Below are 72089 nucleotides of genomic sequence, written 5' to 3'. Positions count from 1 at the left end.
GGTTAACTAACGGGCACTTAGATTATGTAGGGTAACTAGAGGGCACTTGGACTGTCTAGGTTACCTAACGGGCACTTGGATTATCTAGGTTAACGAACGGGCACTTGGACTATGTAGGTGACCTAGCCGCCACTTGGACTATCTAGGTTAGCTAACAGGCACTTGGACTATCTAGGTTCCCTAGCGGGCACTTGTACTATCTAGGTTACCTAGCTGGCACTTGGACTATGTAGGTCAACTAGCGGGCCCTTGGACTATCTAGGTTATCTAACGGGCACTTGGACTATGTATGTTCCAGAGCGGGTATTTTGATTATGTAGGTTGCCTGGCGGACATTTAGACTATGTAGGTTTCCTTGCGGGCATTTGGACTATGTAGGTTCCCTAGCGGGCACTTGGACTATGTAGGTTCCCTAGCGGTCACGTGGAAAATGTAGGCTCCCTAGAAGGCACTTGGACTATGTAGGTTAACTAACGGGCACTTGGAATATCCAGGTTACCAAGCCGGCACTTGGACTATGTAGGTTACCTAGCGGACACTTGGACGATTTAGTTTAACTAGCGGGCATTTGGACTATCTAGGTTAACTAGCAGGCCCTTGGACTAACTAGGTTAACTAGCGGCACTTGGACTATGTAGTTTCCCTAGCGGGCATTTGGATTTTTTAGGTAACCTAGTGGGCACTTGGACTATGTAGGTTACCTAGCGGGCACTTGGACTATGTAGGTTAACTAGAAGGCACTTGGACTATCAAGGTTACCTAGCGGGCCCTTGGACTATGTAGGTTACCAGGGGCACTTGGACTATCTAGGTTAACGAACGTGCACTTGGACTATGTAGGTAACCTAGCGGGCACTTGGACTATGTAGGTTAACTAGCGGACACTTGCACTATGTAGGTTACCTAGCGGGCACTTGGACTATGTAGGTTAACTAGCAGGCCCTTGGACTATCTAGGTTACCTAGCAGGCACTTGGACTATGTAGGTTATCTAGCGGGCACTTGCACTCTCTAGGTTACCTAGCGGGCACTTGGACTATGTACCTTCCTTAGCGGGCATTTGGACTACGTACCTTCCCTAGGGTGCACTTGGACTATGTAGGTTACGTAGCAGACACTTGCACTATGTAGGTTACCTAGCGGGCACTTGGACTATATAGGTTCCCTAGTGGGCACTTGGGCTATCTAGGTTAACAAGCGGGCACTTGGACTATGCAGGTGACCTAGCGGGCACTTGGATTGTCTAGGTTACATAGCGGGCACTTGGACTTCTAGGTTAACGAACGGGCACTTGGACTATGTATGTTGCCTAGCGGGCACTTGGACTATCTAGGTTAGGTAAAGGGCACTTGGACTATCTAGGTTACCTAGAGGGAACATGGACAATGTAGGTTACCTAGCAGGCACTTGGACTATCTAGGTTACCTAATGGGCACTTTGTCTGTCTAAGTTACCTAGGGGGCCCTTAGACTATGTAGGTTAACGAACGGGCACTTGGACTATGTAGGTAACCTAGCGGGCACTTGGACTGTCTAGGTTACCTAGCGGGCACTTTGACTATCTAGGTTAACTAGCAGACCTTGGACTATGTGGGTTAACTAACGGGCACTTGGACTATCTAGGTTACCTAGCGGGCCCTTGCACTATGTAGGTTACCCAGCGGGCACTAGGACTATCTAGGTTAACTAACAGGAACATGGACTATCTAGGATACCTAGCAGGCACTTTGATTATGTAGGTAACCTAGCGGGCACTTGGACTGTCTAGGTTACGTAGCGGGCACTTTGACTATCTAGGTTAACTAGCAGACCTTGGACTATGTGGGTTAACTAACGGGCACTTGGACTATCTAGGTTACCTAGCGGGCCCTTGCACTATGTAGGTTACCCAGCGGGCACTAGGACTATCTAGGTTAAATAACAGGAACATGGACTATCTAGGATACCTAGCGGGCACTTTGATTATGTAGGTTACCTAGCGGGCACTTGGACTATCTAGGTTAGCTAACGGGTACTTGGACTATCTAGGTTACCTAGCGGGCACTTGGACTATGTAGGTTCCCTAACGGGCACTTGGACTATGTAGGTTCCCTAGCGGTCATGTGGACTATGTAGGCTCCCTAGAAGGCACTTGGACTATGTAGGTTAACTAGCGGGCACTTGGTCTATCTAGGTTACCAAGCGGGCACTTGGACTATGTAGGTTATCCAATGGGCACTTGGACTATCTACGTTAACGAACGGACACTTGGACTATGTAGGTTAGCTATCAGGAACTTGGAATATCTAGGTTACCTAGCAGGCACTTGGACTATGTAGGTTACCTAGCGGACACTTGGACGATTTAGGTTAACTAGCGGGCACTTGGACAATCTAGGTTTACTAGCGGGCACTTGGACTATCTAGGTTACCTAGCAGGCACTTGGATTATGAAGGATCCCTAGCGGGCAATTGGACTATCTAGGTTACCTAGCTGGCACTTGGACTATGTAGGTTAACTAGCGGACACTTGCAAGATCTAGGTTAACTAGCGGGCCCTTCCACTATGTAGGTTAATTAGCGGGCCCATGGATTATGTAGGTTTACTAGGGGGCACTTGACTATCTAGGTTAACTAGCGGGCACTTGGACTATGTAGTTTCCCTAGCGGGCATTTGGACTATTTAGGTTGCCTAGCGGGCACTTGGACTATGTACGTTACCTAGCGGGCACTTGGACTATCTAGGTTTCCTAGCAGGCACTTTGACTATCTAGGTTAACTAACGGGCACTTAGATTATGTAGGGTAACTAGAGGGCACTTGGACTGTCTAGGTTACCTAACGGGCACTTGGATTATCTAGGTTAACGAACGGGCACTTGGACTATGTAGGTGACCTAGCCGCCACTTGGACTATCTAGGTTAGCTAACAGGCACTTGGACTATCTAGGTTCCCTAGCGGGCACTTGTACTATCTAGGTTACCTAGCTGGCACTTGGACTATGTAGGTCAACTAGCGGGCCCTTGGACTATCTAGGTTATCTAACGGGCACTTGGACTATGTATGTTCCAGAGCGGGTATTTTGATTATGTAGGTTGCCTGGCGGACATTTAGACTATGTAGGTTTCCTTGCGGGCATTTGGACTATGTAGGTTCCCTAGCGGGCACTTGGACTATGTAGGTTCCCTAGCGGTCACGTGGAAAATGTAGGCTCCCTAGAAGGCACTTGGACTATGTAGGTTAACTAACGGGCACTTGGAATATCCAGGTTACCAAGCCGGCACTTGGACTATGTAGGTTACCTAGCGGACACTTGGACGATTTAGTTTAACTAGCGGGCATTTGGACTATCTAGGTTAACTAGCAGGCCCTTGGACTAACTAGGTTAACTAGCGGCACTTGGACTATGTAGTTTCCCTAGCGGGCATTTGGATTTTTTAGGTAACCTAGTGGGCACTTGGACTATGTAGGTTACCTAGCGGGCACTTGGACTATGTAGGTTAACTAGAAGGCACTTGGACTATCAAGGTTACCTAGCGGGCCCTTGGACTATGTAGGTTACCAGGGGCACTTGGACTATCTAGGTTAACGAACGTGCACTTGGACTATGTAGGTAACCTAGCGGGCACTTGGACTATGTAGGTTAACTAGCGGACACTTGCACTATGTAGGTTACCTAGCGGGCACTTGGACTATGTAGGTTAACTAGCAGGCCCTTGGACTATCTAGGTTACCTAGCAGGCACTTGGACTATGTAGGTTATCTAGCGGGCACTTGCACTCTCTAGGTTACCTAGCGGGCACTTGGACTATGTACCTTCCTTAGCGGGCATTTGGACTACGTACCTTCCCTAGGGTGCACTTGGACTATGTAGGTTACGTAGCAGACACTTGCACTATGTAGGTTACCTAGCGGGCACTTGGACTATATAGGTTCCCTAGTGGGCACTTGGGCTATCTAGGTTAACAAGCGGGCACTTGGACTATGCAGGTGACCTAGCGGGCACTTGGATTGTCTAGGTTACATAGCGGGCACTTGGACTTCTAGGTTAACGAACGGGCACTTGGACTATGTATATTGCCTAGCGGGCACTTGGACTATCTAGGTTAGGTAACGGGCACTTGGACTATCTAGGTTACCTAGAGGGAACATGGACAATGTAGGTTACCTAGCAGGCACTTGGACTATCTAGGTTACCTAATGGGCACTTTGTCTGTCTAAGTTACCTAGGGGGCCCTTGGACTATGTAGGTTAACGAACGGGCACTTGGACTATGTAGGTAACCTAGCGGGCACTTGGACTGTCTAGGTTACCTAGCGGGCACTTTGACTATCTAGGTTAACTAGCAGACCTTGGACTATGTGGGTTAACTAACGGGCACTTGGACTATCTAGGTTACCTAGCGGGCCCTTGCACTATGTAGGTTACCCAGCGGGCACTAGGACTATCTAGGTTAACTAACAGGAACATGGACTATCTAGGATACCTAGCAGGCACTTTGATTATGTAGGTAACCTAGCGGGCACTTGGACTGTCTAGGTTACGTAGCGGGCACTTTGACTATCTAGGTTAACTAGCAGACCTTGGACTATGTGGGTTAACTAACGGGCACTTGGACTATCTAGGTTACCTAGCGGGCCCTTGCACTATGTAGGTTACCCAGCGGGCACTAGGACTATCTAGGTTAAATAACAGGAACATGGACTATCTAGGATACCTAGCGGGCACTTTGATTATGTAGGTTACCTAGCGGGCACTTGGACTATCTAGGTTAGCTAACGGGTACTTGGACTATCTAGGTTACCTAGCGGGCACTTGGACTATGTAGGTTCCCTAACGGGCACTTGGACTATGTAGGTTCCCTAGCGGTCACGTGGACTATGTAGGCTCCCTAGAAGGCACTTGGACTATGTAGGTTAACTAGCGGGCACTTGGTCTATCTAGGTTACCAAGCGGGCACTTGGACTATGTAGGTTATCCAATGGGCACTTGGACTATCTACGTTAACGAACGGACACTTGGACTATGTAGGTTAGCTATCAGGAACTTGGAATATCTAGGTTACCTAGCAGGCACTTGGACTATGTAGGTTACCTAGCGGACACTTGGACGATTTAGGTTAACTAGCGGGCACTTGGACAATCTAGGTTTACTAGCGGGCACTTGGACTATCTAGGTTACCTAGCAGGCACTTGGATTATGAAGGATCCCTAGCGGGCAATTGGACTATCTAGGTTACCTAGCTGGCACTTGGACTATGTAGGTTAACTAGCGGACACTTGCAAGATCTAGGTTAACTAGCGGGCCCTTCCACTATGTAGGTTAATTAGCGGGCCCATGGATTATGTAGGTTTACTAGGGGGCACTTGACTATCTAGGTTAACTAGCGGGCACTTGGACTATGTAGTTTCCCTAGCGGGCATTTGGACTATTTAGGTTGCCTAGCGGGCACTTGGACTATGTACGTTACCTAGCGGGCACTTGGACTATCTAGGTTACCTAGCAGGCACTTTGACTATCTAGGTTAACTAACGGGCACTTAGATTATGTAGGGTAACTAGAGGGCACTTGGACTGTCTAGGTTACCTAACGGGCACTTGGATTATCTAGGTTAACGAACGGGCACTTGGACTATGTAGGTGACCTAGCCGCCACTTGGACTATCTAGGTTAGCTAACAGGCACTTGGACTATCTAGGTTCCCTAGCGGGCACTTGTACTATCTAGGTTACCTAGCTGGCACTTGGACTATGTAGGTCAACTAGCGGGCCCTTGGACTATCTAGGTTATCTAACGGGCACTTGGACTATGTATGTTCCAGAGCGGGTATTTTGATTATGTAGGTTGCCTGGCGGACATTTAGACTATGTAGGTTTCCTTGCGGGCATTTGGACTATGTAGGTTCCCTAGCGGGCACTTGGACTATGTAGGTTCCCTAGCGGTCACGTGGAAAATGTAGGCTCCCTAGAAGGCACTTGGACTATGTAGGTTAACTAACGGGCACTTGGAATATCCAGGTTACCAAGCCGGCACTTGGACTATGTAGGTTACCTAGCGGACACTTGGACGATTTAGTTTAACTAGCGGGCATTTGGACTATCTAGGTTAACTAGCAGGCCCTTGGACTAACTAGGTTAACTAGCGGCACTTGGACTATGTAGTTTCCCTAGCGGGCATTTGGATTTTTTAGGTAACCTAGTGGGCACTTGGACTATGTAGGTTACCTAGCGGGCACTTGGACTATGTAGGTTAACTAGAAGGCACTTGGACTATCAAGGTTACCTAGCGGGCCCTTGGACTATGTAGGTTACCAGGGGCACTTGGACTATCTAGGTTAACGAACGTGCACTTGGACTATGTAGGTAACCTAGCGGGCACTTGGACTATGTAGGTTAACTAGCGGACACTTGCACTATGTAGGTTACCTAGCGGGCACTTGGACTATGTAGGTTAACTAGCAGGCCCTTGGACTATCTAGGTTACCTAGCAGGCACTTGGACTATGTAGGTTATCTAGCGGGCACTTGCACTCTCTAGGTTACCTAGCGGGCACTTGGACTATGTACCTTCCTTAGCGGGCATTTGGACTACGTACCTTCCCTAGGGTGCACTTGGACTATGTAGGTTACGTAGCAGACACTTGCACTATGTAGGTTACCTAGCGGGCACTTGGACTATATAGGTTCCCTAGTGGGCACTTGGGCTATCTAGGTTAACAAGCGGGCACTTGGACTATGCAGGTGACCTAGCGGGCACTTGGATTGTCTAGGTTACATAGCGGGCACTTGGACTTCTAGGTTAACGAACGGGCACTTGGACTATGTATGTTGCCTAGCGGGCACTTGGACTATCTAGGTTAGGTAACGGGCACTTGGACTATCTAGGTTACCTAGAGGGAACATGGACAATGTAGGTTACCTAGCAGGCACTTGGACTATCTAGGTTACCTAATGGGCACTTTGTCTGTCTAAGTTACCTAGGGGGCCCTTGGACTATGTAGGTTAACGAACGGGCACTTGGACTATGTAGGTAAACTAGCGGGCACTTGGACTGTCTAGGTTACCTAGCGGGCACTTTGACTATCTAGGTTAACTAGCAGACCTTGGACTATGTGGGTTAACTAACGGGCACTTGGACTATCTAGGTTACCTAGCGGGCCCTTGCACTATGTAGGTTACCCAGCGGGCACTAGGACTATCTAGGTTAACTAACAGGAACATGGACTATCTAGGATACCTAGCAGGCACTTTGATTATGTAGGTTACCTAGCGGGCACTTGGACTATCTAGGTTAGCTAACGGGTACTTGGACTATCTAGGTTACCTAGCGGGCACTTGGACTATGTAGGTTCCCTAGCGGTCACGTGGACTATGTAGGTTACGTAGCAGACACTTGCTCTATGTAGGTTACCTAGCGGGAACTTGGACTATATAGGTTCCCTAGTGGGCACTTGGACTATCTAGGTTAACGAACGGGCACTTGGACTATGCAGGTGACCTAGCGGGCACTTGGACTGTCTAGGTTAAATAGCGGGCACTTGGACTTCTAGGTTAACGAACGGGCACTTGGACTATGTATGTTGCCTAGCGGGCACTAGGACTATCTAGGTTAGGTAACGGGCACTTGGACTATCTAGGTTACCTAGAGGGAACATGGACAATGTAGGTTACCTAGAAGGCACTTGGACTATCTAGCTTACCTAATGGGCACTTTGTCTGTCTAAGTTACCTAGTGGGCCCTTGGACTATGTAGGTTAACGAACGGGCACTTGGACTATGTAGGTAACCTAGCGGGCACTAGGACTGTCTAGGTTAACTAGCGGGCACTTTGACTATCTAGGTTAACTAGCAGACCTTGGACTATGTAGGTTAACTAGCGGGCCCTTGGACTATGTAGGTTAACTAGCGGGCACTTGGACTATCTAGGTTACCTAGCGGGCCCTTGGACTATGTAGGTTACCCAGCGGGCACTAGGACTATCTAGGTTAACTAACAGGAACATGGACTATCTAGGATACCTAGCGGGCACTTTGATTATGTAGGTTACCTAGCGGGCACTTGGACTATCTAGGTTAGCTAACGGGTACTTGGACTATCTAGGTTACCTAGCGGGCACTTGGACTATGTAGGTTCCCTAATGGGCACTTGGACTATGTAGGTTCCCTAGCGGTCACGTGGACCATGTAGGCTCCCTAGAAGGCACTTGGACTATGTAGGTTAACTAGCGGGCACTTGGACTATCCAGGTTACCAAGCGGGCACTTGGACTATGTAGGTTATCCAATGGGCACTTGGACTATCTACGTTAACGAACGGACACTTGGACTATGTAGGTTAGCTATCAGGAACTTGGAATATCTAGGTTACCTAGCAGGCACTTGGACTATATAGGTTACCTAGCGGACACATGGACGATTTTGGTTAACTAGCGGGCACTTGGACTATCTAGGTTAACTAGCAGGCCCTTGGACAATCTAGGTTTACTAGCGGGCACTTGGACTATCTAGGTTACCTAGCAGGCACTTGGATTATGAAGGATCCCTAGCGGGCAATTGGACTATCTAGGTTACCTAGCTGGCACTTGGACTATGTAGGTTAACTAGCGGACACTTGCACGATCTAGGTTAACTAGCGGGCTCTTGCACTATGTAGGTTATCTAGAGGGCCCATGGATTATGTAGGTTTACTTGGGGGCACTTGACTATCTAGGTTAACTAGCGGGCACTTGGACTATGTAGTTTCCCTAGCGGGCATTTGGACTATTTAGGTTGGATAGCGGGCACTTGGACTATGTACGTTACCTAGCGGGCACTTGGACTATCTAGGTTACCTAGCAGGCACTTTGACTATCTAGGTTAACTAACGGGCACTTAGATTATGTAGGGTAACTAGAGGGCACTTGGACTGTCTAGGTTACCTAACGGGCACTTGGATTATCTAGGTTAACGAACGGGCACTTGGACTATGTAGGTGACCTAGCCGCCACTTGGACTATCTAGGTTAGCTAACAGGCACTTGGACTATCTAGGTTCCCTAGCGGGCACTTGTACTATCTAGGTTACCAAGCTGGCACTTGGACTATGTAGGTCAACTAGCGGGCCCTTGGACTATCTAGGTTATCTAACGGGCACTTGGACTATGTATGTTCCAGAGCGGGTACTTGGATTATGTAGGTTGCCTGGCGGGCATTTAGACTATGTAGGTTTCCTTGCGGGCATTTGGACTATGTAGGTTCCCTAGCGGGCACTTGGACTATGTAGGTTCCCTAGCGGTCACGTGGAGTATGTAGGCTCCCTAGAAGGCACTTGGACTATGTAGGTTAACTAGCGGGCACTTGGAATATCCAGGTTACCTAGCCGGCACTTGGACTATGTAGGTTACCTAGCGGACACTTGGACGATTTAGGTTAACTAGCGGGCATTTGGACAATCTTGGTTAACTAGCAGGCCCTTGGACTAACTAGGTTAACTAGCGGCACTTGGACTATGTAGTTTCCCTAGCGGGCATTTGGATTATTTAGGTAACCTAGTGGGCACTTGGACTATGTAGGTTACCTAGCGGGCACTTGGACTATGTAGGTTAACTAGAAGGCACTTGGACTATCAAGGTTACCTAGCGGGCCCTTGGACTATGTAGGTTACCAGGGGCACTTGGACTATCTAGGTTAACGAACGTGCACTTGGACTATGTATGTAACCTAGAGGGCACTTGGACTGTCTAGGTTACCTAGCGGGCACTTGGACTATCTAGGTTAACGAACGGGCAGTTGGACTATGTAGGTTAACTAGCGGACACTTCGACTATCTAGGTTAGCTAACGGGCACTTGAACTATCTATGTTGCCTAGCGAGCACTTGGACTATGTAGGTTCCCTAGCGGGCACTTGGACTATGTAGGTTCCCGTTCGGGTACTTGGACTGTCTAGGTTAACTAGGGGGCAATTGGACTGTCTAGGTTACCTAGTGGGCACTTGGACTATGTACGTTCAATAACGGGCACTTGGGCTATCTAGGTTACCTAGCGGGCACTTGGACAATGTAGGTTAACGCATGGACACTTGGACTATGTAGTTTACCCAGCAGGCACTTGGACTATGTAGGTTAACTAGCGGGCCCTTGGTCTATGTAGGTTAACTAGCAGGCCTTTGGACTATGTAAGTTAACTAGAGGGCACTTTGATGATCCTGGTTAACTAGCGTGCACTTTGACTATCTAGGTTAACTAGCGGCCACTTGGACTATCTAGGTTAACTAGAGGGCTCTTGGACTATGTAGGTTCCCTAGCGGGCACTGGACTATCTAGGTTAACTAGCGGGCACTTGGACTATCTAGGTTAACTAGCGGCCACTTGGACTAGCTAGGTTAACTAACTAGCACTTGGACTATGTATGTTCCAGAGCGGGCAATTGGACTATGTAGGTTCCCCAGAGGGAACTTGGACTATCTAGGTTCCCTAAAGGGCACTTGGACTATCTAGGTTACCGAACGGGCACTTGGACCTCCTAGGATACCTAGTGGGCACATGTACTATGTAGGTTACTAGATGATAATTGGACGATCAAGGTTAACTAGCGGACACTAGCACTATGTAGGTTACCTAGCGGGCACTTGGACTATGTAGGTTAACTAGCAGGCCCTTGGACTATCTAGGTTACCTAGCAGGCACTTGGACTATGTAGGTTAACTAGCGGGCACTTGCACTCTCTAGGTTACCTAGCGGGCACTTGTAATATGTACATTCCCTAGCGGGTACTTGGACTATGAAGGTTACCTAGAAGACACTTGCACTATGTAGGTTACCTAGCGGGAACTTGGACTATATAGGTTCCCTAGTGGGCACTTGGACTATCTAGGTTAACGAACGGGCACTTGGACTATGCAGGTAACCTAGCGGGCACTTCTACTATCTAGGTTACACAGCGGGCACTTGGACTTCTAGGTTAACGAACGGGCACTTGGACTATGTATGTTGCCTAGCGGGCACTTGGACTATCTAGGTTAGGTAATGGGCACTTGGACTATCTAGGTTACCAACAGGGAACATGGACAATGTAGGTTACCTAGCAGGCACTTGGACTATCTACGTTACCTAACGGGCACTTTGTCTGTCTAGGTTACCTAGCTTGCCCTTGGACTATGTAGGTTACCTAGCAGGCACATGGACTATCTAGGTTAACGAACGGGCACTTGAACTATGTAGGTAACCTACTGGGCACTTGGACTGTCTAGGTTACCTAGCGGGCACTTTGACTATCTAGGTTAACTAGCAGACCTTGGACTATGTAGGTTAACTAGCGGGCCCTTGGACTATGTAGGTTCCCTAGCGGGCACTTGGACTGTCTAGGTTAACTAGGGAGCAATTGGATTGTCTAGGTTACCTAGTGGGCACTTGGACTATGTACGTTCCCTAGCGGACACTTGGGCTATCTACGTTACCTAGCGGGCACTTGGACAATGTAGGTTAACGAACGGGCACTTGGACTATGTAGTTTACCTACCAGGCTCTTGGACTATTTAGGTTAACTAGCGGGCACTTGGACTATCTATGTTACCTACGGACACTTGGACTATGTACTTTCCCTAGCGGGCACTTGGGCTATAAATGTTAACGAATGGGCACTTAGACTATGTAGGTAACCTAGTGGTCACTTGGACTGTCTAGGTTACCTAGCGGGAACTTGGACTATGTAGGTTAACTAGCGGGCACTTGGACTATCTAGGTTAACTAGCAGGCCTTTAGACTATGTAAGTTAACTAGAGGGCACTTTGATGATCCTGGTTAACTAGCGGGCACTTGGACTATCTAGGTTAACTAGAGCGCTCCTGGACTATGTAGGTTCCCTAGCGGGCATTTGGACTATATAGGTTACCTAGCGGGCACTTGGACTATGTAGGTTACCTAGCGGGCACTGGACTATCTAGGTTAACTAGCGGGCATTTGGATTATCTAGGTTAACTAAAGGGCACTTGGACTATGTATGTTCCAGAGCGGGCAATTGGACTATGTAGGTTCCCTATCGGGCACTTGGACTATCTTGGTTCCGTAAAGGGCACTTGGACTATCTAGGTTACCTAGCGGGCACTTGCACTATGTAGGTTACCTAGCGGGCACTTGGACTATGTAGGTTAACTAGCAGGCCCTTGGAATATCTAGGTTACCCAGCAGGCACTTGGACTATGTAGGCTAACTAGCGGGCAGTGCACTCTCTAGGTTACCTAGCGGGCACTTGGACTATCTATGTTAACTAGCGGGCACTTGGACAATGTAGGTTACCTAGTGGGCACTTGGACTATCTAGGTTAACGAACGGGCACTTGGACTATGCAGGTAACCTAGCGGGCACTTGGACTGTCTAGGTTACATAGCGGGAACTAGGACTATATAGGTTCTCTAGTGGGCACTTGGACTATCTAGGTTAACGAACGGGCACTTGGACTATGCAGGTAACCTAGCGGGCACTTGGACTGTCTAGGTTACATAGCGGGCACTTGGACTTCCAGGTTAACGAACGGGCATTTGGACTATGTATGTTGCCTAGCGGGCACTTGGACTATCTAGGATAGGTAACGGGCACTTGGACTATCTAGGTTACCTAGAGGGAACTTGGACAATGTAGGTTACCTAGCAGGCACTTGGAATATCTAGGTTACCTAACGGGCACTTTGTCTGTCTAGGTTACCTAGAAGGCCCTGAGACAAAGTAGGTTACCTAGCGGGCACTTGGACTATCTAGGTTAACGAACGGGCACTTGGAGTATGTAGGTAACCTAGCGGGCACTTGGACTGTCTAGGTTACCTAGCTGGCACTTTGACTATCTAGGTTAACTAGCAGACCTTGGACTATGTAGGTTAACTAGCGGGCCCTTGGAGTATGTAGGTTACCTAGCAGGCACTTGGACTATCTAGGTTACCTAACGGGCACTTTGTCTGTCTAGGTTACCTAGCGGGCCCTTGGACTGTGTAGGTTACCTAGCGGGCACTTGGACTATCTAGGTTAACGAAAGGGCACTTGGACTATGTAGGTAACCAAGTGGGCACTTGGACTGTCTAGGTTACCTAGCGGGCACTTTGATTATCTAGGTTAACTAGCAGATCTTGGACTATGTAGGTTAACTAGCGGGCCCTTGGACTATGTAGGTTAACTAGCGGGCACTTGGACTATCTAGGTTTCCTAGCAGGCAATTGGACTATGTACATACCCTAGCGCGCACTTGGACTATCTAGGTTACCTAGCGGGCACTTGGACTATGTACGTGCCCAGTGGGCACTTGGACTATCTAGGTTAACTAACGGGCACTAGGACTATCTAGGTTAACTAGCGGGCACTTGGACTATCTAGGTTACCTAGAATGCACTTGGATTATGAAGGATCCCTAGCGGGCACTTGGACTATCTAGGTTAACTAGCGGGCACTTGGACTATGTAGCTTAACTAGCGGACACTTGCACTATCTAGGTTAACTAGCGGGCCCTTGCACTATGTAGGTTAACTAGCGGGCACTTGGACTATCTAGGTTAACTAGCAGGCACTTGTACTATCTAGGTTAACTAGCAGGCCCTTGCACTATGTAGGTTAACTAGCGGGCCCATGGATTATGTAGGTTAACTAGAAGGCACTTGGACTATCTAGGTTAACTAGAGTGCTCCTGGACTATGTAGGTTCCCTGGCGGGCATTTGGACTATGTATGTTCCAGAGCAGGCAATTGGACTATGTAGGTTCCCTATCGGGCACTTGGACTATCTAGGTTCCGTAAAGGGCACTTGGACTATCTAGGTTACCTAGGGGGCACTTGCACTATGTAGGCTAACTAGCGTGCACTTGCACTCTCTAGGTTACCTAGCGGGCACTTGGACTATCTATGTTAACTAGCGGGCACTTGGACTATGTAGGTTACCTAGTGGGCACTTGGACTATCTAGGTTAACGAACGGGCACTTGGACTATGCAGGTAACCTAGCGGGCACTTGGACTGTCTAGGTTACATAGCGGGCACTTGGACTATATAGGTTTCCTAGTGGGCACTTGGACTATCTAGGTTAACGAACGGGCACTTGGACTATGCAGGTAACCTAGCGGGCACTTGGACTGTCTAGGTTACATAGCGGGCACTTGGACTTCCAGGTTAACGAACGGGCACTTGGACTATGTATGTTGCCTAGCGGGCACTTGGACTATCTAGGTTAGGTAACGGGCACTTGGACTATCTAGGTTACCTAGAGGGAACATGGACAATGTAGGGTACCTAGCAGGCACTTGGGCTATCTAGGTTACCTAACGGGCATTTGTCTGTCTAGGTTACCTAGCGGGCCCTTGGACTATGTAGGTTACCTAGCGGGCACTTGGACTATCTAGGTTAACGAAAGGGCACTTGGACTATGTAGGTAACCTAGCGGGCACTTGGACTGTCTAGGTTAACTAGGGAGCAATTGGATTGTCTAGGTTACCTAGTGGGCACTTGGACTATGTACGTTCCCTAGCGGGCACTTGGGCTATCTACGTTACCTAGCGGGCACTTGGACAATGTAGGTTAACGAACGGGCACTTGGACTATGTAGTTTACCTAGCAGGCTCTTGGACTATTTAGGTTAACTAGCGGGCACTTGGACTATCTATGTTACCTACGGGCACTTGGACTATGTACTTTCCCTAGCGGGCACTTGGGCTATAAATGTTAACGAATGGGCACTTAGACTATGTAGGTAACCTAGTGGTCACTTGGACTGTCTAGGTTACCTAGCGGGAACTTGGACTATGTAGGTTAACTAGCGGGCACTTGGACTATCTAGGTTAACTAGCGGGCCCTTGGTCTCTGTAGGTTAACTAGCAGGCCTTTAGACTATGTAAGTTAACTAGAGGGCACTTTGATGATCCTGGTTAACTAGCGGGCACTTGGACTATCTAGGTTAACTAGAGCGTTCCTGGACTATGTAGGTTCCCATCGGGCATTTGGACTATATAGGTTACCTAGCGGGCACTTGGACTACGTAGGTTACCTAGCGGGCACTGGACTATCTAGGTTAACTAGCGGGCATTTGGATTATCTAGGTTAACTAAAGGGCACTTGGACTATGTATGTTCCAGAGCGGGCAATTGGACTATGTAGGTTCCCTATCGGGCACTTGGACTATCTTGGTTCCGTAAAGGGCACTTGGACTATCTAGGTTACCTAGCGGGCACTTGCACTATGTAGGTTAACTAGCGGGCACTTGGACTATGTAGGTTAACTCGCAGGCCCTTGGAATATCTAGGTTACCCAGCAGGCACTTGGACTATGTAGGCTAACTAGCGGGCACTTGCACTCTCTAGGTTACCTAGCGGGCACTTGGACTATCTATGTTAACTAGCGGGCACTTGGACTATGTAGGTTACCTAGTGGGCACTTGGACTATCTAGGTTAACGAACGGGCACTTGGACTATGCAGGTAACCTAGCGGGCACTTGGACTATCTAGGTTACATAGCGGGCACTAGGACTATATAGGTTCTCTAGTGGGCACTTGGACTATCTAGGTTAACGAACGGGCACTTGGACTATGCAGGTAACCTAGCGGGCACTTGGACTGTCTAGGTTACATAGCGGGTACTTGGACTTCCAGGTTAACGAACGGGCATTTGGACTATGTATGTTGCCTAGCGGGCACTTGGACTATCTAGGTTAGGTAACGGGCACTTGGACTATCTAGGTTACCTAGAGGGAACTTGGACAATGTAGGTTACCTAGCAGGCACTTGGAATATCTAGGTTACCTAACGGGCACTTTGTCTGTCTAGGTTACCTAGCAGGCCCTGAGACAAAGTAGGTTACCTAGCGGGCACTTGGACTATCTAGGTTAACGAACGGGCGCTTGGAGTATGTAGGTAACCTAGCGGGCACTTGGACTGTCTAGGTTACCTAGCGGGCACTTTGACTATCTAGGTTAACTAGCAGACCTTGGACTATGTAGGTTAACTAGCGGGCCCTTGGAGTATGTAGGTTACCTAGCAGGCACTTGGACTATCTAGGTTACCTAACGGGCACTTTGTCTGTCTAGGTTAAATAGCGGGCCCTTGGACTGTGTAGGTTACCTAGCGGGCACTTGGACTATCTAGGTTAACGAAAGGGCACTTGGACTATGTAGGTAATCAAGTGGGCACTTGGACTGTCTAGGTTACCTAGCGGGCACTTTGATTATCTAGGTTAACTAGCAGATCTTGGACTATGTAGGTTAACTAGCGGGCCCTTGGACTATGTAGGTTAACTAGCGGGCACTTGGACTATCTAGGTTTCCTAGCAGACAATTGGACTATGTACATACCCTAGCGCGCACTTGGACTATCTAGGTTACCTAGCGGGCACTTGGACTATGTACGTGCCCAGTGGGCACTTGGACTATCTAGGTTAACTAACGGGCACTAGGACTATCTAGGTTACCTAGAATGCACTAGGATTATGAAGGATCCCTAGCGGGCACTTGGACTATCTAGGTTAACTAGCGGGCACTTGGACTATGTAGCTTAACTAGCGGACACTTGCACTATCTAGGTTAACTAGCGGGCCCTTGCACTATGTAGGTTAACTAGCGGGCACTTGGACTATCTAGGTTAACTAGCAGGCACTTGTACTATCTAGGTTAACTAGCGGGCCCTTGCACTATGTAGGTTAACTAGCGGGCCCATGGATTATGTAGGTTAACTAGCAGGCACTTGGACTATCTAGGTTAACTAGAGTGATCCTGGACTATGTAGGTTCCCTGGCGGGCATTTGGACTATGTATGTTCCAGAGCGGGCAATTGGACTATGTAGGTTCCCTATCGGGCACTTGGACTATCTAGGTTCCGTAAAGGGCACTTGGACTATCTAGGTTACCTAGGGGGCACTTGCACTATGTAGGCTAACTAGCGGGCACTTGCACTCTCTAGGTTACCTAGCGGGCACTTGGACTATCTATGTTAACTAGCGGGCACTTGGACTATGTAGGTTACCTAGTGGGTACTTGGACTATCTAGGTTAACGAACGGGCACTTGGACTATGCAGGTAACCTAGCGGGCACTTGGACTGTCTAGGTTACATAGCGGGCACTTGGACTTCCAGGTTAACGAACGGGCACTTGTACTATGTATGTGGCCTAGCGGGCACTTGGACTATCTAGGTTAGGTAACGGGCACTTGGACTATCTAGGTTACCTAGAGGGAACATGGACAATGTAGGGTACCTAGCAGGCACTTGGGCTATCTAGGTTACCTAACGGGCATTTGTCTGTCTTGGTTACCTAGCGGGCCCTTGGACTATGTAGGTTACCTAGCGGGCACTTGGACTATCTAGGTTAACGAAAGGGCACTTGGACTATGTAGGTAACCTAGCGGGCACTTGGACTGTCTAGGTTACCTAGCGGGCACTTTGATTATCTAGGTTAACTAGTAGATCTTGGACTATGTAGGTTAACTAGCGGGCCCTTGGACTATGTAGGTTAACTAGCGGGCACTTGGACTATCTAGGTTTCCTAGCAGGCACTTGGACTATGTACATACCCTAGCGCGCACTTGGACTATCTAGGTTATCCAGCCGGCACTTGGACTATGTACGTCCCCTAGTGGGTACTGGGACTATCTAGGTTAACTAACGGGCACTAGGACTATCTAGGTTAACTAGAATGCACTTGGATTATGAAGGATCCCTAGCGGGCACATGGACTATCTAGGTTAACTAGCGGGCACTTGGACTATGTATCTTAACTAGCGGACACTTGCACTATCTAGGTTAACTAGCGGGCCCTTGCACTATGTAGGTTAACTAGCGGACCCATGGATTATGTAGGTTTACTAGCAGGCACTTGTACTATCTAGGTTAACTAGCGGGCCCTTGCACTATGTAGGTTAACTTGCGGGCCCATGGATTATGTAGGTTTACTAGCAGGCACTTGGACTATCTAGGTTAACTAGCGGGCACTGGGAGTATGTAGTTTCCCTAGTGGGCATTTGTACTATTTAGGTTGTTACCTAGCGGGCACTTGGACTATGTAGGTTACCTAGCGGGCACTTGGACTATCTAGGTTACCTAGCAGGCACATTGACTATCTAGGTTAACTAACGGGCACTTGGACTATGTAGGGTTACTAGCGGGCACTTGGACTGTCTAGGTTACCTAGCGGGCACTTGGATTATCTAGGTTAACGAAAGGGCACTTGGACTATGTAGGTTACCTAGCCGCCACTTGGACTATCTAGGTTAGCTAACAGGCACTTGGACTATCTAGGTTCCCTAGCGGGCACTTGTACTATCTAGGTTACCTAGCTGGCACTTTGACTATGTAGGTCAACTAGCGGGCCCTTGGACTACCTAGGTTAGCTAACGGGCACTTGGACTATGTAGGTTCCTTAGCGGTCAAGTGGACTATGTAGGTTCCTTAGAAGGCACTTGGACTATGTAGGTTAACTAGCTGGCACTTGGACTATCCAGGTTACCAGGCGGCACTTGGACTATGTAGGTTACCCAATGGGCACTTGGACTATCTAGGTTAACGAACGGACACTTGGACTATATAGGTTAGCTATCAGGCACTTGGACTATCTAGGTTACCTAGCAGTCACTTGGACTATGTAGGTTACCTAGCGGACACTTGGAAGATTTAGGTTAACTAGCGGGCACTTGGACTATCTAGGTTAACTAGCGGCCCTTGGACTATCTAGGTTTACTAGCGGGCACTTGGACTATCTAGGTTAACTAGCGGGCACTTGGACTATGCAGTTTCCCTAGCGGGCATTTGGATTATTTAGGTTACCTAGTGGGCACTTGGACTATGTAGGTTACCTAGTGGGCACTTGGACCACGTAGGTTAACTAGAAGGCACTTGGACTATCAAGGTTACCTAGCGGGCAATTGGACTATGTAGATTACCAGCGGGCACTTGGATGATCTAGGTTAACGAACGTGCACTTGGACTATGTTGGTAAACCAGCGGGCACTTGAACTGTCTAGTTTACCTAGCTGGCCCTTGGACTATCTAGGTTAACGAACGGGCACTTGGACTATGTAGGTTAACTAGCGGACACATCGACTATCTAGGTTAGCTAACGGCAATTGGACTATCTAGGTTAACTAACGGGCACTTGGACTATGTAGTTTGCCTAGCGAGCACTTGGACTATGTAGGTTCCCTAGCGGGCAATTGGACTATGTAGGTTCCCTATCGGGTACTTGGACTGTCTAGGTTAACTAGGGGGCAATTGGAATGTCTAGGTTACCTAGTGGGCACTTGGACTATCTAGGTTAACGAACGGGCACTTGGACTATGCAGGTAACCTAGCGGGCTCTTGGACTGTCTAGGTTACATAGCGGGCACTTGGACTATATAGGTTTCCTAGTGGGCACTTGGACTATCTTGGTTAACGAACGGGCACTTGGACTATGCAGGTAACCTAGCGGGCACTTGGACTGTCTAGGTTACATAGCGGGCCCTTGGACTTCCAGGTTAACGAACGGGCACTTGGACTATGTATGTTGCCTAGCGGGCACTTGGACTATCTAGGTTAGGTAACGGGCACTTGGACTATCTAGGTTACCAAGAGGGAACATGGACAATGTAGGGTACCTAGCAGGCACTTGGGCTATCTAGGTTACCTAACGGGCACTTTGTCTGTCTAGGTTACCTAGCGGGCCCTTGGACTATGTAGGTTACCTAGCGGGCACTTGGACTATCTAGGTTAACGAAAGGGCACTTGGACTATGTAGGTAACCTAGCGGGCACTTGGACTGTCTAGGTTACCTAGCGGGCACTTTGATTATCTAGGTTAACTAGCAGATCTTGCACTATGTAGGTTAACTAGCGGGCCCATGGATTATGTAGGTTTACTAGCAGGCACTTGGACTATCTAGGTTAACTAGCGGGCACTTGCACTATGTAGTTTCCCTAGCGGGCATTTGTACTATTTAGGTTAGCTAGCGGGCACTTGGACAATGTAGGTTACCTAGCGGGCACTTGGACTATCTAGGTTACCTAGCAGGCACATTGACTATCTAGGTTAACTAACGGGCACTTGGACTATGTAGGGTAACTAGCGGCCACTTGGACTGTCTAGGTTACCTAGCGCACACTTGGATTATCTAGGTTAACGAACGGGCACTTGGACTATGTAGGTTACCTAGCCGCTACTAGGATTATCTAGGTTAGCTAAGAGGCACTTGGACTATCTAGGTTCCCTAGCGGGCACTTGTACTATCTAGGTTACCTAGCTGGCACTTTGACTATGTAGGTCAAGTAGCGGGCCCTTGGACTATCTAGGTTAGCTAACGGGCACTTGGACTATGTAGGTTCCTTAGCGGTCACGTGGACTATGTAGGCTCCCTAGAAGGCACTTGGACTATGTAGGTTAACTAGCGGGCACTTCGATTATCCAGGTTACCAGGCGGCACTTGGACTATGTAGGTTACCCAATGGGCACTTGGACTATCTAGGTTAACGAACGGACACTTGGACTATGTAGGTTAGCTATCAGGCACTTGGACTGTCTAGGTTACCTAGCAGTCACTTGGACTATGGAGGTTACCTAGCGGACACTTGGAAGATTTAGGTTAACTAGCGGGCACTTGGACTATCTAGGTTAACTAGCGGGCCCTTGGACTATCTAGGTTTACTAGCGGGCACTTGGACTATCTAGGTTAACTAGCGGGCACTTGGACTATGTAGTTTCCCTAGCGGGCATTTGGATTATTTAGGTTACCTAGTGGGCACTTGGACTATGTAGGTTACCTAGTGGGCACTTGGACTACGTAGGTTAACTAGAAGGCACTTGGACTATCAAGGTTACCTAGCGGGCACTTGGACTATGTAGGATACCAGCGGGCCCTTGGACGATCTAGGTTAACGAACGTGCACTTGGACTATGTAGGTAACCCAGCGGGCACTTGGACTGTCTAGTTTACCAAGCTGGCCCTTGGACTATCTAGGTTAACGTACGGGCACTTGGACTATGTAGGTTAACTAGCGGACACTTCGACTATCTAGGTTAGCTAACGGCAATTGGACTATCTAGGTTAACTAACGGGCACTTGGACTATGTAGGTTGCCTAGCGAGCACTTGGACTATGTAGGTTCCCTAGCGGGCAATTGGACTATGTAGGTTCCCTAGCGGGTACTTGGACTGTCTAGGTTAACTGGGGGGCAATTGGACTGTCTAGGTTACCTAGTGGGCACTTGGACTATGTAGGTTAACTAGCGGGCACTTGCACTCTCTAGGTTACCTAGCGGGCACTTGGACTATGTACCTTCCCTAGCGGGCACTTGGACTATCTATGTTAACTAGCGGGCACTTGGACTATGTAGGTTACCTTGTGGGCACTTGGACTATCTAGGGTAATGAACGGGCACTTGGACTATGCAGGTAACCTAGCGGGCACTTGGACTGTCTAGGTTACATAGCGGGCACTTGGACTATATAGGTTTCCTAGTGGGCACTTGGACTATCTAGGTTAACGAACGGGAACTTGGACTGTGCAGGTAACCTAACGGGCACTTGGACTGTCTAGGTTACATAGCGGGCACTTGGACTTCCAGGTTAACGAACGGGCACTTGGACTATGTATGTTGCCTAGCGGGCACTTGGACTATCTAGGTTAGGTAACGGGCACTTGGACTATCTAGGTTAACGAAAGGGCACTTGGACTATGTAGGTAACCTAGCGGGCACTTGGACTGTCTAGGTTACCTAGCGGGCACTTTGATTATCTAGGTTAACTAGTAGATCTTGGACTATGTAGGTTAACTAGCGGGCCCTTGGACTATGTAGGTTAACTAGCGGGCACTTGGACTATCTAGGTTTCCTAGCAGGCACTTGGACTATGTACATACCCTAGCGTGCACTTGGACTATCTAGGTTACCTAGCGGGCACTTGAACTATGTACGTCCCCTAGTGGGCATTGGGACTGTCTAGGTTAACTAACGGGCACTAGGACTATCTAGGTTACCTAGAATGCACTTGGATTATGAAGGATCCCTAGCTGGCAATTGGACTATCTAGGTTACCTAGCTGGCACTTGGACTATGTAAATTAACTAGCGGACACTTGCACAATCTAGGTTAACTAGCGGGCTCTTGCACTATGTAGGTTAACTAGCGGGCCCATGGATTATGTAGGTTTACTAGCAGGCACTTGGACTATCTAGGTTAACTAGAGGGCACTTGCACTATGTAGTTTCCCTAGCGGGCATTTGTACTATTTAGGTTACCTAGCGGGCACTTGGACAATGTAGGTTACCTAGCGGGCACTTGGACTATCTAGGTTACCTAGCAGGCACATTGACTATCTAGGTTAACTAACGGGCACTTGGACTATGTAGGGTAACTAGCGGCCACTTGGACTGTCTAGGTTACCTAGCGGACACTTGGATTATCTAGGTTAACGAACGGGCACTTGGACTATGTAGGTTACCTAGCCGCCACTTGGATTATCTAGGTTAGCTAAGAGGCACTTGGACTATATAGGTTCCCTAGCGGGCACTTGTACTATCTAGGTTACCTAGCTGGCACTTTGACTATGTAGGTCAACTAGCGGGCCCTTGGACTACCTAGGTTAGCTAACGGGCACTTGGACTATGTAGGTTCCTTAGCGGTCACGTGGACTATGTAGGCTGCTAGAAGGCACTTGGACTATGTAGGTTAACTAGTGGGCACTTGGATTATCCAGGTTACCAGGCGGCACTTGGACTATGTAGGTTACCCAATGGGCACTTGGACTATCTAGGTTAACGAACGGACACTTGGACTATGTAGGTTAGCTATCAGGCACTTGGACTGTCTAGGTTACCTAGCAGTCACTTGGACTATGGAGGTTACCTAGCGGACACTTGGAAGATTTAGGTTAACTAGCAGGCACTTGGACTATCTAGGTTAACTAGCGGGCCCTTGGACTATCTAGGTTTACTAGCGGGCACTTGGACTATCTAGGTTAACTAGCGGGCACTTGGACTATGTAGGTTGCCTAGCGAGCACTTGGACTATGTAGGTTCCCTAGCGGGTAATTGGACTATGTAGGTTCCCTATCGGGTACTTGGACTGTCTAGGTTAACTGGGGGGCAATTGGACTGTCTAGGTTACCTAGTGGGCACTTGGACTATGTAGGTTAACTAGCGGGCACTTGCACTCTCTAGGTTACCTAGCGGGCACTTGGACTATGTACCTTCCCTAGCGGGCACTTGGACTCTCTATGTTAACTAGCGGGCACTTGGACTATGTAGGTTACCTAGTGGGCAATTGGACTATCTAGGTTAACGAACGGGCACTTGGACTATGCAGGTAACCTAGCGGGCACTTGGACTGTCTAGGTTACATAGCGGGCACTTGGACTATATAGGTTTCCTAGTGGGCACTTGGACTATCTAGGTTAACGAACGGGCACTTGGACTGTGCAGGTAACCTAGCGGGCACTTGGACTGTCTAGGTTACATAGCGCGCACTTGGACTTCCAGGTTAACGAACGGGCACTTGGACTATGTATGTTGCCTAGCGGGCACTTGGACTATCTAGGTTAGGTAACGGGCACTTGGACTATCTAGGTTACCTAGAGGGAACATGGACAATGTAGGTTACCTAGCAGGCACTTGGGCTATCTAGGTTACCTAACGGGCACTTTGTCTGTCTAGGTTACCTAGCGGGCCCTTGGACTATGTAGGTTACCTAGCGGGCACTTGGACTATCTAGGTTAACGAAAGGGCACTTGGACTATGTAGGTAACCTAGCGGGCACTTGGAATGTCTAGGTTACCTAGCGGGCATTTGATTATCTAGGTTAACTAGTAGATCTTGGACTATGTAGGTTAACTAGCGGGCCCTTGGACTATGTAGGTTAACTAGCGGGCACTTGGTCTATCTAGGTTTCCTAGCAGGCACTTGGACTATGTACATACCCTAGCGCGCACTTGGACTATCTAGGTTACCTACAGGGCACTTGGACTATGTACGTCCCCTAGTGGGCACTGGGACTATCTAGGTAAACTAACGGGCACTAGGACTATCTAGGTTACCTAGAATGCACTTGGATTATGAAGGATCCCTAGCGGGCACTTGGACTATCTAGGTTAACTAGCGGGCACTTGGACTATGTAGCTTAACTAGCAGACACTTGCACTATCTAGGTTAACTAGCGGGCCATTGCACTATGTAGGTTAACTAGTGGACCCAAGGATTATGTAGGTTTACTAACAGGCACTTGTACTATCTAGGTTAACTAGCGGGCCCTTGCACTATGTAGGTTAACTAGGGGGCCCATGGATTATGTAGGTTTACTAGCAGGCACTTGGACTATCTAGGTTAACAAGCGGGCACTTGGACTATGTAGGTTACCTAGCGGGCACTTGGACTATCTAGGTTACCTAGCAGGCACATTGACTATCTAGGTTAACTAACGGGCACTTGGACTATATAGGGTAACTAGCGGGCACTTGGACTGTCTAGGTTACCTAGCGGGCACTTGGATTAACTAGGTTAACGAACGGGCACTTGGACTATGTAGGTTACCCAGCCGCCACTTGGACTATCTTGGTTAGCTAACAGGCACTTGGACTATCTAGGTTCCCTAGCGGGCACTTGTACTATCTAGGTTACCTAGCTGGCACTTTGACTATGTAGGTCAACTAGCGGGCCCTTGGACTATCTAGGTTAGCTAACGGGCACTTGGACTATGTAGGTTCCTTAGCGGTCACGTGGACTATGTAGGCTCCCTAGAAGGCACTTGGACTATATAGGTTAACTAGCGGGCACTTGGACTATCCAGGTTACCAGGCGGCTCTTGGACTATGTAGGTTACCCAATGGGCACTTGGACTATCTAGGTTAACGAACGGACACTTGGACTATGTAGGTTAGCTAGCGGACACTTGGAAGATTTAGGTTATCTAGCGGGCACTTGGACTATCTAGGTTTACTAGCGGGCACTTGGACTATCTAGGTTAACTAGCGGGCACTTGGACTATGTAGTTTCCCTAGCGGGCATTTGGATTATTTAGGTTACCTTGTGAGCACTTGGACTATGTAGGTTACCTAGTGGGCACTTGGACTACGTAGGTTAACTAGAAGGCACTTGGACTATCAAGGTTACCTAGCGGGCACTTGGACTATGTAGGATACCATCGGGCACTTGGACGATCTAGGTTAACGAACGTGCACTTGGACTATGTAGGTAACCCAGCGGGCACTTGGACTGTCTAGTTTACCTAGCTGGCCCTTGGACTATCTAGGTTAACGTACGGGCACTTGGACTATGTAGGTTAACTAGCGGACACTTCGACTATCTAGGTTAGCTAACGGCAATTGGACTATCTAGGTTAACTAACGGGCACTTGGACTATGTAGGTTGCCTAGCGAGCACTTGGACTATGTAGGTTCCCTAGCGGGCAATTGGACTATGTAGGTTCCCTAGCGGGTACTTGGACTGTCTAGGTTAACTGGGGGGCAATTGGACTGTCTAGGTTACCTAGTGGGCACTTGGACTATGTAGGTTAACTAGCGGGCACTTGCACTCTCTAGGTTACCTAGCGGGCACTTGGACTATGTACCTTCCCTAGCGGGCACTTGGACTCTCTATGTTAACTAGCGGGCACTTGGACTATGTAGGTTACCTAGTGGGCAATTGGACTATCTAGGTTAACGAACGGGCACTTGGACTATGCAGGTAACCTAGCGGGCACTTGGACTGTCTAGGTTACATAGCGGGCACTTGGACTTCCAGGTTAACGAACGGGCACTTGGACTATGTATGTTGCCTGCGGGCACTTGGACTATCTAGGTTAGGTAACGGGCACTTGGACTATCTAGGTTACCTAGAGGCAACATGGACAATGTAGGTTACCTAGCAGCACTTGGGCTATCTAGGTTACCTAACGGCCACTTTGTCTGTCTAGGTTACCTAGCGGGCCCTTGGACTATGTAGGTTACCTAGTGGGCACTTGGACTATCTAGGTTAACGAAAGGGCTCTTGGACTATGTAGGTAACCTTGCGGGCACTTGGATTGTCTAGGTTGCCTAGCGGGCACTTTGATTATCTAGGTTAACTAGTAGATCTTGGACTATGTAGGTTAACTAGCGGGCCCTTGGACTATGTAGGTTAACTAGCGGGCACTTGGACTATCTAGCACTTGGACTATGTACATACCCTAGCGCGCACTTGGACTATCTAGGTTACCTAGCGGGCACTTGGACTATGGACGTCCCCTAGTGGGCACTGGGACTATCTAGGTTAACTAACGGGCACTAGGACTATCTAGGTTACCTAGAATGCACTTGGATTATGAAGGATCCCTAGCGGGCACTTGGACTATCTAGGTTAACTAGCGGGCACTTGGACTATGTAGCTTAACTAGCGGACACTTGCACTATCTAGGTTAACTAGCAGGCCCTTGCACTATGTAGGTTAACTAGCGGACCCATGGATTATGTAGGTTTACTAACAGGCACTTGTACTATCTAGGTTAAATAGCGGGCCCTTGCACTATGTAGGTTAACTAGCGGGCCCATGGATTATGTAGGTTTACTTGCAGGCACTTGGACTATCTAGGTTAACTAGCAGGCACTTGGACTATGTAGTTTCCCTAGCGGGCATTTGTACTATTTAGGTTACCTAGCGGGCACTTGGACTACATAGGTTACCTAGCGGGCACTTGGACTATCTAGGTTACCTAGCAGGCACATTGACTATCTAGGTTAAATAACGGGCACTTGGACTATGTAGGGTAACTAGCGGCCACTTGGACTGTCTAGGTTACCTAGCGGGCACTTGGATTATCTAGGTTAACGAACGGGCACTTGGACTATGTAGGTTACCTAGCCGCCACTTGGACTATCTAGGTTAGCTAACAGGCACTTGGACTATCTAGGTTCCCTAGCGGGCACTTGTACTATCTAGGTTACCTAGCTGGCACTTTGACTATGTAGGTCAACTAGCGGGCCCTTGGACTTCCTAGGTTAGCTAACGGGCACTTGGACTATGTAGGTTCCTTAGCGGTCACGTGGACTATGTAGGCTCCTTAGAAGGCACTTGGACTATGTAGGTTACCCAATGGGCACTTGGACTATCCAGGTACCAGGCGGCACTTGGACTATGTAGGTTACCCAATGGGCACTTGGACTATCTAGGTTAACGAACGGACACTTGGACTATATAGGTTAGCTATCAGGCACTTGGACTATCTAGGTTACCTAGCAGTCACTTGGACTATGTAGGTTACCTAGTGGACACTTGGAAGATTTAGGTTAACTAGCGGGCACTTGGACTATCTAGGTTAACTAGCGGCCCTTGGACTATCTAGGTTTACTACCGGGCACTTGGACTATCTAGGTTAACTAGCGGGCACTTGGACTATGCAGTTTCCCTAGCGGGCATTTGGATTATTTAGGTTACCTTGTGGGCACTTGGACTATGTAGGTTACCTAGTGGGCACTTGGACTACGTAGGTTAACTAGAAGGCACTTGGACTATCAAGGTTACCTAGCGGGCACTTGGACTATGTAGGATACCATCGGGCACTTGGACGATCTAGGTTAACGAACGTGCACTTGGACTATGTAGGTAACCCAGCGGGCACTTGGACTGTCTAGTTTACCTAGCTGGCCCTTGGACTATCTAGGTTAACGTACGGGCACTTGGACTATGTAGGTTAACTAGCGGACACTTCGACTATCTAGGTTAGCTAACGGCAATTGGACTATCTAGGTTAACTAACGGGCACTTGGACTATGTAGGTTGCCTAGCGAGCACTTGGACTATGTAGGTTCCCTAGCGGGCAATTGGACTATGTAGGTTCCCTAGCGGGTACTTGGACTGTCTAGGTTAACTGGGGGGCAATTGGACTGTCTAGGTTACCTAGTGGGCACTTGGACTATGTAGGTTAACTAGCGGGCACTTGCACTCTCTAGGTTACCTAGCGGGCACTTGGACTATGTACCTTCCCTAGCGGGCACTTGGACTCTCTATGTTAACTAGCGGGCACTTGGACTATGTAGGTTACCTAGTGGGCAATTGGACTATCTAGGTTAACGAACGGGCACTTGGACTATGCAGGTAACCTAGCGGGCACTTGGACTGTCTAGGTTACATAGCGGGCACTTGGACTTCCAGGTTAACGAACGGGCACTTGGACTATGTATGTTGCCTGCGGGCACTTGGACTATCTAGGTTAGGTAACGGGCACTTGGACTATCTAGGTTACCTAGAGGCAACATGGACAATGTAGGTTACCTAGCAGCACTTGGGCTATCTAGGTTACCTAACGGCCACTTTGTCTGTCTAGGTTACCTAGCGGGCCCTTGGACTATGTAGGTTACCTAGTGGGCACTTGGACTATCTAGGTTAACGAAAGGGCTCTTGGACTATGTAGGTAACCTTGCGGGCACTTGGATTGTCTAGGTTGCCTAGCGGGCACTTTGATTATCTAGGTTAACTAGTAGATCTTGGACTATGTAGGTTAACTAGCGGGCCCTTGGACTATGTAGGTTAACTAGCGGGCACTTGGACTATCTAGCACTTGGACTATGTACATACCCTAGCGCGCACTTGGACTATCTAGGTTACCTAGCGGGCACTTGGACTATGGACGTCCCCTAGTGGGCACTGGGACTATCTAGGTTAACTAACGGGCACTAGGACTATCTAGGTTACCTAGAATGCACTTGGATTATGAAGGATCCCTAGCGGGCACTTGGACTATCTAGGTTAACTAGCGGGCACTTGGACTATGTAGCTTAACTAGCGGACACTTGCACTATCTAGGTTAACTAGCAGGCCCTTGCACTATGTAGGTTAACTAGCGGACCCATGGATTATGTAGGTTTACTAACAGGCACTTGTACTATCTAGGTTAAATAGCGGGCCCTTGCACTATGTAGGTTAACTAGCGGGCCCATGGATTATGTAGGTTTACTTGCAGGCACTTGGACTATCTAGGTTAACTAGCAGGCACTTGGACTATGTAGTTTCCCTAGCGGGCATTTGTACTATTTAGGTTACCTAGCGGGCACTTGGACTACATAGGTTACCTAGCGGGCACTTGGACTATCTAGGTTACCTAGCAGGCACATTGACTATCTAGGTTAAATAACGGGCACTTGGACTATGTAGGGTAACTAGCGGCCACTTGGACTGTCTAGGTTACCTAGCGGGCACTTGGATTATCTAGGTTAACGAACGGGCACTTGGACTATGTAGGTTACCTAGCCGCCACTTGGACTATCTAGGTTAGCTAACAGGCACTTGGACTATCTAGGTTCCCTAGCGGGCACTTGTACTATCTAGGTTACCTAGCTGGCACTTTGACTATGTAGGTCAACTAGCGGGCCCTTGGACTTCCTAGGTTAGCTAACGGGCACTTGGACTATGTAGGTTCCTTAGCGGTCACGTGGACTATGTAGGCTCCTTAGAAGGCACTTGGACTATGTAGGTTACCCAATGGGCACTTGGACTATCCAGGTACCAGGCGGCACTTGGACTATGTAGGTTACCCAATGGGCACTTGGACTATCTAGGTTAACGAACGGACACTTGGACTATATAGGTTAGCTATCAGGCACTTGGACTATCTAGGTTACCTAGCAGTCACTTGGACTATGTAGGTTACCTAGTGGACACTTGGAAGATTTAGGTTAACTAGCGGGCACTTGGACTATCTAGGTTAACTAGCGGCCCTTGGACTATCTAGGTTTACTACCGGGCACTTGGACTATCTAGGTTAACTAGCGGGCACTTGGACTATGCAGTTTCCCTAGCGGGCATTTGGATTATTTAGGTTACCTTGTGGGCACTTGGACTATGTAGGTTACCTAGTGGGCACTTGGACTACGTAGGTTAACTAGAAGGCACTTGGACTATCAAGGTTACCTAGCGGGCATTGGACTATGTAGGATACCAGCGGGCACTTGGACGATCTAGGATAACGAACGTGCACTTGGACTATGTTGGTAAACCAGCGGGCACTTGGACTGTCTAGTTTACCTAGCTGGCCCTTGGACTATCTAGGTTAACGAACGGGCACTTGGACTATGTAGGTTAACTAGCGGACACTTCGACTATCTAGGTTAGCTAACGGCAATTGGACTATCTAGGTTAACTAACGGGCACTTGGACTATGTAGGTTGCCTAGCGAGCACTTGGACTATGTAGGTTCCCTAGCGGGCAATTGGACTATGTAGGTTCCCTAGCGGGTACTTGGACTGTCTAGGTTAACTGGGGGGCAATTGGACTGTCTAGGTTACCTAGTGGGCACTTGGACTATGTTGGTTAACTAGCGGGCACTTGCACTCTCTAGGTTACCTAGCGGGCACTTGGACTATGTACCTTCCCTAGCGGGCACTTGGACTATCTATGTTAACTAGCGGGCACTTGGACTATGTAGGTTACCTAGTGGGCACTTGGACTATCTAGGTTAAAGAACGGGCACTTGGACTATGCAGGTAACCTAGCGGGCACTTGGACTGTCTAGGTTACATAGCGGGCACTTGGACTATATAGGTTTCCTAGTGGGCACTTGGACTATCTAGGTTAACGAACGGGCACTTGGACTATGTATGTTGCCGAGCGGGCACTTGGAGTATCTAGGTTACCTAGCGGGCACTTGGACTATCTAGGTTAACGAAAGGGCACTTGGACTATGTAGGTAACCTAGCGGGCACTTGGACTGTCTAGGTTACCTAGCGGGCACTTTGATTATCTAGGTTAACTAGTAGATCTTGGACTATGTAGGTTAACTAGCGGGCCCTTGGACTATGAAGGTTAACTAGCGGGCACTTGGACTATCTAGGTTTCCTAGCAGGCACTTGGACTATGTACATACCCTAGCGCGCACTTGGACTATCTAGGTTACCTAGCGGGCACTTGGACTATGTACGTCCTCTACTGGGCACTGGGACTATCTAGGTTAACTAACGGGCACTAGGACTATCTAGGTTAACTAGCGGGCACTTGGACTATCTAGGTTACCTAGAATGCACTTGGATTATGAAGGATCCCTAGCGGGCACTTGGATTATCTAGGTTAACTAGCGGGCACTTGGACTATGTAGCTTAACTAGCGGACACTTGCACTATCTAGGTTAACTAGCGGGCCCTTGCACTATGTAGGTTAACTAGCGGACCCATGGATTATGTAGGTTTACTAACAGGCACTTGTACTATCTAGGTTAACTAGCGGGCCCTTGCACTATGTAGGTTAACTAGCGGGCCCATGGATTATGTAGGTTTACTAGCAGGCACTTGGACTATCTAGGTTAACAAGCGGGCACTTGGACTATGTAGTTTCCCTAGCGGGCATTTGTACTATTTAGGTTACCTAGCGGGCACTTGGACTATGTAGGTTACCTAGCGGGCACTTGGACTATCTAGGTTACCTAGCAGGCACATTGACTATCTAGGTTAACTAACGGGCACTTGGACTATGTAGGGTAACTAGCGGGCACTTGGACTGTCTAGGTTACCTAGCGGGCACTTGGATTATCTAGGTTAACGAAAGGGCACTTGGACTATGTAGGTTACCTAGCCGCCACTTGGACTATCTAGGTTCCCTAGCGGGCACTTGTACTATCTAGGTTACCTAGCTGGCACTTTGACTATGTAGGTCAACTAGCGGGCCCTTGGTCTATCTAGGTTAGCTAACGGGCACTTGGACTATGTAGATTCCTTACCGGTCACGTGGACTATGTAGGCTCCCTAGAAGGCACTTGGACTATGTAGGTTAACTAGCGGGCACATGGACTATGCAGGTTACCAGGTGGCACTTGGACTATGTAGGTTACCCAATGGGCACTTGGACTATCTAGGTTAACGAACGGACACTTGGACTATGTAGGTTAGCTAACAGGCACTTGGACTGTCTAGGTTACCTAGCAGTCACTTGGACTATGTAGGTTACCTAGCGGACACTTGGAAGATTTAGGTTAACTAGCGGGCACTTGGACTATCTAGGTTAACTAGCGGGCCCTTGGACTATCTAGGTTTACTAGCGGGCACTTGGACTATCTAGGTTAACTAGCAGGCATTTGGACTATGCAGTTTCCCTAGCGGGCATTTGGATAATTTAGGTTACCTAGTGGGCACTTGGACTATGTAGGTTACCTAGTGGGCACTTGGACTACGTAGGTTAACTAGAAGGCACTTGGACTATCAAGGTTACCTAGCGGGCACTTGGACTATGTAGTATACCAGCGGGCATTTGGACGATCTAGGTTAACGAACGTGCACATGGACTATGTTGGTAAACCAGCGGGCACTTGGACTGTCTAGTTTACCTAGCTGGCCCTTGGACTATCTAGGTTAACGAACGGGCACTTGGACTATGTAGGTTAACTAGCGGACACTTCGACTATCTAGGTTAGCTAACGGCAATTGGACTATCTATGTTAACTAACGGACACTTGGACTATGTAGGTTGCCTAGCGAGCACTTGGACTATGTAGGTTCCCTAGCGGGCAATTGGACTATGTAGGTTCCCTTTCGGGTACTTGGACTGTCTAGGTTACCTAGTGGGCACTTGGACTATGTAGGTTAACTAGCGGGCTCTTGCACTCTCTAGGTTACCTAGAGGGCACTTGAACTATGTACCTTCCCTTGCGGGCACTTGGACTAACTATGTTAACTAGCGGGCACTTGGACTATGTAGGTTACCTAGTGGGCACTTGGACTATCTAAGTTAACGAACGGGCACTTGGACTATGCAGGTAACCTAGCGGGCACTTGGACTGTCTAGGTTACATAGCGGGCACTTGGACTTCCAGGTTAACGAACGGGCACTTGGACTATGTATGTTGCCTAGCGGGCACTTGGACTATCTAGGTTAGGTAACGGGCACTTGGACTATCTAGGTTACCTAGAGGGAACATGGACAATGTAGGGTACCTAGCAGGCACTTGGGCTATCTAGGTTACCTAACGGGCACTTTGTCTGTCTAGGTTACCTAGCGGGCCCTTGGAATATGTAGGTTACCTAGCGGGCACTTGGACTATCTAGGTTACCTAGCGGGCACTTGGACTATGTACGTCCCCTACTGGGCACTTGGACTATCTAGGTTAACTAACGGACACTAGGACTATCTAGGTTAACTAACGGGCACTTGGACTATCTAGGTTACCTAGAATGCACTTGGATTATGAGGGATCCCTAGCGGGCACTTGGACAATCTAGGTTAACTAGCGGGCACTTGGACTATGTAGGTTAACTAGCGGACACTTGCACTATCTAGGTTAACTAGCGGGCCCTTGCACTATGTAGGTTAACTAGCGGACCCATGGATTATGTAGGTTTACTAGAGGGCACTTGGACTATCTAGGTTAACTAGCGGGCACTTGGACTATGTAGTTTCCCTAGCGGGCATTTGTACTATTTAGGTTACCTAGCGGGCACTTGGACTATGTAGGATACCTAGCGGGCACTTGGACTATCTAGGTTACCTAGCAGGCACATTGACTCTAGGTTAACTAAAGGGCACTTGGACTATGTAGGGTAACTAGCGGGCACTTGGACTGTCTAGGTTACCTAGCGGGCACTTGGACTTCCAGGTTAACGAACGGGCACTTGGACTATGTATGTTGCCTAGCGGGCACTTGGAATATCTAGGTTAGGTAACGGGCACTTGGACTATCTAGGTTACCTAGAGGGAACATGGACAATGTAGGTTACCTAGCAGGCACTTGGACTATCTAGGTTACCTAACGGGCACTTTGTCTGTCTAGGTTACCTAGCGGGCACTTGGACTATCTAGGTTAACAAAAGGGCACTTGGACTATGTAGGTAACCTAGCGGGCACTTGGACTGTCTAGGTTACCTAGCGGGCACTTTGATTATCTAGGTTAAATAGCAGATCTTGGACTATGTAGGTTAACTTGCGGGCCCTTGGACTATGTAGGTTAACTAGCGGGCACTTGGACTATCTAGGTTTCCTAGCAGGCACTTGGACTATGTACATACCCTAGCGCGCACTTGGACTATCTAGGTTACCTAGCGGGACTTGGACTATGTACGTCCCCTAGTGGGCACTTGAACTATCTAGGTTAACTAACGGGCACTAGGACTATCTAGGTTAACTAGCGGGCACTTGGACTATGTAGGTTAACTAGCGGACACTTGCACTATCTAGGATAACTAGCGGGCCCTTGCACTATGTAGGTTAACTAGCGGACCCATGGATTATGTAGGTTTACTAGCAGGCACTTGGAATATCTAGGATAACTAGCAGGCCCTTGCACTATATAGGTTAACTAGCGGGCCCATGGATTATGTAGGTTTACTAGCAGGCACTTGGACTATCTAGGTTAACTAGCGTGCACTTGGACTATGTAGTTTCCCTAGCGGGCATTTGTTCTATTTAGGTTACCTAGCGGGCACTTGGATTATGTAGGTTACCTGGCGAGCACTTGGACTGTCTAGGTTACCTAGCAGGCACATTGACTATCTAGGTTAACTAACGGGCACTTGGACTATGTAAGGTAACTAGCGGGCACTTGGACTGTCTAGGTTACCTAGCGGACACTTGGATTATCTAGGTTAATGATCGGGCACTTGGACTATGTAAGTTACCTAGCCGCCACTTGGACTATCTAGGTGAGCTAACAGGCACTTGGACTATCTAGGTTCCCTAGCGGGCACTTGTACTATCTAGGTTACCTAGCTGGCCGTTTGACTATGTAGGTCAACTAGCGGGCCCTTGGGCTATCTAGGTTAGCTAACGGACACTTGGACTGTGTAGGTTCCTTAGCGGTCACGTGGACTATGTAGGCTCCCTAGAAGGCACTTGGACTATGTAGGTTACCCAATGGGCACTTGGACTGTCTAGGTTAACGAACGGACACTTGTACTAAGTAGGTTAGCTATCAGGCACTTGGACTATCTAGGTTACCTAGCAGTCACTTGGACTATGGAGGTTACCTAGCAGACACTTGGAAGATTTCGGTTAACTAGCGGGCACTTGGACTGTCTAGTTTACCTAGCTGGCCCTTGGACTATCTAGGTTAACGAACGGGCACTTGGACTATGTAGGTTAACTAGCGGACACTTCGACTATCTAGGTTAGCTAACGGCAATTGGACTATCTATGTCAACTAACGGACACTTGGACTATGTAGGTTGCCTAGCGAGCACTTGGACTATGTAGGTTCCCTAGCGGGCAATTGGACTATGTAGGTTCCCTTTCGGGTACTTGGACTGTCTAGGTTACCTAGTGGGCACTTGGACTATGTAGGTTAACTAGCGGGCTCTTGCACTCTCTAGGTTACCTAGAGGGCACTTGAACTATGTACCTTCCCTTGCGGGCACTTGGACTAACTATGTTAAATAGCGGGCACTTGGACTATGTAGGTTACCTAGTGGGCACTTGGACTATCTAAGTTAACGAACGGGCACTTGGACTATGCAGGTAACCTAGCGGGCACTTGGACTGTCTAGGTTACATAGCGGGCACTTGGACTTCCAGGTTAACGAACGGGCACTTGGACTATGTATGTTGCCTAGCGGGCACTTGGACTATCTAGGTTAGGTAACGGGCACTTGGACTATCTAGGTTACCTAGAGGGAACATGGACAATGTAGGGTACCTAGCAGGCACTTGGGCTATCTAGGTTACCTAACGGGCACTTTGTCTGTCTAGGTTACCTAGCGGGCCCTTGGAATATGTAGGTTACCTAGCGGGCACTTGGACTATCTAGGTTACCTAGCGGGCACTTGGACTATGTACGTCCCCTACTGGGCACTTGGACTATCTAGGTTAACTAACGGACACTAGGACTATCTAGGTAAACTAACGGGCACTTGGACTATCTAGGTTACCTAGAATGCACTTGGATTATGAGGGATCCCTAGCGGGCACTTGGACAATCTAGGTTAACTAGCGGGCACTTGGACTATGTAGGTTAACTAGCGGACACTTGCACTATCTAGGTTAACTAGCGGGCCCTTGCACTATGTAGGTTAACTAGCGGACCCATGGATTATGTAGGTTTACTAGCAGGCACTTGGACTATCTAGGTTAACTAGCGGGCACTTGGACTATGTAGTTTCCCTAGCGGGCATTTGTACTATTTAGGTTACCTAGCGGGCACTTGGACTATGTAGGTTACCTAGCGGGCACTTGGACTATCTAGGTTACCTAGCAGGCACATTGACTCTAGGTTAACTAAAGGGCACTTGGACTATGTAGGGTAACTAGCGGGCACTTGGACTGTCTAGGTTACCTAGCGGGCACTTGGACTTCCAGGTTAACGAACGGGCACTTGGACTATGTATGTTGCCTAGCGGGCACTTGGAATATCTAGGTTAGGTAACGGGCACTTGGACTATCAAGGTTACCTAGAGGGAACATGGACAATGTAGGTTACCTAGCAGGCACTTGGACTATCTAGGTTACCTAACGGGCACTTTGTCTGTCTAGGTTACCTAGCGGGCACTTGGACTATCTAGGTTAACAAAAGGGCACTTGGACTATGTAGGTAACCTAGCGGGCACTTGGACTGTCTAGGTTACCTAGCGGGCACTTTGATCATCTAGGTTAAATAGCAGATCTTGGACTATGTAGGTTAACTAGCGGGCCCTTGGACTATGTAGGTTAACTAGCGGGCACTTGGACTATCTAGGTTTCCTAGCAGGCACTTGGACTATGTACATACCCTAGCGCGCACTTGGACTATCTAGGTTACCTAGCGGGACTTGGACTATGTACGTCCCCTAGTGGGCACTTGAACTATCTAGGTTAACTAACGGGCACTAGGACTATCTAGGTTAACTAGCGGGCACTTGGACTATGTAGGTTAACTAGCGGACACTTGCACTATCTAGGATAACTAGCGGGCCCTTGCACTATGTAGGTTAACTAGCGGACCCATGGATTATGTAGGTTTACTAGCAGGCACTTGGAATATCTAGGATAACTAGCAGGCCCTTGCACTATATAGGTTAACTAGCGGGCCCATGGATTATGTAGGTTTACTAGCAGGCACTTGGACTATCTAGGTTAACTAGCGTGCACTTGGACTATGTAGTTTCCCTAGCGGGCATTTGTTCTATTTAGGTTACCTAGCGGGCACTTGGATTATGTAGGTTACCTGGCGAGCACTTGGACTGTCTAGGTTACCTAGCAGGCACATTGACTATCTAGGTTAACTAACGGGCACTTGGACTATGTAGGGTAACTAGCGGGCACTTGGACTGTCTAGGTTACCTAGCGGACACTTGGATTATCTAGGTTAATGATCGGGCACTTGGACTATGTAAGTTACCTAGCCGCCACTTGGACTATCTAGGTGAGCTAACAGGCACTTGGACTATCTAGGTTCCCTAGCGGGCACTTGTACTATCTAGGTTACCTAGCTGGCCGTTTGACTATGTAGGTCAACTAGCGGGCCCTTGGGCTATCTAGGTTAGCTAACGGACACTTGGACTGTGTAGGTTCCTTAGCGGTCACGTGGACTATGTAGGCTCCCTAGAAGGCACTTGGACTATGTAGGTTACCCAATGGGCACTTGGACTGTCTAGGTTAACGAACGGACACTTGTACTAAGTAGGTTAGCTATCAGGCACTTGGACTATCTAGGTTACCTAGCAGTCACTTGGACTATGGAGGTTACCTAGCAGACACTTGGAAGATTTCGGTTAACTAGCGGGCACTTGGACTATCTAGGTTAACTAGCGGGCCCTTGTACTATCTAGGTTTACTAGCGGGCACTTGGACTATCTAGGTTAACTAGCGGGCACTTGGACTATGTAGTTTCCCTAGCGGGCATTTGGATTATTTAGGTTACCTAGTGGGCACGTGGACTATGTAGGTTACCTAGCGGGCACTTGGATTACGTAGGTTAACTAGAAGTCACTTGGACTATCAAGGTTACCTAGCGGGCCCTTGGACTATGTAGGATACCAGTGGGCACTTGGACGATCTAGGTTAACGAACGTGCACTTGGACTATGTAGGTAACCCAGCGGGCACTTGGACTGTCTAGTTTACCTAGCTGGCCCTTGGACTATCTAGGTTAACGAACGGGCACTTGGACTATGTAGGTTAACTAGCGGACACTTCGACTATCTAGGTTAGCTAACGGCAATTGGACTATCTATGTTAACTAACGGGCACTTGGACTATGTAGGTTGCCTAGCGAGCACTTGGACTATGTAGGTTCCCTAGCGGGCAATTGGACTATGTAGGTTCCCTATCGGGTACTTGGACTGTCTAGGTTAACTAGGGGGCAATTTGACTGTCTAGGTTACCTAGTGGGCACTTGGACTATGTAGGTTTACTAGCGGGCTCTTGCACTCTCTAGGTTACCTAGCGGGCACTTGAACTATGTACCTTCCCTTGCGGGCACTTGGACTAACTATGTTAACTAGCGGGCACTTGGACTATGTAGGTTACCTAGTGGGCACTTGGACTATCTAGGTTAACAAACGGGCACTTGGACTATGCAGGTAACCTAGCGGGCACTTGGACTGTCTAGGTTACATATTGGGCACTTGGACTATGTAGGTTTCCTAGTGGGCACTTGGACTATCTAGGTTAACGAACGGGCACTTGGACTATGCAGGTAACCTAGCGGGCACTTGGACTGTCTTGGTTACATAGCGGGCACTTGGACTTCCAGGTTAACGAACGGGCACTTGGACTATGTATGTTGCCTAGCGGGCTCTTGGACTATCTAGGTTAGGTAACGGGCACTTGGACTATCTAGGTTACCTAGAGGGAACATGGACAATGTAGGTTACCTAGGAGGCACTTGGGCTATCTAGGTTACCTAACGGGCACTTTGTCTGTCTAGGTTACCTAGCGGGCCCTTGGAATATGTAGGTTACCTAGCGGGCACTTGGACTATCTAGGTTAACGAAAGGGCACTTGGACTATGTAGGTAACCTAGCGGGCACTTGGACTGTCTAGGTTTCCTAGCGGGCACTTTGATTATCTAGGTTAACTAGCAGATCTTGGACTATCTAGGTTTCCTAGCAGGCACTTGGACTATGTACACACCCTAGCGCGCACTTGGACTATCTAGGTTACCTAGCGGGCACTTGGACTATGTACGTCCCCTAGTGGGCACTTGGACTATCTAGGTTAACTAACGGACACTAGGACTATCTAGGTTAACTAATGGGCACTTGGACTATCTAGGTTACCTAGAATGTACTTGGATTATGAGGGATCCCTAGCGGGCACTTGGACAATCTAGGTTAACTAGCGGACACTTGGACTATGTAGGTTAACTAGCGGACACTTGCACTATCTAGGTTAACTAGCGGGCCCTTGCACTATGTAGGTTAACTAGCGGACCCATGGATTATGTAGGTTTACTAGCAGGCACTTGGACTATCTAGGTTAACTAGCGGGCACTTGGACTATGTAGTTTCCCTAGCGGGCATTTGTACTATTTAGGTTACCTAGCGGGCACTTGGACTATGTAGGTTACCTAGCGGGCACTTGGACTATCTAGGTTACCTAGCAGGCACATTGACTCTAGGTTAACTAACGGGCACTTGGACTATGTAGGGTAACTAGCGGGCACTTGGACTGTCTAGGTTACCTAGCGGGCACTTGGACTTCCAGGTTAACGAACGGGCACTTGGACTATGTATGTTGCCTAGCGGGCACTTGGAATATCTAGGTTAGGTAACGGGCACTTGGACTATCTAGGTTACCTAGAGGGAACATGGACAATGTAGGTTACCTAGCAGGCACTTGGACTATCTAGGTTACCTAACGGGCACTTTGTCTGTCTAGGTTACCTAGCGGGCACTTGGACTATCTAGGTTAACGAAAGGGCACTTGGATTATGTAGGTAACCTAGCGGGCACTTGGAGTGTCTAGGTTACCTAGCGGGCACTTTGATTATCTAGGTTAACTAGCAGATCTTGGACTATGTAGGTTAACTAGGGGCCCTTGGACTATCTAGGTTTCCTAGCAGGCACTTGGACTATGTACATACCCTAGCGCGCACTTGGACTATCTAGGTTACCTAGCGGGCACTTGGACTATGTACGTCCCCTAGTGGGCACTTGAACTATCTAGGTTAACTAACGGGCACTAGGACTATGTAGGTTAACTAGCGGGCACTTGGACTATGTAGTTTAACTAGCGGACACTTGCACTATCTAGGATAACTAGCGGGCACTTGGACTATCTAGGTTACCTAACGGGCACTTTGTCTGTCTAGGTTACCTAGCGGGCACTTGGACTATCTAGGTTAACGAAAGGGCACTTGGACTATGTAGGCAACCTAGCGGGCACTTGGAGTGTCTAGGTTACCTAGCGGGCACTTTGATTATCTAGGTTAACTAGCAGATCTTGGACTATGTAGGTTAACTAGCGGGCCCTTGGACTATCTAGGTTTCCTAGCAGGCACTTGGACTATGTACATACCCTAGCGCGCACTTGGACTATCTAGGTTACCTAGCGGGCACTTGGACTATGTACGTCCCCTAGTGGGCACTTGAACTATCTAGGTTAACTAACGGGCACTAGGACTATCTAGGTTACCTAGAATGCACTTGGACTATGTAGGTTAACTAGCGGACACTTGCACTATCTAGGATAACTAGCGGGCCCTTGCACCATGTAGGTTAACTAGCGGACCCATGGATTATGTAGGTTTACTAGCAGGCACTTGGACTATCTAGGTTAACTAGCGGGCCCTTACACTATGTCGGTTAACTAGCGGGCCCATGGATTATGTAAGTTTACTAGCAGGCACTTGGACTATCTAGGTTAACTAGCGGGCACTTGGACTATGTAGTTTCCCTAGCGGGCATTTGTTCTATTTAGGTTACCTAGCGGGCACTTGGACTATTTAGGTTACCTAGCGGGCACTTGGACTGTCTGGTTACCTAGCAGGCACATTGACTATCTAGGTTAACTAATGGGCACTTGGACTATGTAGGGTAACTAGCGGGCACTTGGACTGTCTAGGTTACCTAGCGGACACTTGGATTATCTAGGTTAACGATCGGGCACTTGGACTATGTAAGTTACCTAGCCGCCACTTGGACTATCTAGGTTAGCTAACAGGGACTTTGACTATGAGGTTCCCTAGCGGGCACTTGTACTATCTAGGTTACCTAGCTGGCAGTTTGACTATGTAGGTCAACTAGCGGGCCCTTGGGCTATCTAGGTTATCTAACGGGCACTTGGATTGTGTAGGTTCCTTAGCGGTCACGTGGACTATGTAGGCTCCCTAGAAGGCACTTGGACTATGTAGGTTAACTACCGGGCACTTGGACTATCCAAGTTACCAGGCGGCACTTGGACTATGTAGGTTACCCAATGGGCACTTGGACTGTCTAGGTTAACGAACGGACACTTGTACTATGTAGGTTAGCTATCAGGCACTTGGACTATCTAGGTTACCTAGCAGTCACTTGGACTATGTAGGTTAACTAGCAGACACTTGGAAGATTTCGGTTAACTAGCGGGCACTTGGACTATCTAGGTTAACTATCGGGCCCTTGGACTATCTAGGTTTACTAGCGGGCACTTGGACTATCTAGGTTAACTAGCGGGCATTGGACTATGTAGTTTCCCTAGCGGGCATTTGGATTATTTAGGTTACCTAGTGGGCACTTGGACTATGTAGGTTACCTAGCGGGCACTTGGACTACGTAGGTTAACTAGAAGTCATTTGGACTATCAAGGTTACCTAGCGGGCCCTTGGACTATGTAGGATACCAGCGGGCACTTGGACGATCTAGGTTAACGAACGTGCACTTGGACTATGTAGGTAACCCAGCGGGCACTTGGACTGTCTAGTTTACCTAGCTGGCCCTTGGACTATCTAGGTTAACGAACGGGCACTTGGACTATGTAGGTTAACTAGCGGACACTTCGACTCTCTAGGTTAGCTAACGGCAATTGGACTATCTAGGTTAACTAACGGGCACTTGGACTATGTAGGTTGCCTAGCGGGCACTTGGACTATGTACGTTCCCTATCGGGTACTTGGACTGTCTAGGTTAACTAGGGGGCAATTGGACTGACTAGGTTACCTGGTGGGCAATTGGACTATGTACGTTCCCTAGCGGGCACTTGGGCCATCTACGTTACCTAGCGGGCACTTGGACTATCTAGGTTAGGTAACGGGCACTTGGACTATCTAGGTGACCTAGTGGGAACTTGGACTATGTAGGTTACGTAGCGGACACTTTGACTATCTTGGTTACCTAGCGGACACTTGGACGAACTAGGTTAACGAGCGGGCCCTTGGACTATGTAGGTTACCGAGCGGGCACTAGGACTATCTAGGTTAACTAACAGGAACATGGCCTGTCTATGTTACCTAGCGGGCACTTTGATTATGTAGGTTACCTAGCGGGCACTTGGACTATCTAGGTTAGCTAACGGGTACTTGGACTATCTAGGTTACCTAGCGGGCACTTGGACTATGTAGGTTACCTAACGGGCACTTGGACTATGCAGGTAACGTAGCGGACACTTGGACTTCTAGGTTAACGAACGGGCACTCGGATTATGTAGGTTGCCTAGCGGGCACTTCTACAATCTAGAATAGGTAACGGGCCCTTGACTATCTAGGTTACCTAGCGGGAACTTGGACTATGTAGGTTCCCTAGCGGGCACTTGGACTATCTAGGTTACCTAAGGGCACTTGGACTATGTAGGTTAACTAGCGGACACTTGGACAATCTAGGTTAACTAGCGGGCACTTTGACTATCTAGGTTAACTAAGGGGCCCTTCGACTATGTAGGTTAACCAGCAGGCACTTGGACTATCTAGGTTACCTAGCGGGCACTTGGTCTATGTACATACCCTAACGGGCACTTGGACTATCTGGGTTAACTAACGGGCACTAGGACTAACTAGGTTACCTAGCGGGCACTTGGACTATGTAGGTCAACTAGCGGGCCCTTGGACTATCTAGGTTAGCTAACGGGCATTTGGATTATGTAGGTTAACTAGCGGGCACTTGCACTATCTATGTTACCTACGGACACTTGGACTATGTACTTTCCCTAGCGGGCACTTGGGCTATCTACGTTACCTAGCGGGCACTTGGACTATGAATGTTAACGAACGGGCACTTAGACTATGTAGGTAACCTAGTGGTCAATTGGACTGACTAGGTTACCTAGCGGGAACTTGGACTATGTAGGTTAACTAGCGGGCACTTGGACTATCTAGGTTAACTAGCGGGCCCTTGGTCTATGTAGGTTAACTAGCAGGCCTTTAGACTATGTAAGTTAACTAGAGGGCACTTTGATGATCCTGGTTAACTAGCGGGCACTGGGACTATCTAGGTTAACTAGAGCGCTCCTCGACTATGTAGGTTCCCTAGCGGGCATTTGGACTATATAGGTTACCTAGCGGGCACTTGGACTATGTATGTTACCTAGCGGGCACTGGACTATCTAGGTTAACTCGGGGGCACTTGGATTATCTAGGTTAACTAACGGGCACTTGGAGTATGTATGTTCCAGAGCGGGCAATTGGACTATGTAGGTTCCCTAGCGGGCACTTGGACTATCTAGGTTCCCTAAAGGGCACTTGGACGATCTAGGTTACCTAGCGGGCACTTGCACTATGTAGGTTACCTAGCGGGCACTTGGACTATGTAGGTTAACTAGCAGGCCCTTGGACTATCTAGGTTACTTAGCAGGCACTTGGACTATGTAGGTTAATTAGCGGGCACTTGCACTCTCTAGGTTACCTAGCGGGCGCTTGGACTATGTACCTTCCCTAGCGGGAACTTGGACTATCTATGTTAACTACCGGGCACTTGGACTATGTAGGTTACCTAGTGGGCACTTGGACTATCTAGGTTAACGAACGGGCACTTGGACTATGCAGGTAACCTAGCGGGCACTTGGACTGTCTAGGTTACATAGCGGGCACTTGGACTATATAGGTTCCCTAGTGGGCACTTGGACTATCTAGGTTAACGAACGGGCACTTGGACTATGCAGGTAACCTAGCGGGCACTTGGACTGTCTAGGTTACATAGCGGGCACTTGGATTTCCAGGTTAACGAACGGGCACTTGGACTATGTATGTAGTCTAGCTGGCACTTGAACTATCTAGGTTAGGTAACGGGCACTTGGACTATCTAGGTTACCTAGAGGGAACATGGACAATGTAGGTTTCCTAGCAGGCACTTGGACTATCTAGGTTACCTAACGGGCACTTTGTCTGTCTAGGTTACCCAGAGGGCCCTTGGACTATGTAGGTTACCTAGCGGGCACTTGGACTATCTAGGTTAACGAAAGGGCACTTGGACTATCTAGGTTAACGAAAGGGCACTTGGACTATGTAGGTAAACTAGCGGGCACTTGGACTGTCTAGGTTACCTAGGGGGCACTTTGATTATCTAGGTTAACTAGCAGATCTTGCACTATGTAGGTTAACTAGCGGGCCCTTGGACTATGTAGGTTAACTAGCGGGCACTTGGACTATCTAGGTTTCCTAGCAGGCACTTGGACTATGTACATACCCTAGCGCGCACTTGGACTATCTAGGTTACCTAGCGGGCACTTGGACTATGTACGTCCCCTAGTGGGCACTTGGACTATCTAGGTTAACTAACAGGCACTAGGACTACCTAGGTTAACTAGCGGGCACTTGGACTATCTAGGTTACCTAGAATGCACTTGGATTATGAAGGATCCCTAGCGGGCACTTGGACTACTTAGGTTAACTAGAAGGCACTTGTACTATCAAGTTTACCTAGCGGGCCCTTGGACTATGTAGGATACCAGCGGGCCCTTGGAAGATCTAGGTTAACGAACGAGCACTTGGACTATGTAGGTAACCCAGCGGGCACTTGGACTGTCTAGTTTACCTAGTGGCCCTTGGACTATCTAGGTTAACGAACGGGCACTTGGACTATGTAGGTTAACTAGCGGACACTTCGACTATCTAGGTTAGCTAACGGCAATTGGACTATCTATGTTAACTAACGGGCACTTGGACTATGAAGGTTGCCTAGCGAGCACTTGGACTATGTAGGTTCCCTAGCGGGCACTTGGACTATCTAGGTTACCAAGCTGGCACTTGGACTATGTAGGTCAACTAGCGGGCCCTTGGACTATCTAGGTTATCTAACGGGCACTTGGACTATGTATGTTCCAGAGCGGGTACTTGGATTATGTAGGTTGCCTGGCGGGCATTTAGACTATGTAGGTTTCCTTGCGGGCATTTGGACTATGTAGGTTCCCTAGCGGGCACTTGGACTATGTAGGTTCCCTAGCGGTCACGTGGAGTATGTAGGCTCCCTAGAAGGCACTTGGACTATGTAGGTTAACTAGCGGGCACTTGGAATATCCAGGTTACCTAGCCGGCACTTGGACTATGTAGGTTACCTAGCGGACACTTGGACGATTTAGGTTAACTAGCGGGCATTTGGACAATCTTGGTTAACTAGCAGGCCCTTGGACTAACTAGGTTAACTAGCGGCACTTGGACTATGTAGTTTCCCTAGCGGGCATTTGGATTATTTAGGTAACCTAGTGGGCACTTGGACTATGTAGGTTACCTAGCGGGCACTTGGACTATGTAGGTTAACTAGAAGGCACTTGGACTATCAAGGTTACCTAGCGGGCCCTTGGACTATGTAGGTTACCAGGGGCACTTGGACTATCTAGGTTAACGAACGTGCACTTGGACTATGTATGTAACCTAGAGGGCACTTGGACTGTCTAGGTTACCTAGCGGGCACTTGGACTATCTAGGTTAACGAACGGGCAGTTGGACTATGTAGGTTAACTAGCGGACACTTCGACTATCTAGGTTAGCTAACGGGCACTTGAACTATCTATGTTGCCTAGCGAGCACTTGGACTATGTAGGTTCCCTAGCGGGCACTTGGACTATGTAGGTTCCCTTTCGGGTACTTGGACTGTCTAGGTTAACTAGGGGGCAATTGGACTGTCTAGGTTACCTAGTGGGCACTTGGACTATGTACGTTCAATAACGGGCACTTGGGCTATCTAGGTTACCTAGCGGGCACTTGGACAATGTAGGTTAACGCATGGGCACTTGGACTATGTAGTTTACCCAGCAGGCACTTGGACTATGTAGGTTAACTAGCGGGCCCTTGGTCTATGTAGGTTAACTAGCAGGCCTTTGGACTATGTAAGTTAACTAGAGAGCACTTTGATGATCCTGGTTAACTAGCGTGCACTTTGACTATCTAGGTTATCTAGCGGCCACTTGGACTATCTAGGTTAACTAGAGGGCTCTTGGACTATGTAGGTTCCCTAGCGGGCACTGGACTATCTAGGTTAACTAGCGGGCACTTGGACTATCTAGGTTAACTAGCGGCCACTTGGACTAGCTAGGTTAACTAACTAGCACTTGGACTATGTATGTTCCAGAGCGGGCAATTGGACTATGTAGGTTCCCCAGAGGGAACTTGGACTATCTAGGTTCCCTAAAGGGCACTTGGACTATCTAGGTTACCGAACGGGCACTTGGACCTCCTAGGATACCTAGTGGGCACATGTACTATGTAGGTTACTAGATGATAATTGGACGATCAAGGTTAACTAGCGGACACTAGCACTATGTAGGTTACCTAGCGGGCATTTGGACTATGTAGGTTAACTAGCAGGCCCTTGGACTATCTAGGTTACCTAGCAGGCACTTGGACTATGTAGGTTAACTAGCGGGCACTTGCACTCTCTAGGTTACCTAGCGGGCACTTGTACTATGTACATTCCCTAGCGGGTACTTGGACTATGAAGGTTACCTAGAAGACACTTGCACTATGTAGGTTACCTAGCGGGAACTTGGACTATATAGGTTCCCTAGTGGGCACTTGGACTATCTAGGTTAACGAACGGGCACTTGGACTATGCAGGTAACCTAGCGGGCACTTCTACTATCTAGGTTACACAGCGGGCACTTGGACTTCTAGGTTAACGAACGGGCACTTGGACTATGTATGTTGCCTAGCGGGCACTTGGACTATCTAGGTTAGGTAATGGGCACTTGGACTATCTAGGTTGCCAACAGGGAACATGGACAATGTAGGTTACCTAGCAGGCACATGGACTATCTAGGTTAACGAACGGGCACTTGAACTATGTAGGTAACCTACTGGGCACTTGGACTGTCTAGGTTACCTAGCGGGCACTTTGACTATCTAGGTTAACTAGCAGACCTTGGACTATGTAGGTTAACTAGCGGGCCCTTGGACTATGTAGGTTCCCTAGCGGGCACTTGGACTGTCTAGGTTAACTAGGGAGCAATTGGATTGTCTAGGTTACCTAGTGGGCACTTGGACTATGTACGTTCCCTAGCGGACACTTGGGCTATCTACGTTACCTAGCGGGCACTTGGACAATGTAGGTTAACGAACGGGCACTTGGACTATGTAGTTTACCTACCAGGCTCTTGGACTATTTAGGTTAACTAGCGGGCACTTGGACTATCTATGTTACCTACGGACACTTGGACTATGTACTTTCCCTAGCGGGCACTTGGGCTATAAATGTTAACGAATGGGCACTTAGACTATGTAGGTAACCTAGTGGTCACTTGGACTGTCTAGGTTACCTAGCGGGAACTTGGACTATGTAGGTTAACTAGCGGGCACTTGGACTATCTAGGTTAACTAGCAGGCCTTTAGACTATGTAAGTTAACTAGAGGGCACTTTGATGATCCTGGTTAACTAGCGGGCACTTGGACTATCTAGGTTAACTAGAGCGCTCCTGGACTATGTAGGTTCCCTAGCGGGCATTTGGACTATATAGGTTACCTAGCGGGCACTTGGACTATGTAGGTTACCTAGCGGGCACTGGACTATCTAGGTTAACTAGCGGGCATTTGGATTATCTAGGTTAACTAAAGGGCACTTGGACTATGTATGTTCCAGAGCGGGCAATTGGACTATGTAGGTTCCCTATCGGGCACTTGGACTATCTTGGTTCCGTAAAGGGCACTTGGACTATCTAGGTTACCTAGCGGGCACTTGCACTATGTAGGTTACCTAGCGGGCACTTGGACTATGTAGGTTAACTAGCAGGCCCTTGGAATATCTAGGTTACCCAGCAGGCACTTGGACTATGTAGGCTAACTAGCGGGCACTTGCACTCTCTAGGTTACCTAGCGGGCACTTGGACTATCTATGTTAACTAGCGGGCACTTGGACAATGTAGGTTACCTAGTGGGCACTTGGACTATCTAGGTTAACGAACGGGCACTTGGACTATGCAGGTAACCTAGCGGGCACTTGGACTGTCTAGGTTACATAGCGGGAACTAGGACTATATAGGTTCTCTAGTGGGCACTTGGACTATCTAGGTTAACGAACGGGCACTTGGACTATACAGGTAACCTAGCGGGCACTTGGACTGTCTAGGTTACATAGCGGGCACTTGGACTTCCAGGTTAACGAACGGGCATTTGGACTATGTATGTTGCCTAGCGGGCACTTGGACTATCTAGGATAGGTAACGGGCACTTGGACTATCTAGGTTACCTAGAGGGAACTTGGACAATGTAGATTACCTAGCAGGCACTTGGAATATCTAGGTTACCTAACGGGCACTTTGTCTGTCTAGGTTACCTAGAAGGCCCTGAGACAAAGTAGGTTACCTAGCGGGCACTTGGACTATCTAGGTTAACGAACGGGCACTTGGAGTATGTAGGTAACCTAGCGGGCACTTGGACTGTCTAGGTTACCTAGCTGGCACTTTGACTATCTAGGTTAACTAGCAGACCTTGGACTATGTAGGTTAACTAGCGGGCCCTTGGAGTATGTAGGTTACCTAGCAGGCACTTGGACTATCTAGGTTACCTAACGGGCACTTTGTCTGTCTAGGTTACCTAGCGGGCCCTTGGACTGTGTAGGTTACCTAGCGGGCACTTGGACTATCTAGGTTAACGAAAGGGCACTTGGACTATGTAGGTAACCAAGTGGGCACTTGGACTGTCTAGGTTACCTAGCGGGCACTTTGATTATCTAGGTTAACTAGCAGATCTTGGACTATGTAGGTTAACTAGCGGGCCCTTGGACTATGTAGGTTAACTAGCGGGCACTTGGACTATCTAGGTTTCCTAGCAGGCAATTGGACTATGTACATACCCTATCGCGCACTTGGACTATCTAGGTTACCTAGCGGGCACTTGGACTATGTACGTGCCCAGTGGGCACTTGGACTATCTAGGTTAACTAACGGGCACTAGGACTATCTAGGTTAACTAGCGGGCACTTGGACTATCTAGGTTACCTAGAATGCACTTGGATTATGAAGGATCCCTAGCGGGCACTTGGACTATCTAGGTTAACTAGCGGGCACTTGGACTATGTAGCTTAACTAGCGGACACTTGCACTATCTAGGTTAACTAGCGGGCCCTTGCACTATGTAGGTTAACTAGCGGGCACTTGGACTATCTAGGTTAACTAGCAGGCACTTGTACTATCTAGGTTAACTAGCAGGCCCTTGCACTATGTAGGTTAACTAGCGGGCCCATGGATTATGTAGGTTAACTAGCAGGCACTTGGACTATCTAGGTTAACTAGAGTGCTCCTGGACTATGTAGGTTCCCTGGCGGGCATTTGGACTATGTATGTTCCAGAGCAGGCAATTGGACTATGTAGGTTCCCTATCGGGCACTTGGACTATCTAGGTTCCGTAAAGGGCACTTGGACTATCTAGGTTACCTAGGGGGCACTTGCACTATGTAGGCTAACTAGCGTGCACTTGCACTCTCTAGGTTACCTAGCGGGCACTTGGACTATCTATGTTAACTAGCGGGCACTTGGACTATGTAGGTTACCTAGTGGGCACTTGGACTATCTAGGTTAACGAACGGGCACTTGGACTATGCAGGTAACCTAGCGGGCACTTGGACTGTCTAGGTTACATAGCGGGCACTTGGACTATATAGGTTTCCTAGTGGGCACTTGGACTATCTAGGTTAACGAACGGGCACTTGGACTATGCAGGTAACCTAGCGGGCACTTGGACTGTCTAGGTTACATAGCGGGCACTTGGACTTCCAGGTTAACGAACGGGCACTTGGACTATGTATGTTGCCTAGCGGGCACTTGGACTATCTAGGTTAGGTAACGGGCACTTGGACTATCTAGGTTACCTAGAGGGAACATGGACAATGTAGGGTACCTAGCAGGCACTTGGGCTATCTAGGTTACCTAATGGGCATTTGTCTGTCTAGGTTACCTAGCGGGCCCTTGGACTATGTAGGTTACCTAGCGGGCACTTGGACTATCTAGGTTAACGAAAGGGCACTTGGACTATGTAGGTAACCTAGCGGGCACTTGGACTGTCTAGGTTACCTAGCGGGCACTTTGATTATCTAGGTTAACTAATAGATCTTGGACTATGTAGGTTAACTAGCGGGCCATTGGACTATGTAGGTTAACTAGCAGGCACTTGGACTATGTACATACCCTAGCGCGCACTTGGACTATCTAGGTTATCCAGCCGGCACTTGGACTATGTACGTCCCCTAGTGGGTACTGGGACTATCTAGGTTAACTAATGGGCACTAGGACTATCTAGGTTAACTAGAATGCACTTGGATTATGAAGGATCCCTAGCGGGCACATGGACTATCTAGGTTAACTAGCGGGCACTTGGACTATGTAACTTAACTAGCGGACACTTGCACTATCTAGGTTAACTAGCGGGCCCTTGCACTATGTAGGTTAACTTGCGGGCCCATGGATTATGTAGGTTTACTAGCAGGCACTTGGACTATCTAGGTTAACTAGCGGGCACTTGGACTATGTAGTTTCCCTAGTGGGCATTTGTACTATTTAGGTTGTTACCTAGCGGGCACTTGGACTATCTACGTTACCTAACGGGCACTTTGTCTGTCTAGGTTACCTAGCTTGCCCTTGGACTATGTAGGTTACCTAGCAGGCACATGGACTATCTAGGTTAACGAACGGGCACTTGAACTATGTAGGTAACCTACTGGGCACTTGGACTGTCTAGGTTACCTAGCGGGCACTTTGACTATCTAGGTTAACTAGCAGACCTTGGACTATGTAGGTTAACTAGCGGGCCCTTGGACTATGTAGGTTCCCTAGCGGGCACTTGGACTGTCTAGGTTAACTAGGGAGCAATTGGATTGTCTAGGTTACCTAGTGGGCACTTGGACTATGTACGTTCCCTAGCGGGCACTTGGGCTATCTACGTTACCTAGCGGGCACTTGGACAATGTAGGTTAACGAACGGGCACTTGGACTATGTAGTTTACCTAGCAGGCTCTTGGACTATTTAGGTTAACTAGCGGGCACTTGGACTATCTATGTTACCTACGGGCACTTGGACTATGTACTTTCCCTAGCGAGCACTTGGGCTATAAATGTTAACGAATGGGCACTTAGACTATGTAGGTAACCTAGTGGTCACTTGGACTGTCTAGGTTACCTAGCGGGAACTTGGACTATGTAGGTTAACTAGCGGGCACTTGGACTATCTAGGTTAACTAGCGGGCCCTTGGTCTCTGTAGGTTAACTAGCAGGCCTTTAGACTATGTAAGTTAACTAGAGGGCACTTTGATGATCCTGGTTAACTAGCGGGCACTTGGACTATCTAGGTTAACTAGAGCGCTCCTGGACTATGTAGGTTCCCATCGGGCATTTGGACTATATAGGTTACCTAGCGGGCACTTGGACTACGTAGGTTACCTAGCGGGCACTGGACTATCTAGGTTAACTAGCGGGCATTTGGATTATCTAGGTTAACTAAAGGGCACTTGGACTATGTATGTTCCAGAGCGGGCAATTGGACTATGTAGGTTCCCTATCGGGCACTTGGACTATCTTGGTTCCGTAAAGGGCACTTGGACTATCTAGGTTACCTAGCGGGCACTTGCACTATGTAGGTTAACTAGCGGGCACTTGGACTATGTAGGTTAACTCGCAGGCCCTTGGAATATCTAGGTTACCCAGCAGGCACTTGGACTATGTAGGCTAACTAGCGGGCACTTGCACTCTCTAGGTTACCTAGCGGGCACTTGGACTATCTATGTTAACTAGCGGGCACTTGGACTATGTAGGTTACCTAGTGGGCACTTGGACTATCTAGGTTAACGAACGGGCACTTGGACTATGCAGGTAACCTAGCGGGCACTTGGACTATCTAGGTTACATAGCGGGCACTAGGACTATATAGGTTCTCTACTGGGCACTTGGACTATCTAGGTTAACGAACGGGCACTTGGACTATGCAGGTAACCTAGCGGGCACTTGGACTGTCTAGGTTACATAGCGGGCACTTGGACTTCCAGGTTAACGAACGGGCATTTGGACTATGTATGTTGCCTAGCGGGCACTTGGACTATCTAGGTTAGGTAACGGGCACTTGGACTATCTAGGTTACCTAGAGGGAACTTGGACAATGTAGGTTACCTAGCAGGCACTTGGAATATCTAGGTTACCTAACGGGCACTTTGTCTGTCTAGGTTACCTAGCAGGCCCTGAGACAAAGTAGGTTACCTAGCGGGCACTTGGACTATCTAGGTTAACGAACGGGCGCTTGGAGTATGTAGGTAACCTAGCGGGCACTTGGACTGTCTAGGTTACCTAGCGGGCACTTTGACTATCTAGGTTAACTAGCAGACCTTGGACTATGTAGGTTAACTAGCGGGCCCTTGGAGTATGTAGGTTACCTAGCAGGCACTTGGACTATCTAGGTTACCTAACGGGCACTTTGTCTGTCTAGGTTAAATAGCGGGCCCTTGGACTGTGTAGGTTACCTAGCGGGCACTTGGACTATCTAGGTTAACGAAAGGGCACTTGGACTATGTAGGTAATCAAGTGGGCACTTGGACTGTCTAGGTTACCTAGCGGGCACTTTGATTATCTAGGTTAACTAGCAGATCTTGGACTATGTAGGTTAACTAGCGGGCCCTTGGACTATGTAGGTTAACTAGCGGGCACTTGGACTATCTAGGTTTCCTAGCAGACAATTGGACTATGTACATACCCTAGCGCGCACTTGGACTATCTAGGTTACCTAGCGGGCACTTGGACTATGTACGTGCCCAGTGGGCACTTGGACTATCTAGGTTAACTAACGGGCACTAGGACTATCTAGGTTACCTAGAATGCACTTGGATTATGAAGGATCCCTAGCGGGCACTTGGACTATCTAGGTTAACTAGCGGGCACTTGGACTATGTAGCTTAACTAGCGGACACTTGCACTATCTAGGTTAACTAGCGGGCCCTTGCACTATGTAGGTTAACTAGCGGGCACTTGGACTATCTAGGTTAACTAGCAGGCACTTGTACTATCTAGGTTAACTAGCGGGCCCTTGCACTATGTAGGTTAACTAGCGGACCCATGGATTATGTAGGTTAACTAGCAGGCACTTGGACTATCTAGGTTAACTAGAGTGCTCCTGGACTATGTAGGTTCCCTGGCGGGCATTTGGACTATGTATGTTCCAGAGCGGGCAATTGGACTATGTAGGTTCCCTATCGGGCACTTGGACTATCTAGGTTCCGTAAAGGGCACTTGGACTATCTAGGTTACCTAGGGGGCACTTGCACTATGTAGGCTAACTAGCGGGCACTTGCACTCTCTAGGTTACCTAGCGGGCACTTGGACTATCTATGTTAACTAGCGGGCACTTGGACTATGTAGGTTACCTAGTGGGTACTTGGACTATCTAGGTTAACGAACGGGCACTTGGACTATGCAGGTAACCTAGCGGGCACTTGGACTGTCTAGGTTACATAGCGGGCACTTGGACTTCCAGGTTAACGAACGGGCACTTGGACTATGTATGTGGCCTAGCGGGCACTTGGACTATCTAGGTTAGGTAACGGGCACTTGGACTATCTAGGTTACCTAGAGGGAACATGGACAATGTAGGGTACCTAGCAGGCACTTGGGCTATCTAGGTTACCTAAGGGCATTTGTCTGTCTTGGTTACCTAGCGGGCCCTTGGACTATGTAGGTTACCTAGCGGGCACTTGGACTATCTAGGTTAACGAAAGGGCACTTGGACTATGTAGGTAACCTAGCGGGCACTTGGACTGTCTAGGTTACATAGCGGGCACTTTGATTATCTAGGTTAACTAGTAGATCTTGGACTATGTAGGTTAACTAGCGGGCCCTTGGACTATGTAGGTTAACTAGCGGGCACTTGGACTATCTAGGTTTCCTAGCAGGCACTTGGACTATGTACATACCCTAGCGCGCACTTGGACTATCTAGGTTATCCAGCCGGCACTTGGACTATGTACGTCCCCTAGTGGGTACTGGGACTATCTAGGTTAACTAACGGGCACTAGGACTATCTAGGTTAACTAGAATGCACTTGGATTATGAAGGATCCCTAGCGGGCACATGGACTATCTAGGTTAACTAGCGGGCACTTGGACTATGTATCTTAACTAGCGGACACTTGCACTATCTAGGTTAACTAGTGGGCCCTTGCACTATGTAGGGTAACTAGCGGACCCATGGATTATGTAGGTTTACTAGCAGGCACTTGTACTATCTAGGTTAACTAGCGGGCCCTTGCACTATGTAGGTTAACTTGCGGGCCCATGGATTATGTAGGTTTACTAGCAGGCACTTGGACTATCTAGGTTAACTAGCGGGCACTTGGAGTATGTAGTTTCCCTAGTGGGCATTTGTACTATTTAGGTTGTTACCTAGCGGGCACTTGGACTATGTAGGTTACCTAGCGGGCACTTGGACTATCTAGGTTACCTAGCAGGCACATTGACTATCTAGGTTAACTAACGGGCACTTGGACTATGTAGGGTTACTAGCGGGCACTTGGACTGTCTAGGTTACCTAGCGGGCACTTGGATTATCTAGGTTAACGAAAGGGCACTTGGACTATGTAGGTTACCTAGCCGCCACTTGGACTATCTAGGTTAGCTAACAGGCACTTGGACTATCTAGGTTCCCTAGCGGGCACTTGTACTATCTAGGTTACCTAGCTGGCACTTTGACTATGTAGGTCAACTAGCGGGCCCTTGGACTACCTAGGTTAGCTAACGGGCACTTGGACTATGTAGGTTCCTTAGCGGTCACGTGGACTATGTAGGTTCCTTAGAAGGCACTTGGACTATGTAGGTTAACTAGCTGGCACTTGGACTATCCAGGTTACCAGGCGGCACTTGGACTATGTAGGTTACCCAATGGGCACTTGGACTATCTAGGTTAACGAACGGACACTTGGACTATATAGGTTAGCTATCAGGCACTTGGACTATCTAGGTTACCTAGCAGTCACTTGGACTATGTAGGTTACCTAGCGGACACTTGGAAGATTTAGGTTAACTAGCGGACACTTGGACTATCTAGGTTAACTAGAGGCCCTTGGACTATCTAGATTTACTAGCGGGCACTTGGACTATCTAGGTTAACTAGCGGGCACATGGACTATGCAGTTTCCCTAGCGGGCATTTGGATTATTTAGGTTACCTAGTGGGCACTTGGACTCTGTAGGTTACCTAGTGGGCACTTGGACTACGTAGGTTAACTAGAAGGCACTTGGACTATCAAGGTTACCTAGCGGGCAATTGGACTATGTAGATTACCAGCGGGCACTTGGATGATCTAGGTTAACGAACGTGCACTTGGACTATGTTGGTAAACCAGCGGGCACTTGAACTGTCTAGTTTACCTAGCTGGCCCTTGGACTATCTAGGTTAACGAACGGGCACTTGGACTATGTAGGTTAACTAGCGGACACATCGACTATCTAGGTTAGCTAACGGCAATTGGACTATCTAGGTTAACTAACGGGCACTTGGACTATGTAGTTTGCCTAGCGAGCACTTGGACTATGTAGGTTCCCTAGCGGGCAATTGGACTATGTAGGTTCCCTATCGGGTACTTGGACTGTCTAGGTTAACTAGGGGGCAATTGGAATGTCTAGGTTACCTAGTGGGCACTTGGACTATCTAGGTTAACGAACGGGCACTTGGACTATGCAGGTAACCTAGCGGGCTCTTGGACTGTCTAGGTTACATAGCGGGCACTTGGACTATATAGGTTTCCTAGTGGGCACTTGGACTATCTTGGTTAACGAACGGGCACTTGGACTATGCAGGTAACCTAGCGGGCACTTGGACTGTCTAGGTTACATAGCGGGCACTTGGACTTCCAGGTTAACGAACGGGCACTTGGACTATGTATGTTGCCTAGCGGGCACTTGGACTATCTAGGTTAGGTAACGGGCACTTGGACTATCTAGGTTACCAAGAGGGAACATGGACAATGTAGGGTACCTAGCAGGCACTTGGGCTATCTAGGTTACCTAACGGGCACTTTGTCTGTCTAGGTTACCTAGCGGGCCCTTGGACTATGTAGGTTACCTAGCGGGCACTTGGACTATCTAGGTTAACGAAAGGGCACTTGGACTATGTAGGTAACCTAGCGGGCACTTGGACTGTCTAGGTTACCTAGCGGGCACTTTGATTATCTAGGTTAACTAGCAGATCTTGCACTATGTAGGTTAACTAGCGGGCCCATGGATTATGTAGGTTTACTAGCAGGCACTTGGACTATCTAGGTTAACTAGCGGGCACTTGCACTATGTAGTTTCCCTAGCGGGCATTTGTACTATTTAGGTTACCTAGCGGGCACTTGGACAATGTAGGTTACCTAGCGGGCACTTGGACTATCTAGGTTACCTAGCAGGCACATTGACTATCTAGGTTAACTAACGGGCACTTGGACTATGTAGGGTAACTAGCGGCCACTTGGACTGTCTAGGTTACCTAGCGGACACTTGGATTATCTAGGTTAACGAACGGGCACTTGGACTATGTAGGTTACCTAGCCGCTACTAGGATTATCTAGGTTAGCTAAGAGGCACTTGGACTATCTAGGTTCCCTAGCGGGCACTTGTACTATCTAGGTTACCTAGCTGGCACTTTGACTATGTAGGTCAAGTAGCGGGCCCTTGGACTATCTAGGTTAGCTAACGGGCACTTGGACTATGTAGGTTCCTTAGCGGTCACGTGGACTATGTAGGCTCCCTAGAAGGCACTTGGACTATGTAGGTTAACTAGCGGGCACTTCGATTATCCAGGTTACCAGGCGGCACTTGGACTATGTAGGTTACCCAATGGGCACTTGGACTATCTAGGTTAACGAACGGACACTTGGACTATGTAGGTTAGCTATCAGGCACTTGGACTGTCTAGGTTACCTAGCAGTCACTTGGACTATGTAGGTTACCTAGCGGACACTTGGAAGATTTAGGTTAACTAGCGGGCACTTGGACTATCTAGGTTAACTAGCGGGCCCTTGGACTATCTAGGTTTACTAGCGGGCACTTGGACTATCTAGGTTAACTAGCGGGCACTTGGACTATGTAGTTTCCCTAGCGGGCATTTGGATTATTTAGGTTACCTAGTGGGCACTTGGACTAAGTAGGTTACCTAGTGGGCACTTGGACTACGTAGGTTAACTAGAAGGTACTTGGACTATCAAGGTTACCTAGCGGGCACTTGGACTATGTAGGATACCAGCGGGCCCTTGGACGATCTAGGTTAACGAACGTGCACTTGGACTATGTAGGTAACCCAGCGGGCACTTGGACTGTCTAGTTTACCAAGCTGGCCCTTGGACTATCTAGGTTAACGTACGGGCACTTGGACTATGTAGGTTAACTAGCGGACACTTCGACTATCTAGGTTAGCTAACGGCAATTGGACTATCTAGGTTAACTAACGGGCACTTGGACTATGTAGTTTGCCTAGCGAGCACTTGGACTATGTAGGTTCCCTAGCGGGCAATTGGACTATGTAGGTTCCCTAGCGGGTACTTGGACTGTCTAGGTTAACTGGGGGGCAATTGGACTGTCTAGGTTACCTAGTGGGCACTTGGACTATGTAGGTTAACTAGCGGGCACTTGCACTCTCTAGGTTACCTAGCGGGCACTTGGACTATGTACCTTCCCTAGCGGGCACTTGGACTATCTATGTTAACTAGCGGGCACTTGGACTATGTAGGTTACCTTGTGGGCACTTGGACTATCTAGGGTAATGAACGGGCACTTGGACTATGCAGGTAACCTAGCGGGCACTTGGACTGTCTAGGTTACATAGCGGGCACTTGGACTATATAGGTTTCCTAGTGGGCACTTGGACTATCTAGGTTAACGAACGGGCACTTGGACTGTGCAGGTAACCTAGCGGGCACTTGGACTGTCTAGGTTACATAGCGGGCACTTGGACTTCCAGGTTAACGAACGGGCACTTGGACTATGTATGTTGCCTAGCGGGCACTTGGACTATCTAGGTTAGGTAACGGGCACTTGGACTATCTAGGTTAACGAAAGGGCACTTGGACTATGTAGGTAACCTAGCGGGCACTTGGACTGTCTAGGTTACCTAGCGGGCACTTTGATTATCTAGGTTAACTAGTAGATCTTGGACTATGTAGGTTAACTAGCGGGCCCTTGGACTATGTAGGTTAACTAGCGGGCACTTGGACTATCTAGGTTTCCTAGCAGGCACTTGGACTATGTACATACCCTAGCGCGCACTTGGACTATCTAGGTTACCTAGCGGGCACTTGAACTATGTACGTCCCCTAGTGGGCATTGGGACTGTCTAGGTTAACTAACGGGCACTAGGACTATCTAGGTTACCTAGAATGCACTTGGATTATGAAGGATCCCTAGCTGGCAATTGGACTATCTAGGTTACCTAGCTGGCACTTGGACTATGTAAATTAACTAGCGGACACTTGCACAATCTAGGTTAACTAGCGGGCTCTTGCACTATGTAGGTTAACTAGCGGGCCCATGGATTATGTAGGTTTACTAGCAGGCACTTGGACTATCTAGGTTAACTAGAGGGCACTTGCACTATGTAGTTTCCCTAGCGGGCATTTGTACTATTTAGGTTACCTAGCGGGCACTTGGACAATGTAGGTTACCTAGCGGGCACTTGGACTATCTAGGTTACCTAGCAGGCACATTGACTATCTAGGTTAACTAACAGGCACTTGGACTATGTAGGGTAACTAGCGGCCACTTGGACTGTCTAGGTTACCTAGCGGACACTTGGATTATCTAGGTTAACGAACGGGCACTTGGACTATGTAGGTTACCTAGCCGCCACTTGGATTATCTAGGTTAGCTAAGAGGCACTTGGACTATCTAGGTTCCCTAGCGGGCACTTGTACTATCTAGGTTACCTAGCTGGCACTTTGACTATGTAGGTCAACTAGCGGGCCCTTGGACTATCTAGGTTAGCTAGCGGGCACTTGGACTATGTAGGTTCCTTAGCGGTCACGTGGACTATGTAGGCTGCTAGAAGGCACTTGGACTATGTAGGTTAACTAGTGGGCACTTGGATTATCCAGGTTACCAGGCGGCACTTGGACTATGTAGGTTACCCAATGGGCACTTGGACTATCTAGGTTAACGAACGGACACTTGGACTATGTAGGTTAGCTATCAGGCACTTGGACTGTCTAGGTTACCTAGCAGTCACTTGGACTATGGAGGTTACCTAGCGGACACTTGGAAGATTTAGGTTAACTAGCGGGCACTTGGACTATCTAGGTTAACTAGCGGGCCCTTGGACTATCTAGGTTTACTAGCGGGCACATGGACTATCTAGGTTAACTAGCGGGCACTTGGACTATGTAGTTTCCCTAGCGGGCATTTGGATTATTTAGGTTACCTAGTGGGCACTTGGACTATGTAGGTTACCTAGTGGGCACTTGGACTACGTAGGTTAACTAGAAGGCACTTGGACTATCAAGGTTACCTAGCGGGCACTTGGACTATGTAGGATACCAGCGGGCACTTGGACGATCTAGGTTAACGAAGTGCACTTGGACTATGTAGGTAACTCAGCGGGCACTTGGACTGTCTAGTTTACGTAGCTGGCCCTTGGACTATCTAGGTTAACGTACGGGCACTTTGACTATGTAGGTTAACTAGCGGACACTTCGACTATCTAGGTTAGCTAACGGCAATTGGACTATCTAGGTTAACTAACGGGCACTTGGACTATGTAGGTTGCCTAGCGAGCACTTGGACTATGTAGGTTCCCTAGCGGGTAATTGGACTATGTAGGTTCCCTATCGGGTACTTGGACTGTCTAGGTTAACTGGGGGGCAATTGGACTGTCTAGGTTACCTAGTGGGCACTTGGACTATGTAGGTTAACTAGCGGGCACTTGCACTCTCTAGGTTACCTAGCGGGCACTTGGACTATGTACCTTCCCTAGCGGGCACTTGGACTCTCTATGTTAACTAGCGGGCACTTGGACTATGTAGGTTACCTAGTGGGCAATTGGACTATCTAGGTTAACGAACGGGCACTTGGACTATGCAGGTAACCTAGCGGGCACTTGGACTGTCTAGGTTACATAGCGGGCACTTGGACTATATAGGTTTCCTAGTGGGCACTTGGACTATCTAGGTTAACGAACGGGCACTTGGACTGTGCAGGTAACCTAGCGGGCACTTGGACTGTCTAGGTTACATAGCGCGCACTTGGACTTCCAGGTTAACGAACGGGCACTTGGACTATGTATGTTGCCTAGCGGGCACTTGGACTATCTAGGTTAGGTAACGGGCACTTGGACTATCTAGGTTACCTAGAGGGAACATGGACAATGTAGGTTACCTAGCAGGCACTTGGGCTATCTAGGTTACCTAACGGGCACTTTGTCTGTCTAGGTTACCTAGCGGGCCCTTGGACTATGTAGGTTACCTAGCGGGCACTTGGACTATCTAGGTTAACGAAAGGGCACTTGGACTATGTAGGTAACCTAGCGGGCACTTGGAATGTCTAGGTTACCTAGCGGGCACTTTGATTATCTAGGTTAACTAGTAGATCTTGGACTATGTAGGTTAACTAGTGGGCCCTTGGACTATGTAGGTTAACTAGCAGGCACTTGGACTATCTAGGTTTCCTAGCAGGCACTTGGACTATGTACATACCCTAGCGCGCACTTGGACTATCTAGGTTACCTACCGGGCACTTGGACTATGTACGTCCCCTAGTGGGCACTGGGACTATCTAGGTAAACTAACGGGCACTAGGACTATCTAGGTTACCTAGAATGCACTTGGATTATGAAGGATCCCTAGCGGGCACTTGGACTATCTAGGTTAACTAGCGGGCACTTGGACTATGTAGCTTAACTAGCGGACACTTGCACTATCTAGGTTAACTAGCGGGCCATTGCACTATGTAGGTTAACTAGCGGACCCAAGTATTATGTAGGTTTACTAACAGGCACTTGTACTATCTAGGTTAACTAGCGGGCCTTTGCACTATGTAGGTTAACTAGGGGGCCCATGGATTATGTAGGTTTACTAGCAGGCACTTGGACTATCTAGGTTAACAAGCGGGCACTTGGACTATGTAGGTTACCTAGCGGGCACTTGGACTATCTAGGTTACCTAGCAGGCTCATTGACTATCTAGGTTAACTAACGGGCACTTGGACTATGTAGGGTAACTAGCGGGCACTTGGACTGTCTAGGTTACCTAGCGGGCACTTGGATTAACTAGGTTAACGAACGGGCACTTGGACTATGTAGGTTACCCAGCCGCCACTTGGACTATCTAGGTTAGCTAACAGGCACTTGGACTATCTAGGTTCCCTAGCGGGCACTTGTACTATCTAGGTTACCTAGCTGGCACTTTGACTATGTAGGTCAACTAGCGGGCCCTTGGACTATCTAGGTTAGCTAGCGGGCACTTGGACTATGTAGGTTCCTTAGCGGTCACGTGGACTATGTAGGCTGCTAGAAGGCACTTGGACTATATAGGTTAACTAGCGGGCACTTGGACTATCCAGGTTACCAGGCGGCTCTTGGACTATGTAGGTTACCCAATGGGCACTTGGACTATCTAGGTTAACGAACGGACACTTGGACTATGTAGGTTAGCTAGCGGACACTTGGAAGATTTAGGTTATCTAGCGGGCACTTGGACTATCTAGGTTTACTAGCGGGCACTTGGACTATCTAGGTTAACTAGCGGGCACTTGGACTATGTAGTTTCCCTAGCGGGCATTTGGATTATTTAGGTTACCTTGTGAGCACTTGGACTATGTAGGTTACCTAGTGGGCACTTGGACTACGTAGGTTAACTAGAAGGCACTTGGACTATCAAGGTTACCTAGCGGGCACTTGGACTATGTAGGATACCAGCGGGCACTTGGACGATCTAGGTTAACGAACGTGCACTTGGACTATGTAGGTAACCCAGCGGGCACTTGGACTGTCTAGTTTACCTAGCTGGCCCTTGGACTATCTAGGTTAACGTACGGGCACTTGGACTATGTAGGTTAACTAGCGGACACTTCGACTATCTAGGTTAGCTAACGGCAATTGGACTATCTAGGTTAACTAACGGGCACTTGGACTATGTAGGTTGCCTAGCGAGCACTTGGACTATGTAGGTTCCCTAGCGGGCAATTGGACTATGTAGGTTCCCTAGCGGGTACTTGGACTGTCTAGGTTAACTGGGGGGCAATTGGACTGTCTAGGTTACCTAGTGGGCACTTGGACTATGTAGGTTAACTAGCGGGCACTTGCACTCTCTAGGTTACCTAGCGGGCACTTGGACTATGTACCTTCCCTAGCGGGCACTTGGACTCTCTATGTTAACTAGCGGGCACTTGGACTATGTATTTACCTCGTGGGCACTTGGACTATCTAGGTTAACGAACGGGCACTTGGACTATGCAGGTAACCTAGCGGGCACTTGGACTGTCTAGGTTACATAGCGGGCACTTGGACTTCCAGGTTAACGAACGGGCACTTGGACTATGTATGTTGCCTGCGGGCACTTGGACTATCTAGGTTAGGTAACGGGCACTTGGACTATCTAGGTTACCTAGAGGCAACATGGACAATGTAGGTTACCTAGCAGCACTTGGGCTATCTAGGTTACCTAACGGCCACTTTGTCTGTCTAGGTTACCTAGCGGGCCCTTGGACTATGTAGGTTACCTAGTGGGCACTTGGACTATCTAGGTTAACGAAAGGGCTCTTGGACTATGTAGGTAACCTAGCGGGCACTTGGATTGTCTAGGTTGCCTAGCGGGCACTTTGATTATCTAGGTTAACTAGTAGATCTTGGACTATGTAGGTTAACTAGCGGGCCCTTGGACTATGTAGGTTAACTAGCGGGCACTTGGACTATCTAGCACTTGGACTATGTACATACCCTAGCGCGCACTTGGACTATCTAGGTTACCTAGCGGGCACTTGGACTATGGACGTCCCCTAGTGGGCACTGGGACTATCTAGGTTAACTAACGGGCACTAGGACTATCTAGGTTACCTAGAATGCACTTGGATTATGAAGGATCCCTAGCGGGCACTTGGACTATCTAGGTTAACTAGCGGGCACTTGGACTATGTAGCTTAACTAGCGGACACTTGCACTATCTAGGTTAACTAGCAGGCCCTTGCACTATGTAGGTTAACTAGCGGACCCATGGATTATGTAGGTTTACTAACAGGCACTTGTACTATCTAGGTTAACTAGCGGGCCCTTGCACTATGTAGGTTAACTAGCGGGCCCATGGATTATGTAGGTTTACTTGCAGGCACTTGGACTATCTAGGTTAACTAGCAGGCATTTGGACTATGTAGTTTCCCTAGCGGGCATTTGTACTATTTAGGTTACCTAGCGGGCACTTGGACTACATAGGTTACCTAGCGGGCACTTGGACTATCTAGGTTACCTAGCAGGCACATTGACTATCTAGGTTAAATAACGGGCACTTGGACTATGTAGGGTAACTAGCGGCCACTTGGACTGTCTAGGTTACCTAGCGGGCACTTGGATTATCTAGGTTAACGAACGGGCACTTGGACTATGTAGGTTACCTAGCCGCCACTTGGACTATCTAGGTTAGCTAACAGGCACTTGGACTATCTAGGTTCCCTAGCGGGCACTTGTACTATCTAGGTTACCTAGCTGGCACTTTGACTATGTAGGTCAACTAGCGGGCCCTTGGACTTCCTAGGTTAGCTAACGGGCACTTGGACTATGTAGGTTCCTTAGCGGTCACGTGGACTATGTAGGCTCCTTAGAAGGCACTTGGACTATGTAGGTTACCCAATGGGCACTTGGACTATCCAGGTACCAGGCGGCACTTGGACTATGTAGGTTACCCAATGGGCACTTGGACTATCTAGGTTAACGAACGGACACTTGGACTATATAGGTTAGCTATCAGGCACTTGGACTATCTAGGTTACCTAGCAGTCACTTGGACTATGTAGGTTACCTAGCGGACACTTGGAAGATTTAGGTTAACTAGCGGGCACTTGGACTATCTAGGTTAACTAGCGGCCCTTGGACTATCTAGGTTTACTACCGGGCACTTGGACTATCTAGGTTAACTAGCGGGCACTTGGACTATGCAGTTTCCCTAGCGGGCATTTGGATTATTTAGGTTACCTTGTGGGCACTTGGACTATGTAGGTTACCTAGTGGGCACTTGGACTACGTAGGTTAACTAGAAGGCACTTGGACTATCAAGGTTACCTAGCGGGCACTTGGACTATGTAGGATACCAGCGGGCACTTGGACGATCTAGGATAACGAACGTGCACTTGGACTATGTTGGTAAACCAGCGGGCACTTGGACTGTCTAGTTTACCTAGCTGGCCCTTGGACTATCTAGGTTAACGAACGGGCACTTGGACTATGTAGGTTAACTAGCGGACACTTCGACTATCTAGGTTAGCTAACGGCAATTGGACTATCTAGGTTAACTAACGGGCACTTGGACTATGTAGGTTGCCTAGCGAGCACTTGGACTATGTAGGTTCCCTAGCGGGCAATTGGACTATGTAGGTTCCCTAGCGGGTACTTGGACTGTCTAGGTTAACTGGGGGGCAATTGGACTGTCTAGGTTACCTAGTGGGCACTTGGACTATGTAGGTTAACTAGCGGGCACTTGCACTCTCTAGGTTACCTAGCGGGCACTTGGACTATGTACCTTCCCTAGCGGGCACTTGGACTATCTATGTTAACTAGCGGGCACTTGGACTATGTAGGTTACCTAGTGGGCACTTGGACTATCTAGGTTAAAGAACGGGCACTTGGACTATGCAGGTAACCTAGCGGGCACTTGGACTGTCTAGGTTACATAGCGGGCACTTGGACTATGTAGGTTAACTAGCGGGCACTTGCACTCTCTAGGTTACCTAGCGGGCACTTGGACTATGTACCTTCCCTAGCGGGCACTTGGACTATCTATGTTAACTAGCGGGCACTTGGACTATGTAGGTTACCTAGTGGGCACTTGGACTATCTAGGTTAACGAACGGGCACTTGGACTATGTATGTTGCCGAGCGGGCACTTGGAGTATCTAGGTTACCTAGCGGGCACTTGGACTATCTAGGTTAACGAAAGGGCACTTGGACTATGTAGGTAACCTAGCGGGCACTTGGACTGTCTAGGTTACCTAGCGGGCCCTTTGATTATCTAGGTTAACTAGTAGATCTTGGACTATGTAGGTTAACTAGCGGGCCCTTGGACTATGAAGGTTAACTAGCGGGCACTTGGACTATCTAGGTTTCCTAGCAGGCACTTGGACTATGTACATACCCTAGCGCGCACTTGGACTATCTAGGTTACCTAGCGGGCACTTGGACTATGTACGTCCTCTACTGGGCACTGGGACTATCTAGGTTAACTAACGGGCACTAGGACTATCTAGGTTAACTAGCGGGCACTTGGACTATCTAGGTTACCTAGAATGCACTTGGATTATGAAGGATCCCTAGCGGGCACTTGGATTATCTAGGTTAACTAGCGGGCACTTGGACTATGTAGCTTAACTAGCGGACACTTGCACTATCTAGGTTAACTAGCGGGCCCTTGCACTATGTAGGTTAACTAGCGGACCCATGGATTATGTAGGTTTACTAACAGGCACTTGTACTATCTAGGTTAACTAGCGGGCCCTTGCACTATGTAGGTTAACTAGCGGGCCCATGGATTATGTAGGTTTACTAGCAGGCACTTGGACTATCTAGGTTAACAAGCGGGCACTTGGACTATGTAGTTTCCCTAGCGGGCATTTGTACTATTTAGGTTACCTAGCGGGCACTTGGACTATGTAGGTTACCTAGCGGGCACTTGGACTATCTAGGTTACCTAGCAGGCACATTGACTATCTAGGTTAACTAACGGGCACTTGGACTATGTAGGGTAACTAGCGGGCACTTGGACTGTCTAGGTTACCTAGCGGGCACTTGGATTATCTAGGTTAACGAAAGGGCACTTGGACTATGTAGGTTACCTAGCCGCCACTTGGACTATCTAGGTTCCCTAGCGGGCACTTGTACTATCTAGGTTACCTAGCTGGCACTTTGACTATGTAGGTCAACTAGCGGGCCCTTGGTCTATCTAGGTTAGCTAACGGGCACTTGGACTATGTAGATTCCTTACCGGTCACGTGGACTATGTAGGCTCCCTAGAAGGCAATTGGACTATGTAGGTTAACTAGCGGGCACATGGACTATGCAGGTTACCAGGTGGCACTTGGACTATGTAGGTTACCCAATGGGCACTTGGACTATCTAGGTTAACGAACGGACACTTGGACTATGTAGGTTAGCTAACAGGCACTTGGACTGTCTAGGTTACCTAGCAGTCACTTGGACTATGTAGGTTACCTAGCGGACACTTGGAAGATTTAGGTTAACTAGCGGGCACTTGGACTATCTAGGTTAACTAGCGGGCCCTTGGACTATCTAGGTTTACTAGCGGGCACTTGGACTATCTAGGTTAACTAGCAGGCATTTGGACTATGCAGTTTCCCTAGCGGGCATTTGGATAATTTAGGTTACCTAGTGGGCACTTGGACTATGTAGGTTACCTAGTGGGCACTTGGACTACGTAGGTTAACTAGAAGGCACTTGGACTATCAAGGTTACCTAGCGGGCACTTGGACTATGTAGTATACCAGCGGGCATTTGGACGATCTAAGTTAACGAACGTGCACATGGACTATGTTGGTAAACCAGCGGGAACTTGGACTGTCTAGTTTACCTAGCTGGCCCTTGGACTATCTAGGTTAACGAACGGGCACTTGGACTATGTAGGTTAACTAGCGGACACTTCGACTATCTAGGTTAGCTAACGGCAATTGGACTATCTATGTTAACTAACGGACACTTGGACTATGTAGGTTGCCTAGCGAGCACTTGGACTATGTAGGTTCCCTAGCGGGCAATTGGACTATGTAGGTTCCCTTTCGGGTACTTGGACTGTCTAGGTTACCTAGTGGGCACTTGGACTATGTAGGTTAACTAGCGGGCTCTTGCACTCTCTAGGTTACCTAGAGGGCACTTGAACTATGTACCTTCCCTTGCGGGCACTTGGACTAACTATGTTAACTAGCGGGCACTTGGACTATGTAGGTTACCTAGTGGGCACTTGGACTATCTAAGTTAACGAACGGGCACTTGGACTATGCAGGTAACCTAGCGGGCACTTGGACTGTCTAGGTTACATAGCGGGCACTTGGACTTCCAGGTTAACGAACGGGCACTTGGACTATGTATGTTGCCTAGCGGGCACTTGGACTATCTAGGTTAGGTAACGGGCACTTGGACTATCTAGGTTACCTAGAGGGAACATGGACAATGTAGGGTACCTAGCAGGCACTTGGGCTATCTAGGTTACCTAACGGGCACTTTGTCTGTCTAGGTTACCTAGCGGGCCCTTGGAATATGTAGGTTACCTAGCGGGCACTTGGACTATCTAGGTTACCTAGCGGGCACTTGGACTATGTACGTCCCCTACTGGGCACTTGGACTATCTAGGTTAACTAACGGACACTAGGACTATCTAGGTAAACTAACGGGCACTTGGACTATCTAGGTTACCTAGAATGCACTTGGATTATGAGGGATCCCTAGCGGGCACTTGGACAATCTAGGTTAACTAGCGGACACTTGGACTATGTAGGTTAACTAGCGGACACTTGCACTATCTAGGTTAACTAGCGGGCCCTTGCACTATGTAGGTTAACTAGCGGACCCATGGATTATGTAGGTTTACTAGCAGGCACTTGGACTATCTAGGTTAACTAGCGGGCACTTGGACTATGTAGTTTCCCTAGCGGGCATTTGTACTATTTAGGTTACCTAGCGGGCACTTGGACTATGTAGGTTACCTAGCGGGCACTTGGACTATCTAGGTTACCTAGCAGGCACATTGACTCTAGGTTAACTAAAGGGCACTTGGACTATGTAGGGTAACTAGCGGGCACTTGGACTGTCTAGGTTACCTAGCGGGCACTTGGACTTCCAGGTTAACGAACGGGCACTTGGACTATGTATGTTGCCTAGCGGGCACTTGGAATATCTAGGTTAGGTAACGGGCACTTGGACTATCTAGGTTACCTAGAGGGAACATGGACAATGTAGGTTACCTAGCAGGCACTTGGACTATCTAGGTTACCTAACGGGCACTTTGTCTGTCTAGGTTACCTAGCGGGCACTTGGACTATCTAGGTTAACAAAAGGGCACTTGGACTATGTAGGTAACCTAGCGGGCACTTGGACTGTCTAGGTTACCTAGCGGGCACTTTGATTATCTAGGTTAAATAGCAGATCTTGGACTATGTAGGTTAACTAGCGGGCCCTTGGACTATGTAGGTTAACTAGCCAGCACTTGGACTATCTAGGTTTCCTAGCAGGCACTTGGACTATGTACATACCCTAGCGCGCACTTGGACTATCTAGGTTACCTAGCGGGACTTGGACTATGTACGTCCCCTAGTGGGCACTTGAACTATCTAGGTTAACTAACGGGCACTAGGACTATCTAGGTTAACTAGCGGGCACTTGGACTATGTAGGTTAACTAGCGGACACTTGCACTATCTAGGATAACTAGCGGGCCCTTGCACTATGTAGGTTAACTAGCGGACCCATGGATTATGTAGGTTTACTAGCAGGCACTTGGACTATCTAGGTTAACTAGCGTGCACTTGGACTATGTAGTTTCCCTAGCGGGCATTTGTTCTATTTAGGTTACCTAGCGGGCACTTGGATTATGTAGGTTACCTGGCGAGCACTTGGACTGTCTAGGTTACCTAGCAGGCACATTGACTATCTAGGTTAACTAACGGGCACTTGGACTATGTAGGGTAACTAGCGGGCACTTGGACTGTCTAGGTTACCTAGCGGACACTTGGATTATCTAGGTTAATGATCGGGCACTTGGACTATGTAAGTTACCTAGCCGCCACTTGGACTATCTAGGTGAGCTAACAGGCACTTGGACTATCTAGGTTCCCTAGCGGGCACTTGTACTATCTAGGTTACCTAGCTGGCCGTTTGACTATGTAGGTCAACTAGCGGGCCCTTGGGCTATCTAGGTTAGCTAACGGACACTTGGACTGTGTAGGTTCCTTAGCGGTCACGTGGACTATGTAGGCTCCCTAGAAGGCACTTGGACTATGTAGGTTACCCAATGGGCACTTGGACTGTCTAGGTTAACGAACGGACACTTGTACTAAGTAGGTTAGCTATCAGGCACTTGGACTATCTAGGTTACCTAGCAGTCACTTGGACTATGGAGGTTACCTAGCAGACACTTTGAAGATTTCGGTTAACTAGCGGGAACTTGGACTGTCTAGTTTACCTAGCTGGCCCTTGGACTATCTAGGTTAACGAACGGGCACTTGGACTATGTAGGTTAACTAGCGGACACTTCGACTATCTAGGTTAGCTAACGGCAATTGGACTATCTATGTTAACTAACGGACACTTGGACTATGTAGGTTGCCTAGCGAGCACTTGGACTATGTAGGTTCCCTAGCGGGCAATTGGACTATGTAGGTTCCCTTTCGGGTACTTGGACTGTCTAGGTTACCTAGTGGGCACTTGGACTATGTAGGTTAACTAGCGGGCTCTTGCACTCTCTAGGTTACCTAGAGGGCACTTGAACTATGTACCTTCCCTTGCGGGCACTTGGACTAACTATGTTAACTAGCGGGCACTTGGACTATGTAGGTTACCTAGTGGGCACTTGGACTATCTAAGTTAACGAACGGGCACTTGGACTATGCAGGTAACCTAGCGGGCACTTGGACTGTCTAGGTTACATAGCGGGCACTTGGACTTCCAGGTTAACGAACGGGCACTTGGACTATGTATGTTGCCTAGCGGGCACTTGGACTATCTAGGTTAGGTAACGGGCACTTGGACTATCTAGGTTACCTAGAGGGAACATGGACAATGTAGGGTACCTAGCAGGCACTTGGGCTATCTAGGTTACCTAACGGGCACTTTGTCTGTCTAGGTTACCTAGCGGGCCCTTGGAATATGTAGGTTACCTAGCGGGCACTTGGACTATCTAGGTTACCTAGCGGGCACTTGGACTATGTACGTCCCCTACTGGGCACTTGGACTATCTAGGTTAACTAACGGACACTAGGACTATCTAGGTAAACTAACGGGCACTTGGACTATCTAGGTTACCTAGAATGCACTTGGATTATGAGGGATCCCTAGCGGGCACTTGGACAATCTAGGTTAACTAGCGGACACTTGGACTATGTAGGTTAACTAGCGGACACTTGCACTATCTAGGTTAACTAGCGGGCCCTTGCACTATGTAGGTTAACTAGCGGACCCATGGATTATGTAGGTTTACTAGCAGGCACTTGGACTATCTAGGTTAACTAGCGGGCACTTGGACTATGTAGTTTCCCTAGCGGGCATTTGTACTATTTAGGTTACCTAGCGGGCACTTGGACTATGTAGGTTACCTAGCGGGCACTTGGACTATCTAGGTTACCTAGCAGGCACATTGACTCTAGGTTAACTAAAGGGCACTTGGACTATGTAGGGTAACTAGCGGGCACTTGGACTGTCTAGGTTACCTAGCGGGCACTTGGACTTCCAGGTTAACGAACGGGCACTTGGACTATGTATGTTGCCTAGCGGGCACTTGGAATATCTAGGTTAGGTAACGGGCACTTGGACTATCTAGGTTACCTAGAGGGAACATGGACAATGTAGGTTACCTAGCAGGCACTTGGACTATCTAGGTTACCTAACGGGCACTTTGTCTGTCTAGGTTACCTAGCGGGCACTTGGACTATCTAGGTTAACAAAAGGGCACTTGGACTATGTAGGTAACCTAGCGGGCACTTGGACTGTCTAGGTTACCTAGCGGGCACTTTGATTATCTAGGTTAAATAGCAGATCTTGGACTATGTAGGTTAACTAGCGGGCCCTTGGACTATGTAGGTTAACTAGCGGGCACTTGGACTATCTAGGTTTCCTAGCAGGCACTTGGACTATGTACATACCCTAGCGCGCACTTGGACTATCTAGGTTACCTAGCGGGACTTGGACTATGTACGTCCCCTAGTGGGCACTTGAACTATCTAGGTTAACTAACGGGCACTAGGACTATCTAGGTTAACTAGCGGGCACTTGGACTATGTAGGTTAACTAGCGGACACTTGCACTATCTAGGATAACTAGCGGGCCCTTGCACTATGTAGGTTAACTAGCGGACCCATGGATTATGTAGGTTTACTAGCAGGCACTTGGAATATCTAGGATAACTAGCAGGCCCTTGCACTATATAGGTTAACTAGCGGGCCCATGGATTATGTAGGTTTACTAGCAGGCACTTGGACTATCTAGGTTAACTAGCGTGCACTTGGACTATGTAGTTTCCCTAGCGGACATTTGTTCTATTTAGGTTACCTAGCGGGCACTTGGATTATGTAGGTTACCAGGCGAGCACTTGGACTGTCTAGGTTACCTAGCAGGCACATTGACTATCTAGGTTAACTAACGGGCACTTGGACTATGTAGGGTAACTAGCGGGCACTTGGACTGTCTAGGTTACCTAGCGGACACTTGGATTATCTAGGTTAATGATCGGGCACTTGGACTATGTAAGTTACCTAGCCGCCACTTGGACTATCTAGGTGAGCTAACAGGCACTTGGACTATCTAGGTTCCCTAGCGGGCACTTGTACTATCTAGGTTACCTAGCTGGCCGTTTGACTATGTAGGTCAACTAGCGGGCCCTTGGGCTATCTAGGTTAGCTAACGGACACTTGGACTGTGTAGGTTCCTTAGCGGTCACGTGGACTATGTAGGCTCCCTAGAAGGCACTTGGACTATGTAGGTTACCCAATGGGCACTTGGACTGTCTAGGTTAACGAACGGACACTTGTACTAAGTAGGTTAGCTATCAGGCACTTGGACTATCT

The sequence above is a fragment of the Tenrec ecaudatus genome, unplaced genomic scaffold, assembly GCF_050624435.1.
Source record: "Tenrec ecaudatus isolate mTenEca1 unplaced genomic scaffold, mTenEca1.hap1 Scaffold_266, whole genome shotgun sequence".
Taxonomy (NCBI): Eukaryota; Metazoa; Chordata; class Mammalia; order Afrosoricida; family Tenrecidae; genus Tenrec; species Tenrec ecaudatus.
The sequence above is the reverse complement of the archived record's forward strand: the minus strand, read 5'-3'. Positions refer to the sequence as shown.